This window comes from Struthio camelus, chromosome 3 (genome assembly GCF_040807025.1).
Source record: "Struthio camelus isolate bStrCam1 chromosome 3, bStrCam1.hap1, whole genome shotgun sequence".
In the NCBI taxonomy this organism is placed as follows: Eukaryota; Metazoa; Chordata; class Aves; order Struthioniformes; family Struthionidae; genus Struthio; species Struthio camelus.
Window position 1 is genome coordinate 64,351,367 of NC_090944.1, and position 72,089 is coordinate 64,423,455.

General features: G+C 39.4%; 1 protein-coding gene across 2 annotated transcripts; it reads left to right on the top strand.

Annotated features, from left to right (window-relative positions):
* Positions 1-3,370: 3,370 nt before the first annotated feature.
* Positions 3,371-42,518, top strand: RFX6 (regulatory factor X6). 2 transcript variants are annotated; one of them, XM_068936451.1, is made up of 19 exons: positions 3,371-3,595; positions 3,872-4,028; positions 5,854-5,977; positions 7,507-7,568; positions 15,056-15,133; positions 18,875-18,902; positions 23,779-23,886; positions 26,759-26,836; positions 26,931-27,044; positions 29,577-29,626; positions 30,440-30,599; positions 31,531-31,675; positions 32,993-33,087; positions 35,182-35,299; positions 36,394-36,516; positions 37,858-38,067; positions 38,436-38,945; positions 40,570-40,788; positions 42,002-42,518. In XM_068936451.1, the coding sequence occupies exons 1-19, from the start codon at positions 3,397-3,399 to the stop codon at positions 42,166-42,168; spliced, it is 2,745 nt and encodes a 914-aa protein (XP_068792552.1). In that variant the 5' UTR covers positions 3,371-3,396; the 3' UTR covers positions 42,169-42,518. The 2 variants fall into 2 exon arrangements, with proteins under 2 accessions (XP_068792552.1, XP_068792551.1); XM_068936450.1 differs by having other exon boundaries at positions 3,397-3,595; positions 32,978-33,087; positions 42,002-42,212.
* The last annotated feature ends 29,571 nt before the right edge of the window (positions 42,519-72,089 follow it).

Genomic DNA, 72,089 nt, shown 5'->3' on the forward strand with positions numbered 1-72,089 from the left:
GGTACACACAGAGTGCTAGGAACTGGATGGAAGCAGGAATGGTTTGAGAAAAGGCAACGAGGGCTGGGATAAGTAAGATAAACATGAAGGCCAAAGTAAAGGCAATTGTTTTTTTAGGAAGTTTACAAAACCTTGGCAGCCTCCCATGAATGGGAAAAAGCAAAGAAAATTACTTGGAGACTGCAAGCTTGTGGGCAACTACCTGAGCTTCTTGGCTTGGGTTGGCAGTCCATGTTGGCAGTTCCATGATGCCACTAAAACACCACAGGTGTACCATGCAGGTACCAGAAATGGGAAATTTACTCTGAGAAATCCCTGACTACGAAGCACGACTTACTGGCTACAGAATAAATATACTCTGAGGAATGGAAAAGAAATCTTCCGTGGCAATACAAAAGGAGAAAGAGGAAAGGTATGTTCAGTTTCCACTTTGCTGATTAAAGCACTGTTAGAAAAAAAGATTGAGCCTGCTGGGAGAAAGGAAAAGGATGTTGAAAGATCCTTTCACCAACAGCAAAGTAATGGCAATAGAAATGATGAGATTACTGCCAAAACTATCAAAAGTATTAGGAGGCAGGAGCAAATTGGAAAATGCAATGAGAACTCGTACAGTCAATTTAATTTTACTGGTTGTTTTTTATTAATGAAATGACAACGAATCAGAGAGGAGATATGATAACTGTCCTGAAATGCTTAAAAACTGATGAAAATAGAACAAGAGTAATCTTTTCTCCATGTTCTCAGATAGACAGAAAAGAGAAGCAATGGACTCAAACTGAAGTGAGTTTGTTAGACACTAGCAAACCTTTTTTACAGATAGACTAATAAATGATCTGGGAATGATGGCACTCTCCATCACTGGAAATCTTTAAAAACAGGTGAGAGGCACAGTTTTGGGAATAATATAGGTATAACTATACCTACACATAATCCTGCCTTCGTTTTGTGGAAAAGGCTGAGATGATCTCTTCCGGACTTTTAAGTGTTTCAGCACTATATTCAGCACTCCTAAAATGGGACTGAACGAGAGAATGGGAGAATAAGGACAATAAAAAATTTCAGAAATGCCATCAGAAACAAACTAGCAGAGGATAAGATACAGAGCAGGCTGACCTGAACTGGAAGATATGTGCACACTGCCAAAAGGTTTTGCATATTGTAAACCTATGAGTAGGGAGACACACCTATCCCTCCTACCGATAGGTAGGAGGGACAGAAGCATAACGACAAGAGTTATAGGCTCAGCTGAGCAGCCATCGGTGTGAGTTTGCAAAGAGATCCAGTATCAATCTCATACTTCACATAAAGTAGATTATATAACAAAAGGATTTGTTTTATTGCTGTGAGTAAATAGTTCAGACTACCAGAATTTCCCTTCACTTGCCAGGATTATCTTTTATTACTTTCATTGTCAATGATTTCATACAGAACCTTGTTGAAACATTTTGTAACTACCTTTGTAGTTTATTAAAGAGCACTGCCACCAGAGGAGAATAATTTACATTTAATTTATTGCATGTCACTTATAAAAATTCTCACTTATTCCTATTAGTTATAGAATAGATATATTTGCTCCCATATTGTAGCACTGGATGAAATACTTGTTCTCATGCATACTTTGAACATTGTGCGTTTACTTAGGACCACCGGCCTATCTGCTTTTCTTTCTTTACTGCTGCAAACATATGCTTAGTTTTATACGAAGCTGGTAACAGCACACAGCAATCTTTCACTGGCTTTGAAAGAACAAGTAGATGACTGTTTGTATGAGCCAGAAAGGATTACTAAATCCAGGGAGAACTTCTATGCTCAAAAAAGCTCTTAAAATCATCATTAATTTTAGATAAAGCTAATTAAAGCAGTGCCTGGCCCTCAGAAGGGACAGGAAGGTACTACAAATGGCTGGTTACCCCAAGGTAGAAACCAGCTGGTCCCCGGACCAGACCCCTCCTTGAGTTAATCTCTGTGTTGATCGTGGCTGTAATTCTGTTAGTTTCAGTGGAGATATTCTGAAATAATAGCAAGGGAGAATCCTGCCCTTTCACAGGAAACATTACATTTATTTTCATATTGCCAGGAAAGACAATGGCACAGTAGATTCTTCTCAGAAAAGATTCAACACAATAATTAGTAGCTGGGAGGATTTACTATACAGAGGGGATACTGATCCCTGTCGGCCAGACCCTGAAGTATTCTGCTCAGTCAAAAGTCACAGAGAAGTCAGTCTCAAATGCAATTTTGCATAACCTCAGCACAACGATGCTGAAACCAGCTGAACTGGCCCAATGAGTTATGTTGAGAACTGATGTCCTGGTGAAGAATTTAGCGTCATATATGCAGTGAGAATACTACAGGGGACACGAGAAAAATAAAGAAATGTTTGAACGGAGCAACCAGTAAATTGTACATTGTAATGTGCGCTTGAACCTGTCCAGAGTTCTGAAAAGAATCTAGAAAATGCCATGCTTGCCAAAAAAGAAGAAAAAAAGAAAAAAGAAAGAAAAGAGGGGGCTAAAAAGAAAGGAATCCCCATTTTCAATGTCCTAAAACAGTCTTGATACCAGAGCAATCCTGCCGGCCCAGTGTATCCCCAAAGGCGCTCCCCTGCCAGCCATAGCCTTGAAAGGGTGCACGGCCCTTCAGGGGGAGTCCCCGACGGCCCCGGGCACAGCAGGCCTCGCTCTGCCCGCCATGGCCTCCTCCTCCATGGGGGGCTGTGACGAGGCTGCTGCCGTGAGGAGAGCCCCAACGGCCGCCCGCTGCCCTGGCCGCCGCCGCCGCGGCATGGCGGAGGAAGAGTTACTCCCTCACGCCAGCGGGAGCCGTCGCCGGCGGGAGTTAATCATTAAGTCCCCTGCAGGTCCGCTCCGGGGCCGGCTCCCCTGAACCTCCCGGGGCTTTTAACTACGCCCCGTCGCCCCCACCCCGCCGGCCAGGCGGGACCGGCCGACCGAGCTGCGGGGAGGCAGGCAGGGGACGGGAGGCCTCCCCGCTCCCGCCTGCCAGCGCCCTCCAGGCCCGCATCCGAGGCGGAGCCCCTCGGCGGGTGCGGGGGCAGCAGCGGGGAGGAGGGAGTGGCGCCGGGCCGGCCGCCGCTCCCCCCACGCGGCAGCCACGCCGCCTCCCCGGCAGGCGCCGTAGGGCACACCTGCCCCTCGCCGCCGTCGGCTCGCCTCTCCTCCCCTCACACTGCTGCCGTCGGCGCTCGGGCGGCAGGACCGCGGCCCCGCACAAGCGGCCTTGCGCCGCCCATGCCCGCGCCCTGAGGCCGCCGCCGCGCCCGCCCCGGCCCGGCCCGGCCCGGCCCGCCCCGGCCCGTCTCGTCGCCTGCCGCCTGCCGCCGCCCATGGGCGCCGCCTGCGCCGCGGCGGGGCAGGGCAGGAGCCGGTGAGCAGCATGGCCAAGGGGCCCGAGAGAGAGGACGCTTTCCTGCACCTGCCGGCCGCGCCGGCAGTTTCCCCCGGCGCCCAGGAGGACTGCTACGCGGAGCTGCTGGCCAGAGGCTTGCTGCCCTACGCCGAGGAGGGGCTGTGCGCCGCGGCGGGCGCCGAGAGGGGGCTCCCGCAGCCGGCGCTGCCCGCCGGCATCAAGTCAGGTAAGGGCGGGCCGCGTCCCGGCGGCGTGCCCTTGTCGCCCGCCAGCCAGCACGGGGCTGGGGCGGCGGGCGGCGAGCACGGGCGGCGCCAGGAGCCCGGGCGGGGCTGCTGCCGCCTGGGGAGGCGGCGGGGAGGTCGCGCCCGGAGGCAGCGGCGGGCAGGGCGCCGGTTCAACGGGCGCCCGGGGGGCGGCGAGGGCGCCGGGACGAGCCGCCGTGCCGAAGGACCGCCCTGACGCCCTTCGGTTCCTCTTCTTTTCCCTCCCTCCCGCCCAGAAATACGTTTTAACGGCGAAGTCCTCTCCTCGGAAGAGGAGGATGCAGACGCGCCCGACGGCAAACTAAAAGCCGCGGACAAGAGCCTGTCTCCGAAGAAGAGCATCACGCAGATCATGAAGGACAAGAAGAAGCAGACGCAGCTCACCCTGCAATGGTAGGGCTCCCGCCGCGGCGCTGCCCGCCCGCGGCCCCGCCGTGGTCCCGGCTGGCGGCGCCCCGCGCCCGCCGCCACCGCCGCCGCCGCCGCCTCGGGGCCGCTGGCCCGGCCGCGGAGCGGGGGCGCTCCTGGCTGCCCGTGTGTCGCCAGCCAGGTGAACCGGCCCGGCAGTTCGCACGCCGAAGCCCTTTGCATGCCGAAAGGGACGTCTGTGGAAAAACTGAGAAGACAAGACAAATTGCATCTCACGGTTCTTTTAGAAATAGTCGTCGTGTTTGTTTGTTTGCTTGATAAGTCTCATTTACAAATCAGAACCCTTACATTTCTATTTTTTAAAGAATTTTATTAGCAGAGGTTTATTTGTTTGCGTTAGCAGATCGGTCAGGAAGTGATGGTTCTCACAATACGTGGCCGTTGATGAAAGCTCAAACTTACTGAAGCATAAAGTCGCTAACTATCAGGTTATCGTACCTGAACATATAATCCACGTCTCTAAGGCAGAATTAAAATCAATGTAGTTTGTCTTCCTGCTTGTGCAGGAATACAATGTTAATTGATGTATATTATCAGCTAACTGAAAATCTTGCAAAATGTAGAAATGAAGCATTACTTAAGAATTAAATTCGTGAATGGATGTTTTTAGTTATCCTTTAAGGCTGTAATTGCTACTATTTCATGGTCTTATAAATGTGCTTTTTACATTGTGTTCTACCATCCATAGAAGTCCTAAATTTCACTTCATTTTATCTGGGCAAAAATTAACCAAACATGAGATCAAATTCTGCAGGCATTAGTTGGTAGAGGTTACTATTAAAGCATTCTTGACACTGGGGACCGGTACTATTGAATTAAATGGGAACTCCATTACAAAATGCAACCTGTAAATCTAGGTTTTTCCTTATAACTGAAAATAAAGAGTAGTCCAGATTTCCCATTTTCCCAGTCTAGTTTACATCTGATTTCTTAGAGCAGAGAGTAAATGCTAAGGAGTTGAATATGAGGAGTCAGTGCAAAAGTATTCCATATGCAGTGTTCACTACACAGTGTTCTCTTAAACATTTATGTATTTTGAGAAATAAATTTATTACACATCATTCCAGCAGTAGCAAATAATGGAAACTGATAAAGAAAAGAAACAAGGCAAGAAAGAAATATCCAGCCATTACCAGGAGTTCAGTTCAAGGAAGAATAACTAGATTTTAGTTCAGCTATTAAGATATCATTTTAATGACCATCAATAGGCACTTTTAAGTTGTAAACTGTTTGGGAAGCTGTATACAAAATGCATCCTCTTCAGAAAATGCCATTTCTTTGATTTGCAGTATGGTTTGGTCAAGAAACAGCTTCAGGTCCAATGTGAAAATTAAAAAGCAAAACTAGGAAGAAAAGAGACATTAGCCCTGGTGTTAGGATACAGTGGGACAGCAGATGCGCGTTCAAGCCTCAGCTCTATTCAAGCAATACACTTAAATCCAAGTCTTTTATAGTGTAGTTAATGTTCTTATTTTCAGTGCCAGGCTGGCTCTTAGACAGTGATCATTTAGTTATTTATGGAAAGCAAAAACATTCAGAAATTTTAAAAGACTGATTAAGAAGAGGTACCTGGCCCCAGTTTTTCCGTATTTTGCAGCTACCCTAACCACCAAGTGTGGAGTCAGTCTCTCTGTGTTGACTCTCTTGTTTAGTAGGAACTCACCTGTGTGCTGTCATGGAAATCTTCAGTAAAATGGAAAGAAAGGGCAGTTCCAAACAGCAGAAGGAAACTAAAATGGGGAGACATACCCTGTTGCTTCTTACTCTGGCAGACTCTTTTTCTATACAGGCTGGAAGAAAACTATATTGTATGTGAAGGAGTTTGTTTACCAAGATGCATCCTTTATGCACATTATTTAGACTTCTGCAGAAAAGAGAAGCTGGAACCTGCCTGTGCTGCAACTTTTGGGAAGGTAAAAAGTAAATGTCTTCATCATTTGTTAGACTAATTCTTTGATAATATCACATTCTAGTACGCTTCACATTCTAGTACACCTGTGTCATAGTGGCTCTCAAATTCATGTTTTCTATTGCTAATGCACATGTAATCAAACCAAACTACACTTTTACATATCAAGGGATTTCATGATGACAACTTTAGGAAAAAGAAAGTGAAGTTTCCTTTAATTTTCGGTGTGAAATAACAAAAAGGCATTCTCTCCCAGAGCTTTTATTTTACAGTGACATTGGTAAGGTTCTTTCTACAAAAACAGATCTGACATGGAGGACACTTTTAATTAAACTAAAGGCTGTGTGTAAATTGAGAAGGAACACAATGAGCAATACAAGAAGGGGAATAAAAATTAATAACACAAAGAGCCCCTGAATGAAAAAATGTTGATTCATCCTCTTTTCTACCCTCCTCTACAATTAATCCTGAAATCATTTAATAAAAGTGAGATGTGAACTCTCCAAATTAAATCCTGACTAGTTAGTGAAACAGGAAACCAAAAATGCTTCAATGATCATCTTTTCTTAAACACTGCTGATCTATTCATTGTTCCTAGAGAGCAAAATGCATTAATTTAATTAAATAATAATAATGGATTTAAAATCCTGTTCATAAAATGTTCACTTACTAATTTTTTCCTCCTTAACTGGATATACTGGAAAAGCATATATTTAATTTTCATTACAGTTTAAGTATAAATAAGGAAGACAACAGCTTTCCATTTAAACAGTGCTTTGATTGTGATCTGTCTATTAGATGTATCTATTAGATCTGCCTCTGTTACTGAATCAATTTTTTACTTCATAAACTTTTTGCCTTAAGCAGCATTCTTTACAGGAAGGCTAGCATGATTTTAGGGCCCTAGCCTCTACCTCAGTGACAGACTGTTCTGCTTGACTTGGATTAAATCACATAATATGGATTCTTAATATGTAAAATAGGGTTAACAGAAACTTTTGTAGGGTTTCTGTGTGCATAAATACGTTAAAGGCTGCGCAGCACTTTGATAGTGGAGGACACAGAAATACCCATGGGGTGCATATTTGCTTGCCTTAACCTTCAGATCACACTTTTCAAATAAAAAATCAGTTCATTTTTAGTTGATTGACCTTGAAAATGAAATAGCTAGAGGCGAAATCTTTTCCTGGTTCTCTTTAGATCTCTGGAGCAAAAGATAATTGTACTTTGGGGGCCTGTATGGGGCAGTATCCTATTGAAGACAAGTAGAATTTGTGTTGCAGAAGTGAAAATGGAAAGGGAGAATAGGCTTTATTTTAAAGGTAGGAAGTCTGGAGGTACACAGTGAGATCAACTAGGATGGAAGTACCCAATTATTTATGTTGTCACCTATATATCAAAAATATTTATTCATGGATTACATTAGGCCATATATTTACATATTTATATTTATATATTTATATTTTTTTCCATGAACAGATGCCTAAGGAAATATATCATTTTAAGAAATTAATACGGTTATTCTCTCTTCAGACCATTCGTCAGAAATTCCCCCTCCTTACCACAAGGCGGCTTGGAACAAGAGGTCATTCAAAGTAAGGCACAATTATCTATACGTCCATTTACAGAAAATGTTCTAGAAATTGCTTGTGTTTTAATTTCTGTATAAAATACATGAATTGATAGGGGGATTATTCAGGTAACAAGCTATATGTGGTATCTTTCATGCGTATGACGAAACTGGTACAGGGTATGAATGTGAAAACATTACTGCAGACCTATTTTGTAAAATTAAACTGATTAAACTTCTAAAACTTGTCATTATCTTTATAGAGTCATGAACTTGTAGGAATGTGTATATATATATATATATATATATATATATATATATATACACACACACATATATAACATGTAGTCATTTATTTGTTACAACTGTTAATTTTCCTATACGCAATTTAACTATGATTTTATTTACCTTTTTGTAAATCTGTCAACTTTCATTCTCTTCTCTCCCTAACAATATAGATTGCTTTTTGTTTGCTTTTTTAAACCTTAGAAATAATAGACATAGCTAGCTGCGGCCACCCTAGTTTTGCTGAAGAGGGAGATCTGGCATTCACAATATGTGCAGGAACAACTGATAACTCACTAGTTCATTAGTGTCTCAGTTAAGTATTATTCAGATTTATAACCAAACATATTTGGAGAGCCACTTTCAAGTTATAACAAAGGAGAGAATGCAAGAAGAAAAGTCCCCCCCCAATGCTCCTTTATATTTTTGATCTGATTTGTCTAATAAATTGATAAAGCAAGACCCAAACAGGATCCAAACTTCCAAGATGTATCATGTATGTGAATAATTTAGAGAACAGTAAGTCAGTGTACGTTGAGGTAAAGAGGTATGTTTCAAATCTAATAAACATGGGAATTTAGGTACAAAATTAATCAGCTCAGGACCTGAGTCATTATATGCCCCTTTTCTCTAAGACATTTAACAGTATTAGCACAGAAATACTCATGTTCAGCATTTCCTCAGCAGATCCCACAGCTCTACTGACCTTGGGGGTATTAATGTGTCATATTTTCATACGGATTAGCTGTTCTTGAACAATTTCTTCAAAGAGATGAGGCATCTGCAGGTTTTGTGTGAACATCTGGCGTTTGTTTCTCTTTTTTTTTTTTTACCAGAGTTCTCCACAGAGACTTTTCCTCTCTGACTCACCTTTCCACTAAGGTGCATTTACATTCTGGCTGTGCAAAAAAAGGACCTCACAAGAGGCATAAGTGACAATAACTCCAATTCAGAGACTGTATGCAGCAGCCAATAGACATAGAGAAGGGGCAGTATAAATGATAATCAGGATCTCCAGTGTTTTGTGGACCATATTCCCCTCAGAACCGTATACTCACTCAGGACCGCACTCATTTCTGTCTTCATCAGGTAGCAGTTAGTCACACAAGTATCATTTACAGAAGTATTTCCATTAAATGCATGAGCAAATTAATGGACTGTTCACCAGTTTCAGTGAATGACTAGTTACACTCTGCCCTTGGGTCAGCATGGACTCTGAATGTAAAATTATTCTGTGATGAGTAAAGCTATGTTACTGTGACTGTTAAAAGACACTAGCAACTGAATTCTATTTTTTAAGCATGGTAGTGCACTGACATTGTTTTATTTCTGTTGTTGCTGTCATTATTTGGATATAATATAAGTAGAAGCAGTAATAGTACTAACAACTATTCCCTAGTACTAACAACTATTCCCAACAGTGATGCTTTGTATCATGGTATTGCCTAGGAGCTCTAATCGTTGTCCAGGGCTTTACTATGTTAAATGCTGCAAAAACATGAAACAGAAAGAGAATTCCTCTCCAAAAGAATCATCATTCTTACACTGCAAAAAAAAAAAAAAAAAAAAAAGAGGGCTAACTTCCCAGAAATAAAGTACATTGTTGCCTACTACATATCTTATACACAGCAATACATTGACAGAGCACGACCATGGTCAGAAGGCAAAGAAAGTTAGTTCCCTTTTCTGTCAGTGTCAAGGTGGCAGAAATTATTCTTCAACACTGAAACTAGCCCAAGCCCTTTCCAGCATTCTCATGAGCATGGATTGGGTTTGAGAGAGAATAATTAGGGTTGTAGGTCTAAGCTGTGAGATACACAAATTTTAGTTCCTCCTCTTCTTCTGAGCAGTGTTTGTCATCTCGGGGTCTGTGGTGCAAAGGAGGGACTTAAAAATGTGTCTGATAAATCCTAGAACTTTGATCCTCAGAGTCAGAGTCCTTATATGCTTACATCCAGCAAACCATTTGTACTAAAATTTTGATCAATACTAAAACATTTCTTTAAAACACTTTCCCCCCTTGGACAAGAAGGTGCAATATATTGGACACAATTTTGTTAAATAAAAAATATTCACTCATCTCTGGTGCCTATGCTAATTACTCCAGATTGCTGAACGGTAGAGGAGACTTTCTGTATCCCTATTAAGTGGGAGAAGGCCCAGCAGAATAAATACTGCAACCCCCTGTCTTGGTTTAGTATTTCATAAGCACCAGCTGTCTTTGGAGCAGGTTCTGGATCTGCCTTTTTGCATGGGTAATGTTGAACATACTGTGAGAACTACTAGATTTCAGTTACAGTCTTCATGGTCCATGAATTACCTGAAACAACTATTCGGGAAAGTGTACTTACTGCTCAGACCATACACACAGAAGGCTGTTTGAGCTCAAGTTACAATTTAATTTCTTTGTAGACTTTGATCAATGCTGAATCTTAGCTTTTATCCATCATGTCTGAAAACTATTATCTTATTTATTAGGAGTGATTTAGTGGGTTAATAAAACTGATATGGCAGCTGGCCCTGTGATAACAAGTTATTGCAAGTCCCTGAACAGCTTAAGCCTATCATTTCCTTATCAGCTATCATTTGTGTCAGCGTATGCTAAAATCAGGACTACTAGTTGCATAGGAACATATGTTACAACAAACCACTGAAATTAAAAGAGGAAAGCAGTTCAGTTTTTTTCTTTTAAAGGTTTGTTAAGAAAATTGAGAGTAAGTCCCTTTTCGTGACTGATTTCATTTTATGAATTATGTGACAAAAATACAACTTAGTAAAATCCATATATACCGTACATGCACATACATATATGCACACAAAGAGGCAGAAAGAGGATACTTGAAATTATGGGTTAAAGATGTTATCAGTGTGTCTGGGATGGGTATATTACTCACAATAGGGAATCCAGAACAAACTGTTCAGATAATTATTTCAGGTTATAACAGAATAAAAATCTTTATACCTTATTACTCTATAAAAGTATGCCAGATAGAACTTGAAAAATACAAATTCTGTATCATGACTGAAAAGCTGGATTTTTTGGTGCTGTAAGTTCAACTACACAAATCACTAAATGAGGTTAGAAAGATAGTTACCACGCTTTTATGGCAAACCGAAAAGGTGCTGAAATTCTCTCTTCTCTCATAACGAAGTGTAACAATGTTAAAATCTGATACCATGGGACATTCCAGAGCAGGAACAAATATTTTGCCTGCCGCTGGAAACTTGAGAACCCAAGTCATACAACCGTTCCCATTTCTAGCCCAAATATGGTGATACTGAATATCATCTCAGATACTGAATAAACCAGATATTGAATCCTAACCTTGTGAGGAAGTGTTGCTTTTCCTTGGCCTCTGTCACACTCCAACTTTAGCAGTAGGGATTTTAAATTTGTGGTGAAAGTGGGTAGTTTTACTTTTAAAATTTAAAAAATGCCCTGTGATTGAAACAGAGCTAGAGCTGTAGGAGGTTGGAATTAGACATACGCAACAGCTTGCTTGCATGGGCAATGACAAACATAGCACTGTACATATAACGTTTTTAAAGAGGGAATCGTAGCTCTACCTAGTGTTTAATCCAGTTCAATGCACAGTAAATGCTTTTTTTAGAGAATCCCTGTGTGTGTATTCCCAATATCTCTTACGTCACATCTAAAATAACTTAATGTGATGAAAGAAAAAAATACGTTTGTGCCTTTAGCATTTATGTCAGAAGTCTGTCTAATATTAGGAATTTTCAGATCCAGATGTTCGGCCCACGTCCATCTGCTTAATATCCCTAAACCAAAAGTAATGGGTGAAAACCTTCATGACTAATTTGTAACACAGGTGACACACAGCTGTATACGAAATGGAGAACAACTGCCTAGTATTATGACATTTAATGAAAGGTTACATTTGCATCCTAAGCCACCTTGAAGCGTCACTTTGATTTGATCAATCAGCACTCATTCTATTGAATAAAAAGGGAGCTTTTGTGAGCAGATGGTCCTACTTCTGAGTTTTAACAGACATTTAAAAGTGGCCTGCTCAGGTATACCTCATCAACTCAAAATCCCTCGGAAGAATGTACTTTTGAGAAAGAACTGACGTTAAAGAAATGGGTGAGAAACTCTTGACCTGCCAGCCTGGGAATCGCCAGGTACCACTCTAGACTCACAAATTTCAGGCAAACAATAAATGCAGTGATATGTTTAACAGCGGCCACTTTCTGTCACATTTTCTTAGCTGAATGCACACAACAGACTGCGCAGAAGTAGAAGGACTACTTCAGCTGAAATTTTCAAAGGCACCAAGGCAAAGTCAACATATCACCCTAATAAAAATTGTCTTAAATATCATTAGTATCTAATGCCTTCAGTCCGTTTTGGAAATATAAAGCATTTCAGATTTTTGTTCTTATCAATGTCTACCCTGTACAAGAGCAAACAATAAGCTTGTTATTTTTTTGTTAAAATGAGCATCGCCAGGAACAGTACAGATGAGCTGAGAATGTTTCTTCATATGTTCTATGAACTGTTTGCTGGAGGCTTTGCATCTTAAGCATGCACATTTCTTTAAGCTTTTGAGTAGTTTCAATTAAGTCAGTGCGATGACTCAGCTTTTTAAGCATATGCTTAATTGTGATACTGGATTAAGGCCCATATTGTGTGTCTGTCCACTGTATGTCAGGCGCATCTGAAGGCACAAGTGTTTCATTTTTGTCTATTTTAGTTTATTGATGGTTTTCTTGGTGGCAACCAATTCAACAGTGAACTTCATTACATTATCAGTTTCTAGGGCTTTTAATGCACTGTCATTGCCTAGGTCTGTTGTGCTGAGGAAAAGAATTAATTTCTTCCTCAAAAGTAATTCTTCGTAACATTTGTACGATGCAATAAAATAAGAACCTATTTTGCTGGCCACAATTTTGATTAGTTTCAAAGTATATGGTTATCTTCCTCCCCTTCCTAGGTTGATTTCTGAGCTGAGGAAAAGAATTAATTTCTTCCTCAAAAGTAATTCTTCGTAACATTTGTATGATGCAATAAAATAAGAACCTATTTTGCTGGCCACAATTTTGATTAGTTTCAAAGTATATGGTTATCTTCCTCCCCTTCCTAGGTTGATTTCTGAGCTGAGGAAAAGAATTAATTTCTTCCTCAAAAGTAATTCTTCGTAACATTTGTATGATGCAATAAAATAAGAACCTATTTTGCTGGCCACAATTTTGATTAGTTTCAAAGTATATGGTTATCTTCCTCCCCTTCCTAGGTTGATTTTTGACCTTTCCTTAAGAGTGATTTTAACATAATAAAAAGCATAAGTATCCTCTTAACCAACGTGGGGAACTTGGAGTAGTACAGACTGGGAGATGCTCCCTTAATTTGGTTAGGTACTTGACCCATGTGAAATCAATACCTACAAGAGCCAATGTGGTCTCAAACTGGGTTAAGCCTCTATGAGCCACCACAAAAGAGAGAGGAAAATGTCCAGGGGTATGTGGTGTAGGCCTTTTCTGGGATAGGCCCAAGGCCTTTTTAACGCTTTCTCCATTGACACTGCAAATGGCACGCAGCTGTTTGATGCTGGTAGCCCAACACGGGCCTCAGAGCTGTTCACAGCTCCCCCACCTGCACAGGCAGAGAGCATGACTCAGGGCCCTAATTTAGAGTCAGGTCTATCAAAAAAACACTTTACATCATCCAGCCTCCCTGCCAGTGTACGGTTCTCTCTTGCGCTGTTAATAATTTTGGCAACTCTACCTCTAAGTGTGTCCCAAGGTGAAAATTTTCACACTTAGATGATTGTTAACCATGTGCTCTGGAATACTTCTGTTCTTCAGTGATTTTGTAATCAGGTATCTAGTTTGGACCCAATGGAATTTCTTCACCAAAATGCCCCACCCTTTAGCTGTATCTTCCTTTTATACATTAAAAGTTTGATGCTGAAAGGGTTAATATGGAGATTTTGTGATACAGAGAATCTGTGATATGTCTGAACAAAAAGCACCCTATACTCTTTGTCTTTTATAAACAAGAAGACAATATAGATATATGTTGCTTTTATAGATGGGTTGCTTTTAAAATCTGATACTATATTTATTGTTTTTATCTAAATTATGCAGTCAGAGATATCAGTTTAATTGATCTTTCTGGCAAGCTGAAGTGACTCCACTGCATTCAAACTGTTATCTATATATTAGGCCTGGTTTACATATAATGTGCTTGAATTAGAAGTGTTACTTTTAAAGCAATGCAGTTAAACAATTGCCATGGTATGTTCAAGCTGACTTTAACCCAAATGAAATCATCCTTAATACTTTGTCCATAACATTCTTAGACCAATTTTGTTTAACCCAATCAGTTTTTAAATCTATTTACTTGCATTTATAAGACAAGGCCTATCTCCTTTGACAAATGAGCTCAAGTCAACTTTGCTATGACCAATCAAGAAATAGTTGCCCCCAGCTTGCTATCCTGGCCTGCTTCAGAAGATTACTGCTTTTGTAGCAAAGTCAGTGGAAAGCAATGTCTACTACACAGCCAGTTTCCTTAGCATCAACCCACCTTTCTTAGTGTCTTGGGTTAAGATGCTGTGCTTAGCACTGCAGAGGCTGAGCCATTGGCACATTTCCTTCTTCCAGCTCTTTTCTGAGGGAATAAACTCCAGGAGAGGAGCAAAGGACACAACGGAGGCTTAAGCAACTAAATAATTCAGCAGAGCCAGTCAGCCTACAACCTAAGAGTGAATGAATGACATGCTAGCATTACTAGTCATAGGAGACTGAACATTAATTCAGAGGGGAGATAAGTACTGTGGAGTTATTTTCAACTAAATGGTCTTTTATGGGACTCTCTACATACAACAATGGTAAGCCTGACAAAATAAACCTAGAAAGAGTAATCAAATCCAGCACCTTTCCTACAAGCTGGAAGCAAAATGAAAGAGAATGCATATTAGGGAAAAGAGACGTAATATGATTCTGGAAGACTTGCTGTTCCAGCTGTATTCTTGTAAGAGAGAAAATATTTTAAATTTAAGGAAGATGCTAGCCATGAATTTTGGATGAAATCAGTGACAATACTGTTTTCTGTGAGACCAGAATTTGTTCCATCTCAGTGAAAGGAATTAGTAGATACTGTTAAGAAAAATTTTCATAAGGCATTGAAAATCAACTTGGCAATTAGTTTTCTTTACTTGATATGTTGCCCCAAAATATAAATAATCCTCCTCTTTTTCACAGGTATCACTATTATGGAATTGGGATTAAAGAAAGTAGTGCATACTACCACTCTGTGTATTCTGGAAAAGGCTTAACCAGGTACAGTATCATAACTTCTGAGACTTAACCTCTGCCAATGCTTTAAAAAGATGGTCAGCGACTGTCAAACCTTAACCTAAGGTTCCCTAAGGAAGGTATTTGTAGGACATTGATTGCTTTTGATACCAGAGCTAGTATTGCTGCATATCTCAACATTTGTTATTCCCAGATTTAGGCAGCATTTTTCTCCATAAGGACCTGTATTTTATTGTAACAGGTTGATCTGTATGTTTGGCTAATATCTTCCAGTATGGCCTCACTGCAATCAGCATAGAGCTGCATCAATTTACACCAGCTGAGGATTTGTTCAAGTGTCTGGCAACAAATTTCGGTTTTCAGAACACTTGTCTGATTTTGTTTGCGTGTGTGTCACCCTCTGAGTGCTTTCCCCAGGACAGCTTCCCATTATGAAACATCTGGAGAATGGTGTGAAGCTGGCACCTGTGGGCAGGAGGGAGGGGTCAATGTAGATTAATATTTACTGGTCCTTTGACTGGCTTAATATCTGTTTAAACCTAACCCAGGAAGCTCTAATTATATTTATTTAAGGGACAGCTAGCAGGATCAATACGTTACGATAGCTGCCTGTTGGTTTACCAAAGATTAATAGTTCGTAAAACAAATGTCTCTGTTCACATATGGCTTGAATGACGGCTTTCATTGTCTACAGCAGTACACTTATATAAGTGAGGACTCTGAGAAAGGAAAGGAATAAATGAGTTTATGATCACACACAGAAAATTCAACCACTGGCAGGTTCAGGTTATGTCCAAACAATAGGGCAAGTGTAAAAATTGAGCGTAATGTTGGCAATGATGCTGAAAAAGAGGGATCTATCTACTACAAGACTTAAGGTTTAATAGACCTGAATATGCCATTTCCTTATCCAATATTTAACCAGAGTTGCAGAGGTGTTGGTGGTACACAGCTAGATGAGGTTCTTTCATAATACAGAATTATCTTAAACAAATTGCTCATTTAATTGACCAAAAGACAGTTAGCTTCACAAAAGGGGATCTAATCACTCACACTCTTCAGTTTTATCTCAGCCAGTACCATTTCAGGCAGAGCTCTGTCCTTGCGCACTCTAACAATGCTGAGTGCAAATATACCAGAGGGTCTGTAAAATTCCCCGGGGCTGGTTTTCCAAGGGTGTATGGTCACCTGAAGACGCACATAGATACCCTAAGATTTTCAGGAATAGTCATATTGCTAACAATCATTGTTTCGTAGCAATGAGATATTTGGGCACTTTTGAAAATCCCACATGATATAATATATCCACATCTTCAGGCAATTGCTGCCAAATCCACTAGGGGATTCCCATCTAGCAATACCTAACTTTCAGGTGGTTTGTTTCCTAAAGAAATGTATAGCTTAATATTAGGTATTGCTGCAATGAATGAGAAGTAAGTGCTTTAAAATGAGATCCAGACAGATTAGAAAATCAAGCAGCTGAAGGACCATGTCAAGTGCATCAGTAGAAGTCTGACCATGTACATGCTGAGGCATCTAAGCCAGTTTAGCCTATCCCAGACATGACAGCACAGCTTGGTATGAGCTATAGGACCCATATGGGAAGCCTGCTCTGAGTTCTGGGCTGCCATAGTTTCTACTGCTGGTTTCTGATGTATCTTTTATAACGTAATTCTCTGTTGCACTGCTATCAATTCTGTGACCCTAACCGATCCTAAAAAGAAATATAAGAAGAGGGATTAGATTGTCTGCTTATGAATTGTTTAGGTTTCGCTAATTATGAACCTTTGCTCAGTAAGGCTTTATGCTGTCGTGTAGGAGGTGTTGGATTTTCACAGTCCAGTGCTCAAATTACCTCCCTGTCTGATTTACAGCAGAAGCTCAATTGCTTACTTCGCATGGTCTGGTCTAGCACTGTGCTTGGATACGGCTATGCGAAGAGAACGATTCCGTAGCATGGAGTTAAGGTCCAGCTCCTGGGGAAGAAAAGCCATATAGGAATTCAAACTTGAGACTTCCATGTGAGCGTTGCAGTGACTGGCTGCCGAGTATAATGAAGTATCTAAAAATCTCCCCTTTGTCTGACATTTCATCTAGTATGTGGGCTATAAAAATGGTTTCTGGACCAAGCCTGAGGCAGAAATAGGCAGGGAGAATGAGTGGTTTGATAACGGTATCAGATCACATCGTGCTTACTAGCACAAATGATATAGACATACAGAGATCTTTACCATAAGGATTGCAAATTCGATGGTAGCTTATCCAAAGATTAGAAGGGTCAAGGGGCCTCATGCTAGAGGCCCCCTAGTTGCCTAAATATAGGTCTCTATTGCCCTTTCAAGTGCCCCAAGATGTAGATGCCTGAATCCCTAAATTCCACTGAAAATTTAACCTTCCAATCCTTTTAAATACCTGGCTTTGTGCTGTGGGGGGAGTATACTCTAACACCAAAAATCATTAATATAGACAGCATTGTGAGAAGTATAGATTTAGCTAGTGATTAATGTTCTGGAGGACCAATGCTAGCAGAGGCTGCCTACTGGTTTTGCTGTAAATTAATGCCCTCTTGCTGTTCAATCCATGGTCCATAACACCTAGCTATGAAGCCAATTAGCTCCACGTTGCAGTCAACTGAGTTACACCTTTCCTCATGCTCATCTATCAACATACAAGGGAAGTCTATATGCTAGATCATCCTGTGATGAGAACTGTCACTTGCTTGTGCCCGGCCTGGGCAGGCAGAATTCCATAACTGCTCGGCCACTGGGTTTCTTTCCTGCGAGCAAAGCATCTCCTCAGCATGAAATACAATATTGCTGCTAATAATTAAAACACTTCCTATTGCCCACAGAATCTTATCACTTAGCAGATAGCAGAACAGGAAATAACTATAATTAAACAAGCTGTAATTAACTTGCACTTTTATCATGGCACTGAACATTGTTTAAAACAATAACCTCAGAGATTCTCTGGTTTCGTAGTTATAGTGTAAAATGTGTGTTTTCTCATTTCTGCACTGTAGAGTTGCCTTATAACCCAACGACTTCATTGGGGATCTTTGATGTGGACTATTTATAGCACCATCAGTATGCTGCAAAACATTTCTTACAGTTAAAGAAACTTTCGTCTCAAAAAACGTGTTTCACCTGCATCAAAAAATATTATGGTGAAAGAAAGTGGAAAATCATTATGCTTTCTTCATTCTCCTCAAAAGGGGAAATTCAGGATATATTTTTTCTATTCTGAATTTACTCATGCTTATCTAAAATGTTATGGATTTCCTGGTAAAGACTTCATGAACCTATGCTACCCTTTTTACATTTATGAAGTTGCAAAGATCCAAAGAGAAAACTGAAACTGAGTTTTATACTTACTACTTGGTCAGTGATCTAAATTCTCATTTTTTAGGAGTCATCTTCAGTAAGTTCCCTGATATCCTCAGGCACTTGCAAGCTAATTGCAAAAGTTAAGAAAAAAGCCTGATTTTTTATTAGAATTGCAATTGGAGGAGCACATGGTTAGTTTTCTAATCCATCTTATAAATATATATATATGTGTTTGTATATAAATTATAATATATGTATTGATATATTATCTAAATGAATATTATATTGTTATATTATTATAATATAATAATATTAGATATATTAGACATATGTTATATTTTATACAATGTTTATATATATATATATATATATATATATATGAAAACACTAAAAATGCTCTGCTTATGAAAAAAATAAACAAGTGTGTTTATTTTCTAAGATTCTCTGGAAGCAAGTTGAAGAATGAGGTAAGTGCTGTAGTCTATTTCCTTTCACTTCTGTCCTAATCAAAATAGGATTTGTGACCTGTGGTTTTCTTCACATTAATTTCTTCGAAAATTGCAATAATATTTTGCATTAAAAACTAGACTGCCTTACGTTTCTTCTTAATGTTGAGTATTTGCTCCTCTAAATAGTCAAAAGAACATAAAGTTGGAAGGCACCTTCTGGGGTCCATGTTAAAGTCCAGTTCCTCATAGCTGCAGAGGCTTGTAATAGAGCCTCTTAATAAAAAGATCAAGCTCTAACTTGCTGATTTTTTTGCATCCATTACTCCTATAGAAGAGGACTTTTTCAGAACCTCTTTTCTCTGTTTGGAAGCCAGAAGATGTTTTTTAATAAACTTAGTTTTATACCTATTTTCTCTTGTCCAGCATTGTCTTTCTGTATTGATGGCATTTTCCTATTGATGTCTTTTCCCTGCTTTTGCTTACTAGATGGAACAAACAGCAACTCTTTCAGTCACTTCTGAGCAGCCTTACAACCTTTCACTGTACTTGCTCCTAGCTGAACATCTTTCAAGAACAAAGATCTTAGAAAGTTTTGTAAATGGCATGTCTCCAATTTCTATTGGAAGTATCCCTTAAGATGATCCCTTCCCTAGGACTGTGTTGATGTCTTCTTCATATTTTCACAACTGTACTATCGGTCACTGTTGTTCTGGTCACATTTGTACTAGAAAATTATGGATTGTTGTACTACTAGATTGAGAGTTAAGAATTGCTCCTAGGATTATTCTTTGACACTTGAGTTCAACTGTCATGGAATAGGCTGCATCCATATTATTAAACACTCTAATCCTACATAATTGGGTAGGCACATCTAAATCACATTGCCAAGGAGGAAAGTCCCTGGCATTCAGTAACTGTTGAAGCATGACCAGTAATTGTTTGGGAGAGTGCTAACCGGCATTGGCCAAAAGTGTGCTGCGACCCATTCTCAATAATAGTATTTCATTTCCTGGGAATGTTTCCTGATACCATTTAATTTATCAGACTAAATATAGCCTCTGTGATTAACTGATACACAACAGGTCTTTCTCCTTCCTTTTCAGTTCCAGATAAGCAATTCCTAGCTGATAACAGAAATTCTTATTGGTTCCTGGGAGTGCAGCTTTGTGCTATCGATTTTCATCCCCTTTATTACCATTATCTCAGAACCGTACAGATTTTTCTACATGACCTCTTGGTATTCCTCTTTATTGACGATTTCATTAAACGAGGTCAGTCAATGTCATCTATGAAATGCTCAGTAAGACAGTCCCAAGCCCGGTCTTTGAGAATCTTCACTCCAATCCCTTTTCAACACAGTAGTATCCTTGTCAACACAGCTTGTTATCATTTCAGCTGGAGCCAGTTCCTTAAACATTTTACATTCTTGTACTAATCCCCATTCTCACCAGCATAACTAATCATTTCCCGTGGTGACACCACATCAAGTGTTTTACTGAGGTTCAGATGGATTAGATCCACTGCAATTTCCCTGTCCAGATAATCAGTTGTCTTATCAAAAAAAGATAGTGTTATGCTAGGGGATATCCCCAACATATTGAAAGATTCATTAGCACTACCACAGCATTCATTCTTTAAGATTTTTGGGATGGAAAATTTCTGGTTCCCTTGACTTAAAGGGACTTTATTTCCATCTCAGATGTGAAATTCCCTGAATCTGTCTTGCTTCTGCCCCAGAGTTCAATGTCTTGGTCCTCGAGAAAAAGAATCTCAGAGATTTCAGTGGAAATAAGTGGCAAGGAACACAACAGTATGAGGTTTCTGTTGCCCAGCTCTGTCTTGTCTGAAATTATTCAGGCAGGTCTTAAAATAAAAGCTGGCTTTCATGATCAAAATTGAATTTAAAAAATTCCAATTTACTGAAAGTTTTCATTAAAGTGAATAGATAATATATCATTATTCACTTGCTTGAGAGTATATATAATTAGTTATTCCAGAAAGATTTGCAATGATTGCATAAGGTGTAATTCTCGGGAGAAACGTAAAGACATTGAAAAGATGTTAAAGCACTGATTGTTTAAATATGCTGAGTAAATGGCATTTGAATGAACACTTATTGAGTGCCAGGGACACTGTTTACTTCTGCTATGTTTTATCACATTTTTTAGTATTCTCTCTGTAGGGGGAGATACCAGCAAATTCTTTTATCTAAACCAGTTAGCGCACCATTAGAGCCTGCATGGTTAATTAGGCAGATAATATTATGGTCATTATCTTAATGTTAAATGGCCATTAGAAACAGATGGCATTAAATTGAAAGGGTAAGTGGCAGTGGATTAAAATATTAAAGCTAGAACTGAGGCACAGTCATATAAGTCCATTAGCAAGGTAAAAAACATTGCAAATAATCTTTTCTTAAACCTCCCTCCACCATGACTGCCTTCTTTTAAATGAACTAATTCCTTTTAATCAGAGCTTTTAATATATTTCATGGGTAATTGCATAATGAAGTCATCCAGATTACTCCTGTTGTTAAGAAAAAAAAAGAAACTCCTGATACTAATAGACAATTATAAAACTGCAGAAATATTGACACAAAGAAGTATTAATCTCTCTAAATTTCTATAATTTCTTTGACGTAGCGCTTTTTATGTATTTGAATAGTAAATAGTGTAGCGAAAGTGTTGTTTACATAATGCATGTGTCCATTCCTTGCTGTCTGTTTTGGCAGACATATCCCCCTTTAAAAATCAAGGATATATTTATGATGAACAAGTGAGCTACAGCTGTAATTTTCTGAATTCAGTGTTTGAGAAACTGGCCTCCAACTGGTAAATCAAAATGTATAGGAAAATATTCCCTTTTGCCCTCCTTTACACTGTATTTGTCTAAACTATTATTCCAATCTCAGTGAAATCTGACGGTATGCAAAGGGGTATGAGAAGGCCACTTCAAGTCCCGTTCAGATTCCTAGTGCATAGCCATAAACTCCATCCACTAGTAAAAGGACTATGCGGAAGTAGTGGATTTGCTGCAGGAGTGCACAGAAGACCTACTCAAGGCTCTGTGCACTGCCTTCAAATGAGGAATGCATGGACTAAAATGGAACAAAGGGTTTTGGCCAAATAGCCTGCTCTAGGTTTGAATGTAAGCCCATAGGAAAAAGTACAATTCAGTCAATAAGAACAGCAGCATAATACAGATTTTACTATTTCCCTCAAGGATGGAGTGTTTCAACTTGGAGTGTGTCATTTTGGAGTTTAATAAGAGTAATATGGTGTGCACTATAAATATAAGCATAGTAATATTGTATTACTACAGAATGTTACTGTTCAGCTTTGCAGAAAAGTAGACTAAGCCAGGTATTTGTGAAAATATTAAATTAGAAGTCTAAATCTGTGGTTGATTTACCATAATTTTGCTGCATGGTCAGTATCTACACCTACAAGATCACCGTTGTTTCATCCTTCGCAACTCCCATTTCTCCAAAGGCTAGCATCTTAATCCTTATTCAAGACTTTTTCTCAGTATGTAACTAGTATGAGATTTGTCTATGATATTTCAGATGTCACAAGCTGAAGAGGTTTAAGAGATGAATTCTAAAAACTGCAAGGAATACTCAGATCATAAGAAATTTGTCTTATCTCAAGGTCAATGTTGGCAGTGCATCAACAAAGTAGCTGGAGAACACAAAACTTCTGGGAATACCATCCTTTACTGAGATGCAAAATTGAAATGCCCTTTCTGTTTTACTTCCTTTTTTGCTGTTAAAGAGTTAGCCCTAGCATCCCAGTAAAATTCTGTATTCCTTTTCTGTAACCTTCCTCTTTCCAGGACTGAATTGCTGTACAGGACTCTGTATTGTGTAGATCCAACCAAGCATGGAACAGAGTTTAATTCACATCTGTGGAATCAAGTATTAAATTATACTTGAGTCCTTTGCAGACAAATAGGTTCCTAACATGAAAATGAGCTGTTAGAAACTCATAGTTTTGTCCTGTACTTATGAACAAAGGCAAAATGCTCTAAAAGTGTTCAGAGAAACAAGTCTAGACTCTCTGAGGTGAATGGCCAAACTCCTAGTAATTTCAAGAGAGTAGGAGGGATCCAGCTAGAATCAGTGGCATACTCCAGATAGGCATGCAACTCAGTATCCTTCCTTTTTCCTACAAAGCTCTCGGAACATGTTTTATATGTACATCTATTTCAATACAGTAGGTCATAGGAACACAGGACACAAAGAGATTTTCTGGGGCTTCATGTCAAGTCTTCCACAATCACAGACAGCTATATAACAAATACATAGTTCAGAAGTGTACACAGGCCCTACATACCATCACACCCATAATGCCATAAAATATTACCTAACCTTATGGTAAACTAAAATGGCAGTCACTGTGGTAAAACAGCAGAATTGTCTACTGTAGTGCTAACAGAGCAAGAAGAGAGCAGGGGAGAATGATGGTCTCACCAGTGTCCTAGATCCTTGCACTAGAAAGATACATATTAACTCAAACTTAGGGTTACCCTAAGAATGATATCACAATCCATACTGTAAAGAAGGGCAATAGATTATATTCTATTTTATTTTTTAAACACAGACTAAATTTGTAGATAGAAGAATTCCATGAAGTCATTTGGCTTAAGGATTGCACCATTCTGAAAAGAGTATTTGATGGAGTTTAGATCTAGACATATATTTAACTACCTTATGGAGCTGGAATCCAAATCTGGATATAAATATCAATATTTTAGAAGGATTATCCGAATGTAAATATTCTGGAACTTTGAGAATCTCATGAAATAAAATACCACTTTAGTGTGAATCATTGTTGTTTTCAGGTAAATCTATATTAGGTATTTCAATGCTACTGTTTCTCCCCTCACATTTCAGGGTGGTTTCACTCGGAAATATTCTCTGAGTTCCAAAACTGGAACTCTTCTTCCAGAATTTCCAAGTGCTCAACACCTTTTGCTTCAAGGGTGCATTTCTAAAGACAAGGTAAAATGTGAGCTCTTTCTCTTCTGACTTTCAGATCAAAAATTGCTACAGAATGTTTCTTCATATCTTAGCCTTTGAGGTATTGACATGAAAGAGCCAGAAATGTCCATAATCAAACAGAGGTGACTGATTTATAGAGGGGGCAAACCTTTACTAACACCGATTAACTGGCTCTCCACTGGAAAGGTGGTTGAATTATTTACCTATTAACTGACCTAGTATTTTACAAACTGATGGTATGTAAGACGGGGAGAGCAAAACAAACAAATAGCTAAGAGCTGTATTCAATCCAAATGCCTTCGGATTTAAGGTAAATTTTATTCTGATTAGATTGGCGCATATAATTCACAACAAATAATTGGACGAATTTTACTCTCATTCATTAGTTGTTTAAAAAGAGACAAAAAATCTGAGTATATGGTTTCTTTAAAATTAGTCATTAATTCCTTTGACAAATATCATTTGGCCTGGATATTATTTGAGTAGGATATGGTGGAGTGTATATTCAAGAATATTATCGACAGCACATGTTCGATTTTGTGTATCAGTCATCAAAAACCAGAACAATACCATAAGACTTACATATCTGACACAGTGTATCCTGTTAAATTGTATTTCACAAATCAATACACAATATTGCTCATCCTAAGTTTAGGTGCTCACCTAGAAGTATTGCTTGTGTATGTGTTGTGTCTTTGCTGGTGTATTTGTTGAGTACTTGCCTCTGTGTTATATTTCTGATCCCTTTTCAGGTTCTCAGGCTGCTACATCCCTGAGCTGTGCTAGGTATCTTTTGGGTGCAAACTGTAAACTCTCCAGTTTAGTCTGCAGTACGGGTCATGATGTTGGCCCTGCTGAGATCTGTTGCTCTAATGATTTTTTTTTATTATTAGCCATTCTTCTTAGGCTTGCTCTGCAAAAGTAGTAAAGACTAGGATTCCTATTGTGAAAAGCTAAACAAAAGGAGCCATCTGTAATGCACAAATCTTAACAGCAAATATTACAGGTCCTAAAGAAAGCCGAAGAGGTGTACTTAGTGGTGTGCATCATGTGCTATTATCGTTTCCCTGAGTAAATTGCTAGGCATGAATAGACATCTCTCATATGTACAGCCTTCTTGTAAAATTTAAGTCTGAGAAGTATTAGGGGTCCCCTGTGGACCCAGAACAGCAGTGTAAGCAAAACTGAATTTTACCACTTCAACAATTAAGAAAAAGATGCAACTCATTTTCTCTTCATTCTTGGGTCATCAACATTTAATTTTCCTGATGCTGGGGAAGGAGATGGGAGGGCCCACCAGGACTTTGGGGGTGACTCGATCTGAGGACAAGCTCCTGGAATTATAAGGAGACTGGGAAGAGATAGGATTTTCTCTGTATGTGTCTCCCTCTCTTCCTTTTCTTGCTACTTTTTTTCTTACTCCTTTTTCTTATGCCTTGTTTTCTTTCCTTACTGTCTTTCCCCTCAGCTTGTCTGACCAACAGATGTAGAACTCTCTCCTGTAGTCCACACTCTTATCCTTTTACTTAACTGTCCCATCATCTGTGCAACAGTCCTATCAATATCCTCTGTAAGCCCTATAGCAGCTGTCCACACATCAGCCCCTCTCAGTGGCAGAAAAGCAGGCTTTCTAGAGCTATAGGATAACCAAAACAATATGACAGCCATTTTGCAGTATTTGTCAGCCATCCTCTCTAAGCATCTGTCTGTGTGCCTCATAACTTATTCAGATCTACTCAACAGCTTCATGTCCTGATTTTGATGTTTTAAGAGAGTTTTATAAGCTCATGCATCACAGCGTCACTCTTGGAAAGTAAGATGCATCCAAAGAATATGATGATTATGAAAATTTTTACAGCTCTAAGAGAGGACAAAACTAAAATTACCTTTCCAGGTGTTTAAAGTAGAGGAAGTAGGAGATTGCGTAGATATAGCAGCCTGGATTGAAATAGATAGATAATTTTTTACGTTTTCAGTTTGTGAAGAAAAGGTACCGAAACTTTAAGTTTCAATCAAATGTGTTTGAATTTCGCCCTTCCACACACTGTTTTTCAAAAATATGTAGTTACAGGAGCAGCTTTGTGAAAGTCAGCAAGGACCATTTCCAGAGAAATCTGTATGCTAAACCTAACGGAAATCTCTGCTGAAATAAGGTTGTACCAAGTTCATACAAGACCTTATATTGGTTTGCTGAAAAGTTCACAAGCCGTAACAAACTTTCTGTGCTTCTGGGTCACGAGAGAAGTTTTCCTAACATACAGCTTTCTTTCTTTGGAATATTTTAAAAAAAATTCTTGTTACAATTTACTATCATTTTTAACAAAGTCTTGTGATACCTCTGCACTGTTATTAAAAGAAAGGAACACTCCACTGATATAAATTAGCTTGATGAGATGAAAGGGAGTTCTGCTTTTTAAGGTCAGCTCTTGTAAGGCAGTGATTAAACTTTGACCAAATGACTGGCAGCTATTTTCTCATTTGTCCAACTAGATGATATTTCAGAACACTCATAGACGCCTATAGTAGCCTAATCATTAACTTGCACTACTCTTTGGGATTAATCTTAGCTTCAGAAAGATTAATTTACCATCTGACTGGCTAATCTAGCTTCTGCCTTACTTTGATATCCACATTTTCACAATATATACAGATTCAGATGCTGCGTATCTAATAACAGCATTGAAACTTAAAGATGGTGATAAAAACTAGAGATGAGTGACCTCTTATGACCTCTGAATATAGAGGCACATTTTGAAATATGCAATTTATACTTTATATTTAAATAATAACTACAGAAAGAAGAAACCTAGATCACTGTGGTAGTAAAGGAGAGAACTAAGAAACCGTTTAATCTTTCTTTCTTCCAAAATAGGTAGATACTCTTATCATGATGTACAAAACACACTGTCAGTGTGTCCTTGACAATGCAATTAATGGGAACTTTGAAGAGGTAAGGTTGTTTGAACGCACATTCTTGGTATATATGCACAGGGAGCAAAGAAAGCGTTATTTATGTCCATGATTTTGGTTCTTACCTCCTTTAGATTCAGCATTTCTTATTACATTTTTGGCAAGGAATGCCTGACCATCTTCTTCCGTTGCTTGAAAATCCCATCATTATTGACATCTTCTGTGTTTGTGACTCAATACTGTATAAGGTGAGTTAAGCATTTAGTTAAATGGGTAATCTTTGTCACATGATAGCTTTTACTTGCGTAGAAACAGTGTTGAGGTTAGAATAGCAGGACCCCCTGACTGTTTTCTGCTTCTCATCTGTGTAAATCAGCAAGAATTCCATTGAAATCAAATGGCATATGTAAGACAAGAACTGTAGTCCCAGCTCTGCTGCATGCTTGATCTGTGACTACAGGCAGCTCACTAATGGGTACAGGTAGCTCACTAATGGGGAAATCCTGACCTGCTTGGATTTTACTAAAGGAAATGCCTGTGAGCTTCACTGGCAAGGTTGGCTAAGTTAAGGCTGGATGAAAACTGAAGCTTTTTTTTTTAATTACAAGATGCATTGCAATTTCTACCAGCAAAAAGAGTCCTTTGGCAATTCAGCAAGCTATTTCATCTATGTCTGCTATAGAATTCATTTTGCTAGAATAAGGACAGGTTATTGCAATGTCATATGTCAACTACAGAAAAGAAGGTTTTGAAAGGACTGCCTCAGTCATGCAATAATGCCGCTGGTGTTACCATCAGCCTTGTCTTAAATTACCTTTCGTAAACTGGTCAAGCCTTATATTAAAACTAGTCAGGACTTTTTACTTACACAATTCTTTTTGAAAGGCTAAATAACATAGTTATGTCAGGAAACATTGCAGTAGATGTATCTATTTAGGTGTGAATTAAGTTCTGCCAGGATGCAAACACTAATGTACAACTTATTCTTTTTTTATCAATCTTGAATTAACTGTGTGTCCTAACAAGGTATGTATGATGAATATTTTAGGATTTTTTTTAAGAATCCCTTTAATTGCTAACTCTATAGAAAACTTATGTGTACAGAATTAGGCATCTGATCTCACTCCTTCACATGTGAGTCTGCTACTCGCAGGTTATGTCAGACCATGGTTTCTTTTTACAGAGCGCTGGAACAATACTGGGTTAAGATATTCCTGCCTCTCCTGCCTTCTACCCTTCATTTCTGTTTCCATGCACATGTTATATGTACCAGCAAAACTGTTTATTGGGCGGCAATCTGAGCCGGTACAGGTTAAAGAAAAAAATCTGAGAAACATTTGTTTTGCAGGATTTGTATGCCCTGTCAGGTTTTTGAACCAGTTCACGGCATGATCACACAAACAGTCATGTCAGTAAAGCTGAGGAGTACTGCAAGGTCAGGATTCAGGGACAGAGAATTGGGGAAGAGATAAATTAAGGAAGAAAATACTGCCAACATTTTCTGAGTTTTTTATTTGGAAAATCGGATCAGATCATTAATTAATTAATTAATCTGTAAAGTAGTTTAAGCTCCTCTGATAGGACATGCCATATAAATAGAAAAGGACTACCATCCTCTCTCTGATGCATGTCACAACTACATATTAATGGGAGGAAATAACTGTTGGCATAATAGCAAACATAAAGCAATTAAAGGAGAAGAACTGGGGCAGTTTAGCACTGATTATCTTATTGTCATGTATTTGTAATACTTTAGTGTACAAAAGTATGGCAAAAATCCACAAAGGAAGAAAATATGTATTTCTCAGAAGCATATCAAGCTGTAAAGTAAGAAGAGATATTTTAGTTAGCAGAGTGAAGTGAAGGTGTTTAACCTAGCTGAGACATTAAGCCTCATTTATTTTTATAGGTTATACTGTACATTGAGTTTATGAGGCTTTTCCTGCACTAAACTTGCTTTCACAATAGATCCAATATTAACTTCATTTGTAATAAATATCTGATAAGCAAAAGGGGAAGAAATGCTACAGGAGCATTGAATTAGAAACTTGATGAGGCGGAATTTCTTAAAAGTTCATAAAAATACTAGTGTGTCTTTTCCCTGGCTCTTTCATAATTTCTCACTTTTAATCATATCAGATGTTCTTGGCAGCACAGACACCAAAGAAATAATGTGTTGTCAAATCATTCACATTATGAGTGGAAACAAACAGATTTTTTGGATATATGGTGTCTAACAAAGTCAGCATTTACCTAACTTTACTGTCTGCAGTAGAATCCCCCAGAAGGCATGAAAGTTAGCTGAGTTTTTGTCAAAGCAATTCCACACCACATGTGACTGCAGGGAATTTGTTCTAAACCTTGAACACCATCAGTGCCACATGCACAGCACAGCAGAAAGAAGAGACGAGTAGCTAACAGCACTCCCAATGACTTGGGAGATGCTTGAGTTCCTGCTTCACTAAGATTCTGTGTGATGCTAGGGAAGTTAAAGTGTTTAAGCACCTCACTTCCTAATGATTTGTGTATTATAAGACAGGAGTGATATCACTTTCTTGTTTTAGAGGCATACTGAAGGAGGAATACATTATGTATGGCAAATGTGTTCATGTCTTACCAGGATGTGAGATATCTAAATATATAAATATCTAGACGATAGGCTGAAGGTATTTTGTATACTTTCCCTGTCCTTATCACTTTTCAGTCTAAGTAGACAGGCAGACTTGAATGAATAAATGGTCCATGGAAGCTTGATATCATTTTCTATTGCCTTTTTGAAGGTTCTTACAGATGTACTAATCCCTGCAACAATGCAAGAAATGCCAGAAAGGTAGGTATTTGACACTTAATAATAATGCTACATTCTGACTGTTAGGCATGTTCCAGGAAAATACAGAGTGAACAGCAGATGTTGCTTCAGATACTCTATATGCTAGAGAATTTTTCTCACAGTATACGTATTCATTTTTAGAACAGTAGAGTAAGCATGGCAAAATACCATTAGCTCTGAAGACAGCTGTAGAAGTAGAACAGCCTTAAAATATTCCACAGTATTTCAGTGTCTGGTTTGACTTACTGGATTTTCTGGTTTGACTTACTGGATATCTTGATTTATTTTTTTTTACACTAAAACCCTAGGAGATCAAAAACCCCCACTTTTGTTGTTCAAGGAAAAACAAATTTTATCTGCTTTTCAGAATACTATTGAGGTTTGTATCTTATGCACCATGAAAATATATAAGCATTTTTTCCAATAAAACATTCTGAATACGATTTTTTGTTAGCTACCTCTGAATTTTCTGACCCTTCCTTTCCCTTGTAGGGAATCTTGTTTGGATTTTTATGTCTAAGGCTTTGTGCTTTAGGTATCTCTAATGGTTCTTGGATTTATTACAGTTTATTCTTAAAGTTAGTGGGTTTCAACCTCTTTCAATTTGCAAACTGCTCACATTTTTTTTTCGTAGGAGGTAGAGATCAATAATATAGTTAATTTTAGCCTTCTGATGATAGGTCAATATTTCCTGTTTCCTTTTGGGGACACCTGAGGAGTAATCCACAGATCTACCCAGGAGTCATGAATCACAGACTGAAACCCAAAAATGTAAACTAATACAATACAATATTTACACATTTTTTACTGTAGTTTATTGGCAGATATAAGAAATTTTGCAAAAAACTGGGAACAATGGGTTGTTTCCTCTCTGGAAAATCTACCAGAAATCCTGACAGATAAGAAGCTGCCTATTGCAAGAAGATTTGTTTCTTCCTTGAAACGACAGACATCATTCTTACACCTAGCCCAGGTGAGCAGAACAGGACTATACATCAAAAAAAGTTGTGAATTAAACTTGGTACATCTCTTTGGTCATAAGATGTAGTGCATTACTTTTTTTTAAGGTTAAATTTTAGCTATGGAAGACAGACCTTGCAGTTTTCTCCATACAAGAAGGAAGAGGTCATGAATAGATCTGATCAAAACATTTTGATCTTCAAAACTTTATGGTATAAAAGAAGACCATGCTTATAATGAGCTATTGTCTAGGACCTAGGAACTGTAAATATGACACCTTTCAAATTAAAAACACTCTGATATTCCTTAGGACTTCTCTCTGCAAGAACTTCTGGCAATCAAATGATGACGTGGGATATACGGGTATTTGTTTAGTCCCAAAGAGAAAAGCATCAAATGAGCATCCTTGCCTGACAAAGTTTCATTAGCTTTTCCATGGCATACTTTATGTGACATTCAGTGAGTTTATTTCTTCCTGAGTTGCCTGAAGTGAATACAAGACATTGACAGGTAGCTGAGGGCTCCCAGGCTGTGTTGATAGAAAACAGGTATCTGCAATTAGAAGACACCTCCATATTATTTTTTGTTAGATTATACAAAAGGATACATTGCGTTTCTGGGAGCTTAAATGCTAACAGCCTGGGCTCTGAGAGGTAGCACTCATGAAAAACTGTAGAGGTATTGTATAATTCGTCTTAACTAGTTTTTCCTTTCATAAAAATTAATGCAGCAGTAGCATATGGGTGACATTGTGAAAATGATCTGATAGGAAGGCACATTGGAAAAGCATTAGAAATCTAATGGAAGGGAAACATTGCCTCATCTGATCTGTGAAACACTAAGCTATGAAAAGAAAATTAAGTAGCACATGATTCTTCTCCTGGGAGTTATTCATTTGGTCCCACGGTGTGGGTCTTAGGATTTTACCTTGCCTTCTCTTACAGATTGCCCGGCCAGCCCTTTTTGATCAGCACGTGGTGAATTCCATGGTATCTGATATTGAGAAGGTAGATTTGAATAGTATTGCCTCTCAGGCACTCCTGGCAGTCTCAGGCAGCACAGACTCTGATGGAGAGGTCTACACGGAATGTAAGTCCTTGGTGATGTATTTGTAACATTAAAAGAAATTCAGTCTTTCATTCCATGCCTCACTAGTCTACTTGGAGATGAACTGAGAAAAGGCAGACATAGGCACTGCATTCTCTAATCTACTGCAGCGTTAACTTCCGTAGTTTAAGAAAACCAATTCCTTGCCCCAGCGCATTCTACAAGAATAGAAACTTATACTAGTCATCCCAGCTAGATGACTTTTAAATGGTTGTTGAAAAGATGATCTGCGTTTCAGCTACTAATTTTAATAATATCCTTTTTAAAGTTTTGTCCTAATGATATGGGGATATTAGCACTGGTCAGTTCTTGACAAAGTCTCAAAAAGTATATGTAATTCTAGTTTGGTTTAATGGATATTTGAGGTAGTTTACTTTTTTTGTATATAAAGATTTTTGGGCTGAAAGTTGATATTTAAAAAAATATATAATTTTCAATATGGTATAATAGCTCTTTCAAGCACACAAAATAGAGAATGGAGCAAACTACAGATATGTGAGGTTTTTAATTTTTTTTATATGTACCTATACATACCTGTTGTTGAAAAGTGAGGTTTAGCCATTTTCTCTGTTAAAAAGGTAACTTTTGTCACAGGAAGCACGTTGAGCACAATTTGGAGAGCTGAAAGGAGAGCAACAGCAACTTGATGTCTTTTAAATGTTGTTACTTTGAACATGAAAGTTCATTCTCTTAAATAATGGCTCCAATCCTGTTCATCTGAGTTGCCCTTTCCTTATTTTCCGTGTAATTGTTTTCTATTTTGCTCTTTCTCGTCCTTCACACTGGTTAAAAAAAAAAAAGAAAGAAAGAAAGGGAGCAAGAGAAATGACCTACCATTGTCTAGGCATTTTCTAGAAAATAGGAAGTATTAGTTGCTTAGTTTTACATTATATTATGAAAACCTGGGAAGACATAAGGAAAACCTAAGGCAGTATACAAGTCACCTATTCTGCCACATTGTAGACAAAACTGTTCTACTAACCTTGGTAACAGACAGGATTCCAAGGTTGAATCTCAAAAGAGAGAACATCAGATTTTTTTTTGTTTTTATTTTCTTGTAAAACTTCACTGTCTTACAGCCTGCAGAACTGTAATATTAAAGTAACTGAAATGTGTATGTGATTAATTTGTGTCTGCTTACTTTGCTGAGAAATTGCTCATTTCTTCACTGCTCTAATCTTTGCCTTTCCTTTCCATGCTACAATATTGTCATATGGCTGGTGAGTGGCTTTTTCTCACATTCCAAATAGTGTGCAATGATATGTTTTCCTTTTTACATGGTAGATGACTCTATTACAGTGTTCCAAGAACTGAAGGACCTTCTAAAGAAGAATGCCACTGTGGAATCATTTATTGAATGGTTGGATACTGTGGTTGAGCAAAGGGTTATCAAGGTACCTTTCAAATGTTCTGCCTGATTCAGGACCAAATCCTACTCCCCTTACTCATGGATGCAGTCCCATTGACTTTCCACATGGGATTCTCACCTCTGCTCCCATCTCCCTGTTGTAACAGGGAAGTTCTTCGTTTGGTGTGAAAAGCTCTAAGCTAGATTAGTTCTAATTAATCTCATACCAAGTGCTGTTGGACAGTCTTATGTGTGTGAAAAACTAAGCAGTATCTTAACTAAGAAAGACATTAAAATCAGCACTGTTATAAAACTGTACATTAAAAAAATCCACCCATCCATCACTATCTGTGTATACAGAATTACAGGGTGATTGCCCAGTGAGTAAGGTGAGCAAGAGTTGTTCCTCAGAGAAGACTATGTAATTCTTAATGTATTATTTTGATGGTAATATATGTGGTATAGATTACTATAGCAGATAGGTTCAGAAGTAGCTATCCTGCAGAAGGATTTCTACAGGCCAGCATGGAAGATATTCTCTTATGATTTTATAAGGTGTTTGATGGAGAAAAAAGGACTTTTTATTTCCTGATTTATAAGATGTTTCATAACCACAAGTATTTTGTGTGCATGTAGTTACACTGGAGTTATTACACTGTAGTTCAGAACAAAATAATTGAGATGTAGACCTCCCGTATCCCTTCACATCTGCGCTTGGATTTCTGAGTTACAGCTCAAGTAAGACATATTGACCCAGTTTATGATTCTGATGAATGTAAACTAGCAGAAATAAATGTTTTGTGTGGTGTTGCTTGCCAGAAGCTCTGAATACTGTTCTCCTCAGCTTTTGTCTTGATTGCAAATGCACTGATGTGTCATTGATGCAATGATGGGCTGTCTTACCCATCATTTTAAGGAGCAGCTTCATGTGTGCAGGAGAGGTAGTGCCATTAGCTTTGATTTGCTCATGGAAGAATGGCTCTGCCACTTACAAAATAACCATAGGTATGTCATTTTCCCTGTCCTCACCTCTGTTTTCCCAACTTTGAATGGAGGCAATGATAATTCCTTTGTTTCTAAAGCACTCAGGATTTACTAACATTTAGTGTCGTGTGTGAGTAGCACAATGAGGTGCTTTGCTGAATCAGGGCAGTAGAGCCAAAGTGAGTCCAACTTGCTCAGACACAAAACTCCTACTGATTTAACAGAAGCTGAGCAATCCCAGCTCATAGTAGAACTGAATGCTTATAGTCTAAAACTGGTTCTACAATTTCAAAAGACAATCTATGTAAAACAGGCCAGGCAGAAAAGGTAAATCACTCTCCCATTCAGCATCTACTATGTAATACTATATTAAAGCTAACTGCTATGGTTTCAAGCACTGTTTTCCCATGGTTGGAGGTAAGAAATGCTAACAAGTCCTGATATCAGTCCAGATCAGCTAAGTAGAAGCTAATCATTTACAGAACATGTAATCCCTCCATTGCTCTCTACCTTCTGTTCATGCTAAAGTGCAGTTACTGTCAAACTTACACAACATCTTCTTTCTGCTTGCTATTTGAGAAAGCAACAGGGCATACTGCTACCACATGAACAAAGTACTGCCAGAGCAAAGTAACAGTATGAAGTGAGCAGCTTTAAAAGCTTCGGTGTTACAATAGCAAACATACTATTTTGTAAGACAAAGAGTCTGGCAAGTATTATGCAGATCACATTAAGGTACAGAGACTAATTCCCACACCTTATTTATGTGGAATAACATAGTACCAAGATTTTTTTTTTGTTTCTCCCTGTACAGCTGTATATTTACAGAACAATCTGGCACCTTTAAGACTAGAACATGAGCTAATTTAAATACCGTCAGGGCACAGCAGACCTCGAGTGGTAAGCAGTTTGCTTCATCGAATACATGGTCAGAGCTCTACCTTGGTTGCACTAAAAGAATTGAATGGTTCTCCTCTTTATCACTTTAAGGGCATACAATATAAAAAGAGTTTGAATTAGACAGCTTGAGCCACCCTGCCACATTAGCCTGAGTCGAGGACTCCATGAATTCTCAAGCATCCTCAGTCCTCCTTTCTTCTCTTCTATGTGCTGAAAGCAAGTTAGCATACTTACAGAATGTTACTACTTCTTTTAGGCAAGCAAGCAAAATGGGAGGTCATTGAAGAAAAGAGCTCAAGATTTCCTTCTCAAATGGAGTTTTTTTGGTGCTCGAGTGATGCATAATCTCACCCTAAACAACGCATCAAGTTTTGGTATGCTGGGCTTTGTAATAACCCTCCTACTTTGTGCACGTGTGCTAGCACTATTCTTACCTTTCCGCCACTTCCTCAGTAGAGGAACCTGCCTGATTCTAAAGCCACAAATATTGTGTAATGTGCTTTTTCAAACTAACCTTTCACAGAAGATGCTAGCAATAATTTGTTGGTGGCCTGTGTTACATGTTTGTTTTCCAAAGGTGTTTTTCTTCTGAATTGCTATTTGCTACTGCTTTGCCATTTCGGAGCTAGAAGCTATGTTTGTTTTAATATGGCAATGAAACCATAATTACATATCTCAGTACATGAGAGAGAAGATTTAAATTGTTAGCTTTACACGTGGATCAGTTTGGTAAAAAATTACTGCTGTAGAGAAGTTTTTGTGTTGCGTGGTTTCATAATGGCAAAAGGAATTTGACAAATCACCATGTTATTTAATTCTGGGATCAACGGGCATTCAATTCAGTAGTCTGTTTGTGGCATTTAAATATGCAGGTTCACAGGCCCATCTTTAGAGACGTTTACATTTTGGGAAATCTCAGAAAGAATATCCTTTAAATTGGAAAATGTTAGAGCAAATAAATTCACTATAAATCCAGTACATTGTTCCCCAAGTGATCTCAGTAGTTGTAGGTACCCTGTTATCATAAATTCAGAGGCTATTTGAAATAGCTGTAAGGAGAAACACATTTTTAATGTGATATAGCCTTGAAATAAGGTCAAAGACTTTACTAGTTATTGTCTGGTTATTTAGCACAAGACAAACAGAAATAGAGCAGAGGCATTCTAGCAGACTTCGGCCTTATCTAGCTCCACTGTGTGCCCTCTTCAAGTATAAAGCATGTCTCACTTTCATCAGTATTTTTCTTTGATGTAATTAGTGGTCAAATAGCCTACAGGACAGTAAACAATTGAGCTAGGTGGGCCAGTGCAAAGAGAGATTAGAGCTAGAAGTTAGGCACTATTCCTTGTTGGTCTTGCCAGGTCATTTAAAGTCCACAATTATTTGTTTGTTTCACTCGCTTCTTGTAGAGTGGTGAGAGATGGTCACAAAGATAACTCAGCTACTCTCTGTCTTTCTCCTCCAAAAGGTTCTTTCCATTTGATCCGCATGCTACTAGATGAGTACATCCTGCTTGCCATGGAGACACAGTTCAACAATGACAAAGAACAAGAACTCCAGAATCTACTGGACAAATACATGAAGAATTTAGGTAACTGGAGCTTGGTTCTTTTGAATGTATTCCTCAATTTTTAGAAATTTATGTACATGTTTAACTTCAATCAGAAGCAGACTTGCTGTCTTTTGCTGAAGGTGTGGTTACATACGATATTGTTAAATCCATCTGAAAAGCTTATGATCATGCCATAAGCCATTCATTCCCACTTTCCTAACATAGTTCACGTAATGATATTTTCTGGGAAATGATCTGGGATGCAACAAACACTTGTGTTGGTACAACTGAAGGGCCACAAACTGCAGCATGAAAAGAGATGCAAATAGCAGAGAGCGCAGGAATTCCCAATCCAGTTTTTCCACCAAAGCTGAAATATGCGTTAATACCTTCAACTAGGATGTGTTAAAGATTGTCAACATACAAAGGTCCCTAAAGGGTTGGAGCCCTATTCAGCCTCCGGTTGAAGTACTACCATATGTAAGGGAAACAAAAAGAATTTAAGATAGTCTCTTTAAAATTGTATAGCTACCAGGCTTCATCAGAGTAGACAGTTTGAAGTCATGCACTCCAGGTCCTGTGCTTTAAAATGAATGAAAATTAAGAACTGACATTTGGCTCAAATTTTGGTCCAAGACGATTCCTAAAAATCTGATAAAACTCCTCTGAGTTCTTCAGAATTATTTTTGATTAACATTAGTATCTGAAATTACCCTTAATTCTTTAATTGTTGTTACCTGCCCTTTGCTCCAAGAAACTTGCACTGAATTTGTCTGAGAGTACATGCTATGCTTTTTTTAACTTGGTCTTCAGGAAAAGCCTTGTCCTTGTCCCTGGATAATTAGGTGAAGTACTTGAAACCGTGAGATGAAGTCATGATTCCACTAAAGAACAGCAAGTCTTCCACTGACTATATCAATTGTCTGCAGAAAACTGAAGCAGCACAGGATAGAACACACACTTTTTCCTAGATATCAGCATACAAATAAATAGACTTTAAGCATTCTAAAACTCCGAATGCCAGTTCTTTAGGATAAAGTGTCATAAGCCTGATTCAGTCTTATTGCAATTTCATGGAGTTCATTGTTGAGTTTTACTTCAAGGGAATAAACCTGGCCCACTATGATGTCTTCAGTAAGGAGCTAATCCTCTGTGATATAGATCTGTGGTCAGAGAATATGATACAAACAGTTTCACTGGGAAGAGTAAGATTAAATCATTGGCTAAATACAAAATTTGGAGGCTTCTGTGGGTTTTTAAAATAAGTAGCCAAAGATATGGATAAAACAGACAGCTCATATGCTGTCTATATGCTAGAGGTGAATTTACATGCAATGAGTACACACAACAGCCACTAAGAGATTTCACTTACTATTCCAGATGCAAGCAAAGCCACCTTTACTGCGTCACCAAGCTCTTGCTTCCTAGCAAATCGCAACAAAGCTGCTCCTTTGCCCAGTGACACTTCAGTCAAAAATGAGTGTCTAGCAGAGCAAACGTATGTGTCCTTGTCAGCTAGCCAGCCCAGCAGTGTACCTTCTGGTCTGAACCCCTTCTCCACGGGAGACAGCGAGAATTTGCAGCTAACAGGTATGTATCAGTTCTTCTGCTCTCTCCTTCTGTAACAATGGTAAAACAATCCTTGTACTTAATGGCTTGGAATAATCTTCCACTGTGAATGAACAGTAAGATCTTGAGCACAAGACTTGTAACTGCTGGAATTTCCTACTGAATGTGGCAGTCTCCAAGCTGGAGAATGAAACTGGGAACCTTTATAGCCAGAAGCCATTGATTAAGGAACTTGTAGTTGTATAGATGGGATCCAATGCACATCCTTTGTAAATCTTTCAAATGATAATGCAGAATTCACATAGAGGGTTAGTGTCTTAACAGAGTCCAGTTTATTTGGCAGTTCTGCAGTATGAATGCTAACCACAACTAATGTTTATTTATTCCAGGTCAAATGGAACTCTCTCAAAGCACTGGCCACTTAATGACTCCACCCATTTCACCAGCCATGGTCAGCCGAGGAAGTGTTATCAACCAGGGGCCAATGGCTGGGAGACCTCCAAGCGTAGGCCCAGTGTTATCCACACATTCACAGTGCTCTTCCTACTCAGAACCCCTTTATCAGACTTTGTCACAAACTAATCAGAATTACTATGGAACCAATTCCAATTACCAAGCCATGTTCAGAACTCAGGCCCATCCCACTTCAGGAGTTTATCACCACAGAGCAGAGCACAGCCGATTCAATACCTTGAGTGAACAGCATTTCTCCAGAGACTACTTCAACAACAGCTGTGCTGTGTCTCCATACAATGCCAGGTCCCCTTCCAGCTATGGTTCCTCCTCCGTTACTCAAGACACACACAATATGCAGTTTCTGAATACTGGGAGCTTCAACTTCTTGAGCAACTCAGTGTCTTCTTGTCCAGGAGCAACATATCCCCCTAATGCTTCCAATGGTATTAATATGTATTAATATATTTTTTCTTTTTCTCTTCTATTTCTCTTTCCTTGCCAGAGTAAACCACTCTTTCTCTGCGTTTTCCTTTGGAAGATGTTTTTCAGGTCTTATTTTTAACTTCATGTTTTCTAGTTCTCGGATGACACATATAGGTTGTAAAGCCTCTTAACAAGCTACTTTAGGGCTGATTTTCCTCTGAGGAATCCTCGGTTGACCTCCAGTGCCACTATTGCACCTACATTAACCTTCCTCTGGCACCATCACTCTGTCCTGCTAAACGGAAGCAAAATGAGGATGACTATGATTTAGCAATCCCTTAAAAAGCCGCCAAAACATCTTCTGTGAAATATAGCAGACGTAAAATAGCTTGCTTCTGGCCATTCTAATCACAGGGTCGGGCTGGTGAAAAAAAAGCATATGAAAATGTGGATTAGCATTATTCTAAGAGTTTGACCCTAATATATTCTCTCATTTCAAGTGTAAAATTGCTGCCGTGTTCTACTTTAGACATGTAGTGGGTGAAATTATTGCTATATATCATATAGTTTGTAGAAACATTTATAAAACACCTTCCTCTTCTTCAGGAAGGATACAGCAGGAATGCTGCTTGTATATGCATGTGTGTATGTCACATGTATATATTACTATATAGATTTTTCTTTCCATGTATATTTTCCTTGATTGTCCATTTCAGAAGAGAGCACTGAACTGTGGATAGGAGTCCACATGGTGTCTTTTCTGGCTATCAACTACAACATTACTGTTTGATTCTGATGTTAGAATGGAAATGTAATTCTGTACTGAAGGACTGACTGAACTCCTAGGATCTTTCCTTTCCCTTGTTATCACCCCTCTTTTAGGTCAGTCACTGCATATTAATACTTTAATGTTACTAGGCTATACGTGTATATAAAGAGCCTTATTCTCAAAGAACTCCCCCAGTAACAATTACCTATTATCATAGGTTATGACAGGCTCCAGTGAAATGGAACATATATGTATTCATTTGATGGCATTATCCTCTCTTCATCCAATCACTCATCTTTTTACTAGCCTTTTAATGATCCTTTTTTTAAAGATTTGTATATAGTCAAGAGAGCAAAACTACAGTAATCGTATTTAGACTGAAGAGGTGGCATCTGGAAGCTTAGCTAAGTTTTTAAGTCTGAAATCTAGCCTCTATGAAAGATAGTGTCTACACCCTCATTGCATTACTGTTCTCATTGGCTTTTTTCTCACAGATTTTTTATTTGTCCAAATTTGGAACAGAAAATTTTAACTCTATGTCCTCTGATATGCAGAGGGGATCATTTTCAAGAATCTGATTTTGACTTCACTGCTTTGCATTTCCCTCTCATGAGCTCTGAAAGTCAAATTGCTTTGCTAGCTTTGAAGTAATTTAAGTCATGCAGCATAGTAGGAAACAAATATCCTCACAGCATAAAGAGGAACTGTTTAATTTTTAAATGCTGTGTCACATAGCTGTTCATTAGCAGTCAGATCAGTAAATCGTTTTAAACCGTTTTTTCTAATTCCAACCCCTTCCCCACACGCCTGCCCTACCCTTTCTCTTCAACAGCAGTTTAACTCTACTTTCTTTTTTCCAACTCTCCTGTCAATAGGCTATTATGGAAACAATATAAATTACCCAGATTCTCACAGACTTGGATCAATGGTGGATCAACATGTTTCTGTAATCAGCAGTGTAAGCAGCATTCGATCACTGCCATCATATAATGATATTCATGATCCACTTAATATCTTGGATGAGAGTGGAAGAAAACAAACAGGCTCATACTATACAGAGTCCTCATCTTCAATTGTCTGTCGGACTCCTATGTGTAAGTATAGCCAATGAGTGAACAAGAGCTATGAACTTTTTAGCATCTTAACAAGTGCTTAGAATTATACTGTAGCTCACACATATAGTACATAAGATGCAATAAGTATTGCAATAAGTATTCTGGTGTAATACAGAGATAAAATAGGTCAATTCCTAGGATATAACATATTATATGGTTTCTTTGATATTTCAGGACAGTGGATTTAATGGCTCTCTCTTCTCATAAAGAGGACTATGACCCATTGTCCACGATTTGCCTGAATTGCAGGAAAATCAGTATTAGGAGACACTTTCTAACTGTTAAGTGAGCTACTGGGCTGGGCTTCTCCAGTGTCCCTTAAGGATCCCCACTTTTGCATAAATCAAGTGAACCCTTTGTCAAGCATAGTTTAGATGTACTTCATCCTGTGGACTACACTAGTCCCTTCCTGCCCTGTGCTTCAACAGCTATGTGAATTAGGTGAAACTCCTAGTGAATTTTAGGGGAAAGACAATTACCTAACCCCAAGTCATTTGCTTTGGTATATGTATTAATCAAATGGCAGTCAAATTTGATTTCATATTCCAAAAAACCAGAAGTATCGGATGGGAGACGTAAACTAGGACACAGTCTGGGTGTTTCTCCACAAGGTTACCTGTTCCTTATTACTTCTCTGTTAACCTTGTGCAGAAGATTAGCTATTGCTTGTCTCATTAAGGTTCTGCAAGAGCTCAATGTTTGATTCTTTAAGTGAAGCTAAAGGGGGAAGACAAGCCAGCAGCACCATTCAGGGATTGTCCCTATCAAGTGGCTTATGTATTCCATATTGATACGTGCCTTGTGGTAGGCTTGATTGTATGGAGAAGTAGTGCTACTGTCAGTGAGTATGGCACTAAATGGTGCAAGATGTGGAAAGAGGAGGATAATAAGAGTAGTTTTGCACAGTTTTTATAGAAGATGGTTCGTATGCAATCTGTAAGCTTCAGGCCCATAGCTGGATTTTTAGCATAGTTCAGTGGTATAAAGGTTTTGAGCTATCCCATGATAGTGTAAGGAGCCACTGAAGAAAAGTAATAAAAGTAGAGGTACATTGAGTAAAGTATAGGAAAGTTGAAATTCCTTCACATGGCGTATGTGGTAGATATGGGTTTCCAGCAGATGAAAGTGGATTATATTTTAAGAGAATACTAAACAGAAAGCTTGCAGTGATGATTACCTTTTGTTTTCACAGCTTCAGACATGCAAACTACAGTTTCCTCGCAATGTATGTATGGAACTTCTGGTCAGTTCCCTTCCCAGGAAAATCTGGAGTCCCACGGGCCACCAAACAGAGATATCGTATCATCTTTACCACCAATCAACACTGTCTTCATGGGAGCAGCTGCTGGAGGAACCTGAGCTGGGAGACAAATGCCACTGTTTTAAACTTACTTTCCGATTCCAGACGTTAAGGATCTGATAACTAAGGTTATGACGACTTAAGTGGGTGGGATAGAAAAGTATTGCCTATAGGTGTTAAAGGAGTCATTTTAGAGATATTAGAACCCCTCCACACACACACACAAAAGCTGTATTCCGATTGTGCTCTGCATGTGAATCACTCAGAAGTGTCACCACTATTATGGCTTTTCAGTCAGAAATCCAGGGTGAGCAGAAAGAATCAGTGATTCCTGCAAATATAACTAAGCTGTAAAGAAATTATTACATCTATTCCTAATTTATTAAAAATGATATTTTAGTCTTTCACTTATATCTTTTTGTATAAAAAATGTTTATTTAATGCCTGCGTTGCTCATTATTTATTAGGATTGCAGAGTCACTGTTTACTTTCTCTTATTTGACAGATTGTCAAATGTATGTATCCTACCTCCTATGGAAATGTTTACAAGGTCAATTTTTACTGTTTTAAATGAAATTAAGCCAAATTCTTAAGTTTTTTATTGTTGTGCTTTGAAAAGTCAATTTCAAATGTTTAGTGCCTGCTTGTGTAAGTGAAAGTCCTCAGGAAACAAATAAAACATATTGTGGGGAACATTGACTTTGAAAATAAAACCAACAACAACAAGCAAATATCATAAGCTAATTAATTTCAGTTGCCTGCTGCTATAGCTGGATAACTGAAACAAATGAAAATATGACACAAAATATCATGGGATTTCAAAATTACTTGTGGTATGAGCCCAAATGAATTGCTGGTGGAAATCCACAAAAAGATTTCCATTAACTTGCGTGGATTTGGGGCAACTGTTTTTATTCAGACTAAAAGTAGTAAAGATGATCAAAAAATTTTGCAACCCTCCAGATTAGCTATTTTAATAAAAAAAAAATTTACAAGTGCCATGATATTCTGTGTATAAACATTCAAATACATATGTTTCTGAAGAAGCTAGGCAAAAATACTTACTTTATGATGTTAAAGAGGGCAGAGGGAAGAACAAACTGATAAAACTAGCTTCTCTTTAAACATTCATGAAATAATAGACATTATTCTATAATCAGATGGTCCCAACAGCAGATTCAGATTTTGATTTAAAAACAGTTTTGTGAATTATTTGAAGCTATTTGATATCCACATTCTCATTCAGGCCATTGAATATATGCTGGATCTATGGAGTTAGATTGTAGGCCATTTTTAGTGGAAGAAAATAGATGATAATAAGACGAATTTTTTCTTTCTAATCCTGTATAACTTTATTTCATCCTTCCTTATAGTATTTTCAATTATGAGAACCTGACTGCAGCAGAGGAATGATAAGTAGCATCAACTGGGCTAAATCGTGAATCATTATTGGTGTGAAATATTTTATGCGGAAATGAGACAGACACCATAGTTCAAGTAATTGGGATGTAGGAGACTTCAGGTTAGTTGCTTCCTAAGTCAAGGCGGAATCTTACACTGTGACCGGAAGTGCCACAATGAGGAAAGTTTTGGCTTCAACAAAAATTCTCAATGACGCATAGTGGTCATATAGGCCATTCAGACAAATATCTGTTAGGCAAGTGAAATAACTACAGCAGAAGAGTTGTTTCTTCTTAATTATTCAGGGTAGCATATATTTTCCTCTAAAATTAGTCACTGAAAAGTCAAGTTTCTCATCTAAGCTTATCACACAGATTTCCTCTATAGTCAGTATACAGAGGAGGGTCCCTCCAATTCCAAGTGATCTATCTAAGAGCAGAAAAGGGCAGAAGAGGGATAAGACACCATCCTGAAATACTTGGTCTCCTCCACTGACAAATGAGACGGCCTAAATAATTACTTTAAATTTGAACTTTAACTTCTATATTTTTGAAATTATGTGAGGGCAACCCTACTGTGTATAATTAAGAGGGAGTAAGCAGCCATAAATGGGCTTCAGTGAGCAGGGTCTTGGTCATCAGGTCCTACACGAAAAGCACAGTTGGTGGTACCCAGTGACTCATGTATGTTTTGTGTGATTTATGTGTATCGTTCCCAGTCTTCTTTTTTTTGCACATGAACCATTTCACACTGGGGCTTTTTTGCCATAAACTGCTTTGTATGCACTTCATCTGAGATAAAAACCAATATTCCACCATCAAATGTGCATATTATCATAATGGCTGCAAAACACACAGTAGCATAAAGTATCGAACTGTTGTAAATTACATTTCATTATCAAAAGCAAAGGGCAGTAAAAATATTCTAATATTCAAATAGCTAGTTCAGAGATATCTCTCATGGTATTGCATAACAAGGTAAAAACATAGTAATTGTATCCCAGCAAACCAACTGAGAAATGTCCATCTTTATGATCCCTTAGTTCAGTCAAATATGTAGTTTGATAAATTCAGTGCTACGTTATTTACTATGATTTCATAAAATGTCACACTAAGTTTTATCTGTGGGAAACTGAATCACTCATAGCTTTTGGAGATATCCCATGGGAAGATTCATACAGATGGTAGTGCAGCAGCATTGCAGTAAATAATTATGAAAATTAAATGAGTTGCCACTTGGTGGTCATGTATTACTCAGTTCAGTTCCATTTTTGTGTATGTATTCATATGTTCTTTCTAATACATATGTGTCAGAAAATCAGAGACAAAAATTTGTTGGTATTTAGTACAATCGGTGCCAAATGAATGCTGCCAAAGGAAAAAAAAAATCCAAGAAAGAAAAATGAAAAATAAAAACCGTTTGATCTATTTGTCAATATCAATGAATTTGAACAGGGGCTAGAAAAGGCAAAAGGGACGGATGAACAGATCAGTTCTACTGTCAGTTCTAAAGTAAAACAGACTCTAATAGAAGCTGGACCAAGAAGCAGTGCTGGAGAAGGACCAATTGTCTCGTGGGTTGTGATTCTGTGCTTAGCGGGGCAATATGGAAATTACACAATCAGGGCTGGAAGAGAAGTGTTATTCTTCTAAAAACCAATCTACATCATGGATATTTTATTCCAGACTCAAAATCAGCAAAATAAGGTTTGTCTTTGCCTTCAAATATATAGTGCAAAAATACGGGCCTGAAGTCGTGCATTGAACACTGGCTTGGTGCAATCAGTTTCTACTTTGCACTCCACAATAAACCTGTGTACTATGCTATGATCGCACATGCTAAATGCATCTTACTGGTCTGATCAGCTTTCTGCCAGCCGTCTCTGTCTAGCATGTGGAGTATCAGAGAGAAGAAGGGATCTGCTGTGCAGCAGGTAGGCATGAGCCATTTAGCAGAACTTATATTTGAGGCAGACTATTAGAAGGGCATTGCCTAATTGCAGATATGGCAGAATGAGAACAGAGGCTTCATATGGTACACTGGAGTGCTATTTCACTCAGTGTGGGATCAGTACTGAATAAACTTTAGGCTTACAAAGAAATTGGTCCAGAGAAGAAGGAGCTGCAAAACAAACAAAAAAAAAAAACCTTAAAGCACTTCAGGAAAAACTGCAGAGATGCCATCACTGTTGAACGAGCAGATATTTGGCACTAAAGAAGTTAAATCTATCAGGAACAGAATCACAGATCAGGCAGAGAAATGTAAGAATCTGCAGAAGCAAGATAAAGTAAAAATACAGGTCCATATCTCTGGGACAAAGAACGGTATATACTGCCACAGGATGGGGAGCCCCACAGTAACAAGTACTACTTTCAACTTAACACCCAGTAAAATAATCCACTGACACAGCAAAGTGTCAACAAGGGGCATACATACATAATAAGTCGAAGAGGGGAAATCAAAGAAACCAAGCCAAGCTCCGTGTTACACACGGACAACAGAATCTAGTGTTGCAACAGAGAAAATACAGAGGCCACCAACAGATGACAGTCATCACAGACATATCCACTGATGTCTCGTCGTTAGAGGAGACAGTACCACAGTGTCTAGCAAAACCACTGCACCTATGAAAACCAGTCATACCCTAGCTTACTGCTACATCTCAAAGGTACTTCAGCAGCTTTGTTCAGTTTGGCGTCTAGCAGTAATTGCAAAAGGACTGGCCTCAGGCTCAGATCAGGATTCAGTTTCTCATTTACAGTTAGTGCATGGCCCAGAATATGCAGCTTCTTAGTCTAGGGTAATGCTAAGCCTAAAGGGGGCCATAAAGCTAACTTTAAAATTGTTGAGTCTGCCTGCTGGTGATTAGATCTAGGTAAGGCAGGAGGCCTTACCTAGATTTAACATTTGGAAAGAGACAGATTAGGGTAAGTTTGGGGTCTGTTATGCCCATAAGGCTGTAAGTAACAGACTTTTATAGATAGTTTTAGGCTAAGGTTTAACTGGAATCACTAATCTGGCTTTAGAGATAGGATTAGATTTGATTATAAGTTTAGGGCTGGAATCTGGGCATGGAAGGGCTGGTTAGTATAGGGGCCTGTGACTGTTGCAAATAAGTGCCTGTAGAGCTGTACTTAGTTATCAGTCTGAAACAGGTCGCAGACCTAGTTTTCATGACAAGCTGGTATCTGCTGGATTTGGGAATATTTATAGTTAGGCTTAAGAGCTAGGATTCAGGCTGGTATGCTGAATAAGCTTGCGTAAAGTCTCAGCTTGGTTTGGTGCTCTTGCCAGTAGGAACCATGAGGTATCTTTAATTTAATTTGGGAAAGTTTATTGGTTATTCTTAAAGATGTGCTCAGGGTGAAGCTTAAATCTGAGTTACCTCTAATATTAAGATTAACTTTAAGGGTCAGGTCAACATGAAGTTGAGACCATGAGTCAACACTGGATTTAGAAGGGCCCATCAGGCCCTGCTTATTGCTGCTGCTTATAGGGACCTTCAAACTATGCCTAATTTTAGATGAAATAGAATATAGAGAGACCAGTTTAGGTTAATATTACAGTCAGAATTAAAATTAGCTTTTTCTTTGGCACGAACTGGTGAAAGTGGGATGTTTCTGCATTTAGCAGAAACTAATATAAAAGCTATTGCCAGAGCAGGTCATTTAGTTGTGATTCTTTCAGGGTCTAGTCTTAAGCATGGATTTAAACTTGGTTTTAAATTTAGTCAGAAATGGAAGAAAATGGGCTAGTTAGTTAGGCTAAAGCTGGATTTAATACCTGCAAGGATCACACAGAATCACACAGAATCGTTTAGGTTGGAAGGGACCTCTGGAGATCATCTAGTCCAACCTCCCTGCTCAAGCAGGGTCACCTAGAGCACATTGCCCAGGATCACATCCAGACGGGTTTTGAATATCTCCAGGGAAGGAGACTCCACCACCCCTCTGGGCAACCTGTTCCAATGCTCTGTCACCCTCACAGTGAAGAAGTTTTGGTTTTAAATTTAGTCAGAAATGGAAGAAAATGGGCTAGTTAGTTAGGCTAAAGCTGGATTTAATACCTGCAAGGATCTACACTCATTCTTGAAATGTGTAAGAGTCATCAACCTAGTTATTAGCCTTGGCTAAGAGTGTGAATTAAAGGCTGGAGCTGAGTCAGTAATGATGTGAGCCGGGATCAAAGAATGCTGAGTGTTGGAGACATCGTCGAGAAGAGAGAGCAGCTTCCAAAATCTGAGTCTCGCAGTAACTCCTAATATAATGATGTGGCTTATGATTTGCATTTAGACAGGCTTAAGTTTAGGGTTGGGTTTTAGGTTAGCTTAATCTGTTAATTACTTGCAAGTCTAAAAGAGGCCATGAGGCTAGGATAAGGGCTGTTGCCAACGTGGCCATCTAGCTGCATACATCTGACAGTGTATATAAGCTTAAAACAGGCTATATGGTCAGGTTTCGTTTGAGAATCTATCCTTGCTAAAGTTTGGATTTTTGAGAGATAACATTGACTGAGGATCTTGTTTTCTTCTTATTATGAAGTACAGATATATTTGATTATTTGTGTCTTTGAATGTTTTCTGGGTTGCTCAGTACATTTCTAAAGGAGCACAATGTGTTTTGGTGCTTGGTTGGGAGGTGTAGCCGGAGAATGAAAAAGAATATGCGTTTGTAAAGTAGCCTTTATACTGGTTCTTCAGATAGAGTTCAGGGAAGAGGACAACCGGTCATGGGATGTCTTGAGATATCAAAGTGATTAGTTTCAGTCATTAACAGAAACCACTCTGTTGGAAGCAGATGCATTTTCCACAGCTTAAAATGAGAATGATGTCCCTAATGGGAGGACTATAGGCATCTATAGGCTCTAGAGAGATGCTTGTGTCATTGCTAATGATTAGACCCCAAATAATCAACATTACTGGGATGGTAAAAGATCAGGAAGGTAGAAGATTCTACCAGGAACTATCTATGCCGCTTCCATGGTCACCACAAATTTGCAGCAATTACAAGGCTCAGCAAAATTACTTCTCACCAGGACCTTAGCCTTCCAAGGGACAAGCAGGAGAAGAGGAGAAAAGCAGGGCTGGGCTCTAAAATGGAAAGAGGCAGGATATTTTGTTCATTATATAATTTAACACCACCACTGAATAAGTAACAACATTCCATAAGCTCAACACATTTCATATGCATAAAAGATTCAATGTTTCTACATTTCGGATTCTTTGTAATTTGCACTTTTTTCCCATTTAACAATGGCTGCATGTTACAATTCTGCATGTAACAATGGTTACACAATTAGAAACACATAAAAGATTATATTAAGCGGTTGAACTAGGAAAATCTACTTCCCTTCCTTTCAGCTTAGTTGATTATTATCCTTGATCAAATAAAGGGCCACATGTTCATACTGCCCTTGTGCCCTGGTTGCTACAGTAAAAAAAGACATACAGTGAAATTCTACATTTAGAAAGAGTTTGATATTGTATGTCTTTTTTATTCTTCCCATGGTTACTTTTCTTTTTGCATCATTCAGTTTTGTTCAGATTGTTCAGCTGACTTTATTAGCTGTTTCTCATCAACATACACAGGAATTACAAATTAAAATTTAATTAATTAAAATGACATCTTTTAGAAAATCTACATTACAGTAGAGATGCTGACAATATATAATACAGGCGTGTACAATAAATAGCCCTTCCTTTCCTTCTAACATGATCTTTACCAAGCCTCATCATCAAAGTATAATCAGACCTCAAAAACTAGCCCAGATATGCAATATCCTCTAACAGCATCTTTACTTTGACCCTACACATTTTTTTCACAGGCAGGTGTGCCATCCACCGACAGATAGACTGTATCTGTCATCCTCTGCATCCGATCCACAGAGACTATGAGTTTCTAACAGCCCTGAGGCTTTAGTTCTTGGTAAGTATTTTAATTTTAGAGATTATATGGCCAATCCCTAGACCTGCTCAAGACAGCAGTTATCCAGCAATAGCCGTTCCCTTGAAAAGGAGCTCATGGACTATTCTCAGTGCCTTAGCTGAAAGAGGTCTCTCTCAATTCTATTTCTGAAACTACCAAAATATCTGCCACTGTATAGCTGATAGTATGAGTAATTTTTAGAGAGATTTTAGAAGATAGCATACATACTATTAATTTCCTCCTGAATTTGAAAAGTTAATTTCATTTTACATTAAGGGTACACAGAAGTTTCTAGGGAAATAATAAAAATAATACCATATGTAAAATGTTGAAGATGAAACTGAAATGCACTCAGTCCATTGTACTGGAGATTTTACACTTTGCTTAAATAACTAAATATGAACTGACTCAAAGATTAAGTTAGCTACACAGGGTAGACAGTACAATCAGGAGATTAGGACCACAGTGCAAAGCAGTGGGGCAAACCAATCTGACACAATCTTTGCACTGTGGTCCTAATCTACTGACTGTACTCTCTACCCTGCATAACCACTGTAGTACAGCCTGGCTTCACTTTGGAGCCAAGCAGTTCCCTTTCCAGCAGAACAGTATGAATCAAAAGTTTATCTGCTCCAGGGTCTATATCTGCTCTACGTCGTGGATATGAACTTCACCAGACTTTACTCCCCAGCCTCCCAGGGTAGCCTCCCAGCTCTTCTGCTGTCTTTAAGAAGCTGGGAATGAGGTGCACACTACTGCCAGCAGTCAGGGCATGACTTACAAGTAAAATGCCCATGAGTCCAGGACGACATGGACATGAGCAAAGCTGGACTACTTAGGCCAGGAACTGTGGTGTGGCCCTCTCTCTTCTACTTCCCAGGCAACGGAGTTTGGTAGCTAGCTGTCCTTGAGAGATGTTTTTGCTCACCAAATCTGTTTCCCACTTGTTGCTCATGCACATTCTGAGAGTCTTGGCTCTAGGATTTCCATGTGAAGTGCATGAGCCTCTCCATGTGATGTATGGGGATCCAAGACACTTTAGCTGAGGCTGAGAAGCCTGGTTGGCAACCAGACACACAGGAGTTATGCACACACAAAAAGCTCTATGTTTCCTTGTGTCTGTAGACCCTGGAAGGTCTCAGGGCATTCTGGGAGGGCAGACCCGGACAAGATTCTGTTCGGGCCATGCTGTGAACCCTAGCCCCAGCCCCACTACCATCCTGCAACAAAAAAAGCAAGCAGTGCAACACCAGCCTCAAAGAAACATAAAGTCACTCACCAGAGCACATTGAACTGGACATTACACAGCATCTGAGCTGAAACTGGTTCATATCCAGATAGCTTGCAGTGGAGAAGGTGTGTTTTGTCCACATTTGATTATGGGTTACAGGTCCTAGGGGGTTAAACTGAAAGGTGGCCAGAGATAAGCTCACAAGTGCCCAAGTCACATACGAAAACAGTCTTCAGAGTCTAACTTTATCAACATTTATGGATGTTCAGATCTTTTGATACATATGAGGATCTAATCCTTCATCCTGTAAATCACAGAAGATAGATACTTTCTAAAAAAATCTAGATGCCTAATCTATATGACTTATTTTCTAGTCCTTAAGTAGCCATCTTTAAAGAAACAGACCTTCACATTTGCAATGCTGAGCACAGCAACGCTTTAAAACACCTTAAAAAAACGCAGGTGAATGTGGGTCCAAAGCCTGAAAACATAAGCCTTGGTTCTTTCAGTTTATTAACAATTGAAAAGGTGACTCAAGGCTTCTACATCTTCATTTAACTTCTTAAGTAAGCAAACAGTTTTTCTAAAGTGTAGCACGCTCAGCAGTTCCTGCTGACTGGCATTAATGAAATGGCTTTACCAGGCAAGTACATGTTGAAGAGCCATAGAGATCACAAACAAAATTAACAAAATCTGGGGCAGGGAAGGGTCTTGCTTAAGGGTCACTTGCAATGACCTACAGTAGTATTAGTCAAAATATTACACTTGTTCACAACCACTACAGCATGGCACAAGGGTCCTTGTTTTGAAAAGGAAATAATGGAAGCATGCCATTTGTTTACAAGGAGAGTGAAAATTAGTGAACCCCAATATCTTTGATTCCAAAATCTTTTGGGCACTCCTGAAGGATGTTAAATTAGTTTGTGAGGAAAAATAGGCAATGGAGAGTTAACAGTGATTATTGTTTTCACACAGGATTAAATCAGATCTAGAATTTCTCACATATCTACAATCAAGTTGCACTGACCAATTTACTTTTGGTCTCCAGGAATCTTGCAGAAATTTTCGTTTTTGTGAGAAGATTTTATGAAGGGAGTTTGTGGGCCAGCCCATATCGAATACACCAAAGAGCAGTCAGCCATCTATCTCTACAGGCACAAATACAGCCTTCGAATTCCTACTATGCTTGCATTGCTTAACACTAAAAATCTCTCTCTCAAGCACTCTTTTATCTGCTGTCCTCAAAAAGAGCTTCAGAAGCTAAAATACCAAAGCTGGGCTGAGATCAAAGCATATGTCTACACAACACGTGTAACTAGCACAATATGTGGAAGAACAATTGGATCTGATATTCAGGTATGTAGAGCATTTGCTGTCTGATATTAGCACTTTCATCTGTTCTGACAGAAAATTTCTTCTTTGCTTGGCAAAGTAGAATGACAGCAAAACAGTGAATTCTATTCAAATACAACTGAAAAGATTCCCTGCCATTTAATAAAGCAGTAGGCATCTTTTTTTCTTTTTTTTTAATACTTTGGTTTCTGTGATGAGAGTGTATTTCTCTAGTGCCCTGGTCAAAACAGCTGTTCCTAATTGATTGGCACTAGGAAAATGGTAGTCAATTCACAAAACTGAATGAAGAAAAAAATATTTTTAACTATGGAGTGCAAAAAGATTTCTGATGTGTGATTTATATTCAGAGCAGCAAACCAGGAAAGAAGAATCCAGACTTCTGATGAACTTTGCGTGTATCAAATAGGAAAAACCCTACTTTATCTCAGTACACATTAAGCATGCGTTTAGTGCTGCTGATACTGCAGACCAAGCAAACAAGGTGAAACAAAACAAAACAAAAGAATCCCACACAGGTAGGAGAAAAGAAGAGATAATGTTAGTTTGTTTAACAGATGCAGAGAAAGATATCTCAGGTTTTAATAACTAAAAGTATTACCATCATAACTATTTCAGCTAAGATCATCTTTTTTACATTGGCTTAGTTTAACTGGTATAAGTCCCTAATTATACTATTGCCGAGAGCCCAGCTCATTCCTTTGGGAATGCCAAGTAGTTATACCCCTGAAAAGTTTGCTACGGCTTTCTCGATACTGTCATAGTGCAATTTGCAGGTGTAGACAAATCCTAAATGGTTTGTCCAGGTTTATACAGGCAGTGGTGCTGCTATCTGCACAGCGCTGAGAACCTCAGAAACAAGATGCTGGATGTACTGGTCAGTGGCAGAGACATACAGGAAGGTCAACAGATGCTGATGGCTTCGCAAAATCTGCCACTGCTCTGTGTCTTCCTCCATTTTATTTCCCTACACATGAAGAGCTCGGTGGTGCGCGTGGGAGCGAGCCTGCTCACCAGCTGCTGCCCTGAGGAAGAAGCAGTAGAGCTAAGTCTCCATCCCCTTTCCTTACTTTTCCCAGTCAAATTCCCTGGCTAATGCAGGGGAGTCAATCAGGAAAGGGAAGTGCCCCACTAAGAAGTCGTGTACTTTGCTTCTGGGACCTGAGGACAGTAGGAGCTGGAGGAGGAAGGTCTTGCCTCTTGGCTCTTAAGTCAAATGAGTGAAAGCTCCATGAGCTTTTGCATGTTCTCTTAGAAAAAGGAAATTATCCTCATTTACCCCTTCTATCCTCCCCCCCCACCCCCAATCATAAGAGAGGCTGTGAAGTCTACTGCTTTGCAATTAAAAACGTTATGGTGTTTTATTCCCTGAGGGGAGGAGTGGAGAAGGGGGTGGGGAAATCACCCAGGTACCATAACAGATGGTTTAAGTACAGTGATTACAAAATCCTGAAGTTAAAATAGTTTAATTACAAAGTCAATACTGCCTCCAACCTCTGCTAAGCCTTTAGTGTAAAAACAACAGACGGTATAGTGCAAACGGTAGGACAATATTTAACCAGAACTTTGCATTAGCTACTGCAGTACAGCTCTCCATCAGGCCTTCAGTAAACGGAAGATCAACTGATTTTCCCAGCTTGTATTTGTTAACCATCTCTGCTTTAGTATCAATGGATGGCTGTGAAAGAGTCACAAACAAACCTAAGGAAACAAACTGCAATACTATACTGCAGGCTGAGGCTCAGCAAGGTTGTATGTAAAGTCCAATATTGCAAGCATACAACTGAGATAAATATTAGGGCCTAACTAGGAATTAATATAGCGGTAAAACAGATGAGCAAGTAGAGAAAGTTATTTATATATAAAAGTAAAACATGATTTGGTGTTTTAAGGTGAAATAAGGAAGTGCTTATTTCAGACTTTGGATCTGATGGAAAAAATAACAGGATATAGGAAGGCACAGAAGGAAAATTTGTGGATGATTTCAAATGGCATAAATCTGATCTTTTGCATGCAGGGAAAGAAGCAATTCTATACACTGTATTCTAGGGAAGTTTCACTAAGCTATGCTTGTGCACCTGAGAACCTTTGGTCTTGGTCTTAATTACTGAGTGCTTACATATTGCACATATTTTTCAATAGTTACAGATCCTGCCTCCCTTGGCTTACCTTCCTTATAGTCATCTTCTTCAACGTGGAGCCAGAAGAGTCAGATGGATTTTTTTCTGCTTTGTTAGCAATAAGCTAAAATCTTGTCCCATCTGCCTCCACCATGACACAACCTAAGGTATTCACCATTCAGTTTGCGTACCAAGCACCATAAGGCACTACGCTGTTACCAAACTCGAATGATAAAAGTAGTGTCCAACAAGCTGGTTGCAAGAGATTTGGACCCGTGCAGGTAAAAGGAAAAAGAGATAAACATGAGATCATCTTCAGCACTTCTTGCCACCACCAATCCTGGTGAGATTTCCCACAGAGAGAAGCAAAATCAGATCATAAAGCAAGAGGGGAAAACGGGGCTCAGCTATTGCATTGCAGCACAGATGAGTTCTTTTCGCAATTATTTTACCCCCATAGGTGTTTTTACAGTGTCTGAGAGGTGAAGAGAGTCTTTGGATGTCTGAAATCATATTTGCTAAATCCACTATGAGTTCCAAGCAGCTGATCTGTTTCCCTCAGATTCTTCATAAATACCAGCATTAGGGATATGGGGACTTCCTGGGCCGCACTAACAAAAATGTAGGGGAAAGGGACACCCTTAGGAATCTAAAGGAAATGCTTGTTAATCTTGGGGAGGAGAGAGGAAGCATTCCCAGGGCCTGATCCTGCAAATTGCTGCATATTCCTGTCCTGGTTTAGTTAGATTAACTTCACATACACGAGTAGCGGCATTGACGTTCACTTAAGGCTAAGTGCAGGCTTCATTTCATTAGAGTGGATCTGATTCTCTGTAATAACTGAAAAATATAAACCAATGTTCTATTGGAAATCATACCATGTCTCTGGTAAAGCACCAGCAACACCTTAGTAGTTTGTATTATTATTTCTGTAAATGAATAAAAGATACTCATAGTCTTTCCTAGAATATGAGAAAAAATGGCTTTGTTACAGTATACAGCAAATAGCCCTCCAGAGTGCACTGTAGATAAAGTCCTGAATTTCCAGTCATTTCTTCTATTCTCAGACTTGCCTCCCTTTTTTTACCCCTAAAAAAGGGTACTTTGATTTAGCAACGAGGATATAGATCCAAAGAAATTAAACACCATCATATCACTTTTAAGCATCTGCGCCCAATACAAGTTTGCATTAGATCTTAGTTCTCTTTCCACAGTGCGTGTGGGATCAAATTGCCATTAATGATCCTCAGATAACTCTGATAACTCTATTTCTATCAGGGTGTGTTAAGTGGATTCTGTATATGGGGGGGGGTACTTAAATCCTAGCCAGGGTACCTGATTGGTACCCAATTTCTCCACTAACATTTTACAAATGGCTCTGATTGTTTTTGCTCTCACCCCCACCAATATCACTCGGAGTGACCACTGTTTGGAAAGGTTTGTGCATCCTGAGCAGGGTACGAGTTGAGTAATATCGGCATAGAATAGATATTGCTAACCAGAGGCATGCTCGGCTGAGAATTTTGGCTGTTGTCATTACTAGGTATGTATGCCACCAGAAAAAGCATGCTAACATGGCAGTTATAACGTTATTCAAAAAACACTGCTCTTTGGAAAAAGGTACTTCTGGGAGCCGAGTGTAATAGCGCTTTTAAGTCAGAATGCCAGACAGTGCTTATGGCACAATTACGTACGTACTAAGCACATTCAGTATAAATCCTGCCTTTCCCTGCCACATCATACTTTGATTTTAGTGGGGATTTTACAAGTAGATTAGGCCAAATTTGGTCCTGATGACAGATGTGTTGACCTCATCTACTTGCAGATGAGATTACTCCTGCAGAAATAATTCTTTATGGGAACTTTGCAGTCTGAAGACAACTGATTTCACTCTGAATTCCCTGGCAAGGCTTTGGATACATGTTGCCCATACAAGTACCATCAATGCCATCATCACCGTTATCTGTATTCTCAAAGTACTTAGCGACACTGCCAGGGAGTAAGGCGACATTCTGCTGGCAGGTGCCCAGGCACATGAAGGAAGAAATCTAGTTCCCATAACACAAAGCACAAAGTCTGAAAGTTTGGCAGTGAAACAGCAGCACAGATTTGTTCAAAGCCTCGCAGAAGAACCCGGGACCCAAATTCAGCCTGCAGTATATCTGTGCATTAGAACACAATTTTTTTACTAAAGATTTTTTAAAAAACAGTTAATCGGTGGAAAAACTATTGCTCTAGGCCTGACCCTTTTTTTCCCTCAATAACACTGAGCCAGGATTGTCCCATGACTTATCCACTTTTATAATCCACTAGAAAGTGATGTTGCACGACATGATCAAACAACAAATGCTGTAGAAAAGCCATAACAGTATCTAAAAAGCCTTTGCTTTCTCAAAGCCTTTCACTAATGCTGGCAACAAAATTATTGAGGTCTATAATAGGCTGATCTCATGTCACATAAGCCTTCGTACGAGCAGTATTAAACTTTGTATCTGCTTTTAAATTAAACACTTTTGGTTTATTAATGTTTCCTTTCCTCTCCAAATTTCTTTGTTGAGAAGAGGTGCCAGAGGAAATGTACTAGCAACAGTAGGATGTGAAGTATAGTTTAGAATACATTAAACATATGTTGATGGGGCCATTAGCACAGTTTATAGATACCACCACCTGTCCCTTATTCCACTTGCCATTACTTTAGTGGCTGAAAACATACTATAAGAGAGGTGGTATGCTACCATTAAGTCTTTACTACTGTACTAGGAGGAACATAAGAGTAAATCATGCTATATTGCTAAAAAGATTTTCCAATAACGGCTCACTTATTGAGATAGATAAACTTAAATAAATGGGGGGAGAAGGAGGAGAGGTTAACCAATAAATATCACTCTGGCTTTGGATGCAGGAGAGAGAGCCAATGAATATCTGAGCTGGAAATACTTCGCCATTGTGAATGTACACCAAGGCAGTTAACATTTTACTTGCTCCTTTCAAGTAAGCAAGTATATTCCAGATACACTCTGATTCCTTAAAGTATTACTGTAAAACACATTCCTAGATCTACCAAACAGTGACATTAGTGGTAAAATATTATGCTATGAAATCCAAAAGAGCTTTTCCCATCTGGCAATGAGTTTTATCTCTTCTGGACAAGGAAAACGTTGTAACACCAGCAGTTTCCATTTGATAGACTCACCAGGGGACAGGAACAAAAAACTTACCTGAAAGAAAAAAAAAATTACAAATTGATTTTTTTTTTTTTAAATCAATCCAGTGGGCATATACTAGGACAATCTATTCAAATGACCTCTGATAAGCTTGGCAGGCGCTCCTTGCCCTCGCAACGGTGTGTAAAAGGGACTGAAGTAGCACAAAAGACGGTGCCGCGCAGGCCGGTGGGTTACACGCGTGGCCCGGCCCGGCCCGGCCCGACGGCGCCCCCTGGCGGGCGCGGCTCGGCGCGGCGCGGCCGCCGGCGCAGGCGAAGGAGCGGGCGGTGGGCTCATGTCCGGCGGGTTTTTTTCCAAACCTGTGGTCAAAGTCATGCCCTGCTTCCAGGGGAGCCTTTGTTAGGCTTGGGTGCCGGCTTGCGTGACCTTGCTAACGTGACCGTTTGTTATTTTTGCTATAAAAGGCGAAAAAAACACTGTTGTTCTCAGGAGTGAAAGGGATGTCAGCGGCAGCAACGCGGTCACCCTGCCTGAGGGACATGGGATGCACAACTGGCAGAGAGGCAGCAGATATATCCAGTCTTAGAGAAAGGCGCAGTGAAAAGAAAAATGTGATTCCCCCCCCCCCCCCCCAGCAGAAAGATGGGGAAGAGGAGTGAATATAGGACAAAGACTGGGCCTCAGAGTTGTACCTTGGACATGGACATGTAGTAAGTGCATCCAAAAAGGTGGGTTTGCACATACCAAAAACATTTATAACATCTACATAGAAGTAAAAATTATGTTTAGAGACTGTTCCTCAACTTTCTAAAGCGGGCAGAGGAAATGTGCTTGGCTGGAAGCTGCTGTCCAGCCTTTCCTAAGTCTGCGGGAACAGCTAGGCAAGCCCTGAGCCCTGACCACCCCATGGCCTCTGTTGCTCCTCTGTACCCACACTAAGTGCAAACTACTCACGTTTGTGAGCCCTCTGTAAAAATATTCATGCTAATCATAGCAAGTGAGAGGAAAAAGGAAGGAGGTTACTTTCAGAGTAAGTATTGGCCCAGATAGAGGTAAAAGGCCATTCGTTGTCCTTTCTGGAAAGGAATGGAAAAAAAAGACAGTTGGCCTTAGCAGCAGTCAGCATTCAGCCAGAGCAGCAACAGATCTGATCAGGAGGTGGCAGCACTATCCTGGAAAGCTCGCAAAACTCGTAAACGCTCCCTTGTAAAAAAAATCACAGGCTCACGGAAGTGAAGTACCGGTGTGCTCAGGGGAGGAAGAATTCCCAAGGCAAAATGCATGCACATGTCCAATAAATACTTGGAACGAATTGTAAACATCCCAGCTGAAGATAAAACTGAAATTGCTGTTTTACATCACAGGAATCGTTAAGCAGGATGCCTGCAGCACACCCTTCTCCAAAATGTTGCAACCTGCCATAAAAGAGAGCAAAAAAAAAAAATTCCTCAAGGAGAGAAGGGCAAAAGATGCCATTGGAGACTTAGTTGTTGCTATCAATTTATATGGAAGCATGCACATATCACCAATAGAAAAATAAAACTTCATAGTAGGGAAGACAGATAAAATGGGAAATTTCCCTTCCTTGCTTTCCAAAGTTCCTTTTCAATCGGTGAGAGAAAAGGATTAGAAAGCTACCAATGTGATAAGCGTGGCCTTAAGTCAGATTCACAAAGAGTCTGCTGCATGGTGCACGCAGAACTGACATCATAGTATTGCTATAAACTTTGCTTATTTCATTCCAAAAAACCTCAAACCTGTAGAAAAAAAAATAACATACCTGTAGCAAGCCTGTTGTAAAGCCACAACCTAAACCTAAAATCACTCCAGGCAGGTATGTTTCTGGCTTACTCCCTGACGAATTTTCAATACTAAGCTGCAGGTAGGAGTACTATTTTTAAGCCATACCCCATGTGTTGTACTTTTGTCATGCCCCAGGCGATAGGCTTGGCCAATGTATGACCTGAGGAATTCAGGGTCCTGCAGGTGTCACCAGGAAAAAGCCCTGCAGTTCAGTAGGTGGTGCTGAAACACTTTGCTGGAAGCACCATCGCGGTGACCCTGTCTGTATTTTCTTGACCTGGCCCATGTGAGACCTTAATGAGGGGAAATACTGTTGGAAAAGCTGTTTGGAGTCAGTTTGGCACTAACTCTGGTACTCTAGACAGATTCAAGAGTTTTTGGTACTCATTCAATACACAAATCAGTGCATATAACCCCTTTTTTGGCTCTGCAACATATTCATAGATCCATCTCATTTTTTGACACTTTATTTAGTATCGGAAACATCTGAAGAGCATAACAAATAGAAATCCAGGGTTTAGCCAAATTGTATCGGTTGTTGGTATTGGAACATCAACGGAGCTCAAACAAGTTTCACTTGGCAGGACAACTGCACAAAAGTATTTGATGTATAATCGCAAGCTATTTTAAAGGTTAATGCACACAAAAGGGTTCAAATGTAAGCAAATTAAAGTCCTAGAATTAATGAAAAATGTTCTGTTTCCCTTCCGCTTGCCAACTATTTAACCTGGTCAGAAGATAAATTCACATGGGATTAATTCTATTTAGCCTGCCTCAGACTCCTCCGGGGCTTTCTTGAAATGAGGTATTCTTCACTTCCTATCCTGCACAGTTTTGTATGCAGCTGCACATTGTTGAAAAGGTGCCACAATTCATGGCGAGGCGGCTGTACTGCAGGAATGAGTGCGGTTATTTAGAATACATATATCTATATTTCCATGTTTGTAAAGTTTACGTATCTGATTTATTAAGCTCTAGAAAGCTCATACCATGATACACAACTGACAGCAATTAGGCCATTAACATGGGTAAAGAGCTGATTCTCAGCTGAGTGAACTCTAAAGGAAATGTGAAGTTTTTTTGAAATTCAAATTAGTGAAGGCTCCTATAGAGTCAAAAAACCTATAGAAGATGAAAAAGGGATCAAAATCCTCTCCATCATGCTTATAACCAAGGAAAGAAAATGGGCAGTGATGCCTACATGCTGTGGTGTCCAGGGGTCCCATAGTGATATGAATTTCCTTACCTATTCAAACACCTCACTGCTCCCACGCTGCCTGGTACCACTATGAGCAGAGCCAGGCAATCTCAGGGGGTTTTCTGCTCTTTGCACACGCTGAAGTGCACCAGAAACAGGAACCTCCTGAAACCTCCTGCGCTCCGGCTGTTGCTCCCCTCTTCAGAGAGACCAGCCTGGGACTCTGCCACCTCCTGCTCTGCCCTTCGCCGCCAGCAAAATCCAAATCATGCTGTGTCCACAGCCAATGGCTGTGCAGGAGGAGCACACTGAACTCGTGTTAAAACCCTCCCTGCTAAGTGTTAGGCTCACTTTTTTCTTCTGCCGCGTGACAGAGAGGAAATGTTTGGCCCAGCGATGTAAAGGAGGGTGTGATATCAGGACCTTCTGTTTTGGAGCAGGATAAGAAAAGGGAAGGAAATACGAACGTGGTGACTGCAGTTTCAGTACTTTGGTCTTTCCCATAAACTCAGCCACAGGCCTGCGCCATGAAATGAACACAGAGAAGAGAAACCCTGAATCCCCCTCAGGAGACACCACAAATACAGGCAAATGAAGATGGAGTCCCGCGGTATGATGGAGGGATGATCCTCAGGGATAGATAGCAAAGGTCTCAAGGAAGCTTGAATGACTTTTACTCACATATATAAGGTGTGATGTTTGGGAGAGAGAGGAGCTGGTGAGTATTCAAATTCACATTGGATTAATTAAATATCTGCAAACCACACTCATAAGCCTCGTAGCTACAACACAGGGATATGAACAATTAGGCTCAATAGCCCACTGCTGACGCACTAATTGGGAACTGAGGAGGTGTCTCCTTGCAATACTCAGTGGCTAGCACAGTAGCATATGTAGATCTGCCTTCTTTTTTTCTTAAATGAGATTTGCAACCTAGTGAATCCCATCACAGAGTTTGAAAGATTTCTCCTTCTTAAAGAAATGCCTCACTACCTCACAGGCACACTCATTCTGTAATCACTTTTGGTGCCCTCGTGCCTACACAACTCCTGAGAAAATCATGGAGCAGGAGTCCATGCTCTTTACACCTTTTTATTTAAATCCAAGCTGTGCATCCAGTAGCACTCCAATGTGATGGAGGCCTCCTCTGAAAGGCTAGAAGGGAAGCGGCCACAGATTGCCTGATAGTACTAGTGACCTTCACCATAGCACTTCCTGCAAAGCAGACCATTTCCAAGGCTGGGTGAGGGAATCTGTCATTTCTGTGGCTGGCCAGTTCGTGCACCGGTGGAGCAGCCACATCGCCCCACAAGCCATCGGCACGGGAGCTCGGAATGGAAAACAATTTCGACATTCGCTGCCTGGAGTCCTGCCCTTCACAAACACATTTGATGTTCATACATGGTCTCCTGGCTGCTGCTGCTCAGGACCATCTGTTGGGATGGCTTCGTGCCTGATCGAGTGGTGAGATGCCAGTTTCACTGGGACATAAAATAGATGCCAAACAAAACGCGTCTGGTTTTACTTCTATTACTCTGAATTCAAAGCACATGCTAATACTAATCCCCATTTTAACACTGTTGTGGTGCCAGTTAAACCTTCATTTTTTCCCACTATCTGCCAGATTTCTACCACGTATTTAGGCACTTAATGAAATCCAACAGCAATCAGCGCTGTTAATTTCACACAAACACGGCACTGTTTGTAGGGTTTTGGTGAGACATGTTAGCACTAACGACAGCGGTGAATGCGTGAGAGTTTCCTACACACGTAACACAGGATCCTTGAAGGAGCTGGATTAGGACATTTCTGTAAAAATTGCTCCTGAAACCACATCCAACTATCATAAATTTTTCTGCTAGATAGAAATGTGACTTATCGGTTGAAAATGTTATGGCAAATGAAGCATAGTTTAAAAAAATGCTTCTATCAAATGTGCAAAGTCTTTGACTATTGTGTGAGAACTAATTTGAGAGGTTATAAAGACATTTTATTTCCAATTACCTGAGTTCGCCATAGTGCCAGCTCTGATCTATAGTAAACTCTTCCATGTTGTGGCTGGTTTGCTGTCTGGGTGTATATGACTAACTCCTGGTGAATGTTCCACATTCAGAGAAGTCTGTTCCTGTCCTCAGCCAAGATGAATATTATTGTCAAAACTGCCATCATTACAGCTACTGTGAATTTTTGGATTCCTCTAGTGTTTGCGGGGAAAATCCAGCTGCTATAGATGTCCTCTGAGCTGATGGATTTTCTCCTGGAGTCCTACTGCAGGTCTGGAAAGCCCAAAGGGAAATCCCCTGCTTGGCTGCCTCTTGCTGCTGTTCCTTCTTCTGCTCCATAATGCCAAAAGGTACCTACCCCTGTGACACATCCTGCCTCCTTCTCCTCCCTCTGTCTCCCAGGTAAGGAGATAACATACCTCAAAATGGTGAGGACCTAGCTGGAGATGCCACCTCAGAGCTGAAGGAAGCTCAGGGTACACGAGGTGGCAGTACGTGAGGGAGTGCGCAGTGGACGCAAACCTAGGATAAAAAGGCAAGCGAATAGTTGGTGCGAGTGTCACACCAAAAGCAATGCTGTAGGACAGGGTAAGTCCAATTTTGACACTGAGATTTCCAATTTTAGGAAACTGCCTTATTCAATCAAGTGTTCAATTCCTGATCTGATTCCTGAATGCAGAATTCTTTACAGAACTTCATTTTGCTAATGATGTGACAGATTCCTATGATGTCATCCTTTAACAATCTTAATTAATTTTTTTAATCAATTTGTTTACAGTACCTTCTTATATATTCCTAAAATAAAGGTTGCCATGGAAACTTGGAGAAAAAAAATATCAATAACAGTTAAATAAAGTCTGGGAGTGTGAAAGTAAGATTCCTTTTATTTTTGCATTGCGCTACAAAAAAAAAAAAAAAAAGGAGAGAAAGAGAGAGAGAGAGAGAATTATTTGAATCTACCAAGTACACATGACAGGGCCAGGAGCATAGGCCAACTGATGGCATGTGGACGAGCCATAAAATTAAAAATAAACTTAAGAGCAAACGTGCGGCTAAATGCAGACTGCAAGAATAGGATGTGAACTTCAGCTATTTCCTGGACCTTGTGTGGTTCCAAAGTTTCACAGCTTTAGCCTTTGGAGACCCGGAGGCGTGCATACTCGTTTTCAGTTTCTCCTCCTTTCATCTCCCCCTACTCGGAGCCCTTCCACCCTCCCAGCTGCCCTGCTGTCTCCACGCCTCTCCGCAGAAGGACGCTCCACTCACTCTCCAGCTTCCCAGCATCACCACGCAGCCTTGACCACCCCCCCCCACCCCCCCCCCCCACCCCCCCGCAATTCCTCTTTTGCCTGCAGGGCTCACCAGCCCTCAGAAGATTAACCACTGCCTACCAAACACCCACATGGGGGAACCCAGGGAGATGTGTGACTGCCAGCTGCTTTCTGGGAGTACAGGCTCATGCCTAATAATTAGACTTCTTATGACAAGTTTCAATCTTGATTTTTATTTTATGATGATTTTTTTTGTTGTTGTTAAAATAACCACAGAGGTAACAGGCAAGGTTAATAGCTAACCCATCTTTCTCTCCCAGGGACTGTATGGTAGCAAAGAGATATTTTCAGGAATAAGTTTAGTATTGTTGTGGGATGTACCATAAAGCTCAAAGTACTTCACTAAGCCTAGATTGAGCTTTGTGGTCCTTTTGCTTGTGACCCTTGTGCCTGCATAGAATCAAGGCCAAATTTAAAACAGGAATGTGTTTCTAAAATGTATTTTGATCTCTCTTCCCATTTATGATAGAACTTGATGTTTATGCTCATTTCTCCTGATATCATATAGTATTTTTCTCTGTTAAATTTGAAAGGAACAAGAAAATAAATCCTATAGTTAATCCCTGAACACCTGAAAAATCATCATGAATTATTTTTCATCATTCAGATTTCATTTCAAGAAGCTCCAGTCTCCTAAAACAATTTCCAAAATATTCCCCGTCTCCTTCAACTTATTTCTGAATGGCACTTTCTGTTAAGGTAGTTTCTATTAAGACATTTTCTCCCCTTGTTGCCTGTTGAAATCCTCAAATTGTATAGTAACAGGTAGCAGGTAAACAGCAGAAGAAAACTGGGGCATGTTCTCATGAATTTTCAAGAAACTTTCTACTCCTTTTGTTTATGTGTTTGAAATGTATGGAAGGAGCAACAAAAATGTATGCACATAAACCTTATTAGTTCTAGTTCTTGATTTTGCCTAGAAGGAAAAGTGTTGAATAGAACAGAAGAATGAGAGACCAGTGTAAAGCGCCAGTTTTCTTGTAGAGGGTAGAGAGAAAAAACACCCTTGGAGAGAACAGAACTAAGGACTTTGTATTTCTGTATTCAAATACCTATGCTTTCAGTTATCCTCATTACAATCATAGGTCTCATGAGATACAAGTTATTTTTACTATCTTTCAAGATAAATTCAACAAATGCTTTTGCAGAGCAGTACCTCCAATTGACAACACAGCTAATTTTAACTTAACAAGATCCACAGTAAAATATGTTTCTTCCCTAGTCCTTCATATCACTGCTCCTTCTGCCCCGAAAAGACATTTATTATCAAAAAAGGAATAACAGGAAATAAATTTATTACCCTTAATCCCTCTTCAAAAAATATCCATAATATTCTCACTTCCTTGCAGCTTTTCTGAAATGAGACACAAGTACTTACTTGTAATTCTGCATCTCTGCATGAATCTGGACTAAGAATTAGATGTGCAACCATCATGCAACAGCTAATAAACCTTGGGTTAAAGTTCTCATGCTGTAACTGGGAGAGTCAATGAGACTAGGACAATCTTAATCTAGAACATTTTCCTATCTGAGTATTTACAGTTAGTCCCCTATTAATTTATGGATGAACAAACACTACTTATGTATTTATTTTCACATCACACACATGCAATTTCTTCTGTTTGCATTTTCTTCTTTCACACAGAAAATGGTAGCAAAGTGCTGTTGTACCTAAACAAATGTTTCTACGTTCCAAAACTTGGGTGCCACCTATATTGCCCGTTGCAAAAGGCTTGCATCTGGGTAGCAACAAACAACACCTTCCAGAGCCAAAACCTCAGTGGATATACTTCTGACTTGTTGTGTTAACAAGATTTACAAAGAGACTGAAAAGAACTTAATATGCCCTTATAACACAATTTTGTAAACCACCGTGCCTCAATGTCCCATTAAGAATTGGGGTCGTATATGAAACAAAGGGTCTCTTCTTCACGTGGCTTTCAACTTCCCTTCATACCAATTTTCCATAGACACCATCTTTTTATCCTATTTTATTGCAAATGTGGTAAACAACATTTCTTCTAATACATATGGCCAAAGCAGACCCCAAGATAAACAAGCATATGGGATTTTTGTAAATATTCATAAGAATTCTGCTTATATGAATGGTTTTCTGCTTCCCCCTCCTCCTGAAAATTTCCTCTCCACATATTAAATTAACAGGAGAGTCAGAGAATTCACAGACTCACACATGAAATTTGTGAGGAAAAAGCATCAGGTTAGCAGTGGATTTCTATTTCTCCTTTTCTTTCATGACTTAATTAGGGACACATTTTCCATACGATATCATTATTTTTCCATACCTTTAGCATTCAGCTGCACCACCGCTAGGTCCATTACTACTTTGAACTTACAAAACTATTAGTCCAGCAAGTGTTCTACGAAGGTGATGCCTATAAGGAAAAAAAAAAATCCCTCAGCATGATTAAGCTAGTGACTGAAGCAGTTCTCAAAACAAAGGGGATAAAAGCAATCCTGTATTTGGACTACTGATCAGAGTTTCATCACATGAAGCAACCCTTCGTCACTACAGTCAGTTTTCAAAACGTTCCAGCAGCTGGGCCTAGTTGTCACTTACAGAAGAACGTTATCACCTGTTAAGGAAATAGGACATTTGGGGACCTGCTTCAATAGCAATTTAGGCAGAGCTGTCTTCCCAGAACTGCAGGGAAAAAATAGAGAGAGAGAGAGAGAGAGAGAGAGATTTTTTGAGCGATATCATCCAGTGTACAAAATCTAGATGAAAAAATATTTTGTGACTGGATTGTTTGAGCAAACATTCCTTCAAAGCAATGTTTTCGATGAAAGTTTTTTCATGAACATCCTGTGAAAATAACAACTGTGCTTAGTGTACTAATAACACTGGTTTGTACATTTCAAACTATTTCAAGGGTCACCAAAGTAGATGGAGTTCGTTAAAAAATAATTTAAAGTTCTTATACAATCTGAGTATACTGGGGAAAATCCAATGTAAGCCAATGACTTCATGTTACAATTAAAAATTAAAGTTGCCTGAACAACCTTAACCTCTGCTTCATTGTACATACACATTATGACACAGCTTTGAATTACATCACCATATGCTGCTTTTCCCCCATGGAACATGTGTTTCAGCTGATTCTGATCTGATGATAAAGGAACATTTAAAATGTTCAGTTTTGTGCATATCTTTCAATGCATGGCCCCTTGCACAGTACACTGCAAATGAGAGTTCCCAAGCACAAGATTCATCTCATCTGCTTTAGATGCCCCATACTGTAATTACTTAGTCTCTGTAGTCAGCTTGTAGCCCTTTCAGAGGACACTTTATCTGACCTATTTTAGACAACCACTCCGGGTGAGGTGAATAACCCTAATTTAGAGAACTGCATTTCACATGAAGTGATTAAGTTAGGACCCTCTTCTTCTACATCAAACACTAATGTGGGCTAGGATGATTAAATCAAAAAAATTTTTTTGGCAAGATCTTCCAAGCTTCTTATCTGAGAAAATAAAGTCTCTTGGACATTATTTGTGAGAGTCTGGGGTCATCTATAAACTTATAAGGTGCAGTGAAGGAGGTAAATGGGTAAAAATATCAGCTTATAACAAGAAAGCTGATGAAATGATCTAATGATGTCTTCTGAACATTACAGTTTCCCATGATTTGTTCTCAAGCCCAAATCACTTGCTGTAGCTCACTTCTGTTGTGAAAGTGGTGCTCAGTTCTCTGATCTTACCTTAAAATTCCTGATTAAAATGCCTTCAAATGCAAGCTGGGCTCAGCATTCGTCCCTCAATCTGGATCGAAGGGCACTGTCTAAGCCTTTACACATTAAAAATGAATTGAATCAACCCCCCACCTCCACTTCCTCTCCAAAAAGACTGCAAATTTCCAAGGTCATTCCAGAGCCTGTTCACTACTGTAACTGAATTAAAACAAACTTTTCAGTTTGATTAATGACATTTCAATTTTCTTCCCCTTAATTGTCTAGCCATTCAACCGCAGCAATGCGGTAACTGTATAACAGGGCTTTTTAATCACATATATTTATCAGGCACCATTCAGAGAAAGAGGAAGAACGTCTTTTGTCGTGGTACACACGTGTCCAGCATCTACTCCTCGCTCTGTCAGAGGCTTCCCGCAGAGCCTGACTGAGTCAGTTAGAGCTACCAGTACTGCATGGGGCCCAGCTTGGGGACCTCGTCCTCTCCACACTTTCTGAGTGGTCTCAGGACAGAAATGGGCACCTCCCCATGGGCGAGACAACTCTGAGGCAGGCAGACTCTCCATCTGACAATGCCCCTCTCTCAATCATTATGTGGCTCATATGCACATGTGAATCCTCCCTTTCCAGTTAGCCTGCAAGTTCAAAGTTGCAAAGACTATCTCTTAGTGATATTACTTTTCTTGGCATGTATAACAGGACTCTGCACTTGGTACCTGTGAGGGCTTCCAGTTACTTTTGAATTATACATGGTTATCAACATTGCCTATAAGTGCTTGCACTAAGGCATTTGTACAACGTTTCCCATTTCCACCTGCTTGTCTTTCATACCAAGTAAATGGCATTCCTTTATCTCACATATTCATCCCTCACTTAATCTATCTACTGAGCAACATGAACTAGAAAATGCGGAGAAATATGTGATTCAGAAGTGAAAGTACATTCTGATCCCTACTGTGCCTGATGGATCATAAGCTGATAGTTCACATGCTGTTAAAAAAATGCAAGTTCTCCTCAGATATGCTTAGGGTAATCACCAGAGCTTTTTCCAGTTTTGCATTTTGCCCTTAGGCTCATTTTCTCATCTCCCCGTTTCTAAATAGCTCACACTAGGGAACGCTTGTGATTCGCCCTAGAAGAACACTTCATCGAGGGAAGGAGGAGCGCGTCCTTCTACGCCTGGTGGCTGCCTATCGCCAAGGCAGGGAATTCCACAAGTGCGTGCCTCCTAACCTGAGCCGAGCTGCAGGTCACTCGAGCGGTGCACGCGGAGTCCGCTGTCAGACATTACAGGCATTTCTCTCACTGGTGGTAAATATCTGGGAAATCTCACTGCATTTTTGACACCGCAAATCTTATGCTCGACTATAACTTAGAGATAAATTAGGATGCGTTCAGCTCCCATTAGTTTCAAATCAGTGATGTCACTTAGATTGTTTGTTGTATAAATATTATTAAAGCTGCAGATTCCAAAAGTCAGGAGGTATATTAACAGTGTGTGCTCACTAATCCCTGGAAGACCATGCCTCCTGTTCCATGGGATTTAGGCTTGTCTCTGATTCAAACAGATTTGAGGTGTGAAATGTTAAACAGTGCCGCTGATCACTAGTTGTTCACAAAAGGCACACAGTGATACATCATCTTTCTTGTCTTTACACACCCTTGATTGCACTCAAAACTGCTCCTTTAAAAACAAAGCAACAAGTATGAAAACATACAATGTTTTCTTCCATGATTAGCTGCCAGCAGTGGTTTATCAGTTAGCAAAATAAAAGCCTTAACTGAGAAATGAAGGCTTTTTCTGCTCTTCTCCATCTCTTCATGGAAGAGGAATCATGACCTGCAGCATGCACAGAAAGATTCAGAGGGGAGCCAGCTAGTTGTGCCCTTCACAGAGAGCTGTCTGCTGCAGTCTGCGGAAGGGGAAGGGCTAGAGCGGAGCCAAGTGACAGAATGCTGATGCTGCTTTCTGGTGGCCACCATCAAAAATCATTTAGTTCATAACCTTTGCCATATGCATACAGCAAGTTCCATTGGCCCTGGTCAAGACTCTGGAAGGGAGAGCCGAGTCATGTCCCTTGGCTTGGCTCATCTTTGGCAGATGTTCAAACCTTCAGCTTGTCTTAGGGTAGATGACAACCACTTTTAGCTATCTTTCATATAATTTTGGCCTTCAAAAGGTAATTAGTGGCCTCTGCTAGTTTATATTAGTCCTGTTCTAAGCTGGTGGGTTTGATGCCTTATAGCCTTCCTTCCTTATAGAAAGTATTATATAAGTATTATAACTGTGGAGGTCTCAGGCGCATCAAAGCAGATGAAAAAATTTTTATTGCACTGAGACTTTTCCAATTTGCTTTTTTTTCCTTTTCTTTTAAGAATGTGAGAGATAGCTCAATGCTTTAGAAAAGAATTAGTAATGTTGATTTGTGCTGGAAAAAATCCTCCTTCAAGATGTAAATGATCAGACAACAATAGACATTCCTCTCAGGTACCAAGCCAGCCAAATATAAGTCAGCAGATGCATCCTTGTTAGCGCTAAACTGAGACAGAGGCAACAGATGCTACCTCTCAGCAGGGCTTATTAGACCATGCTCGCCAGCATGTTGACATAGTTACACGTATCCCAACTTCTTCTGGCCTGCCACTGCTTGCCTCATCACAAAGGCAGAGGAGCAAGCGACTGCCCATAACCTGGCAGATGTGCCTTTACTGTAAGACACTGAGTTTGAGGAGGTCTTTTAAAAGTATCAAGTGAAGCTGAAAACTCTGTTGTCCTTTCCACTTTTGAAAAATCTCCACTTTGATTAATACATTGATCCCTATACTTTGTAGCTGTCAAATCACCAGCATAGCACACCATTTATTTGTACTGGAGACACTGTTGTTGTTGAATATGTGTATATGCCTTGGATATCAGGAGCTCTCTTAGGTAGAGAGGTAGTCATACCATTAACTGAGCAAGGAACAGCTATCAGAAGTAGATTAAATGAATGCTGCAGTCCTCGCCTCCTTTTCTCCTCCTGCTCCCCCTTCTTCAGTGTCCCAGCCTTGTTGCACACTGCTTCGTTATCGTTCACGCTAACAGTGCCTTTCATATATAGGCAGCACGCAGTGTCTTTTGGGTCCCTTCTGTGGCTCTCAATGCACCACTGATAAAATATCATCTCAATTTTTAATTCAAAGTGAAGTTTGAAACTTCTGTTTTAGCCAAGTCTCACCTTCCAGCAAAAACTGGCAAAGAGCAGGCCTGCATTAAACTGCTCAATGATATTATATGTATAATCTGAAATTAAAATAGGGACATTGTGTATATTTTACCTGATGATGACAGATTATTTTTATTACTGTCCTCAGCATCGTATGGAAGAGCAATTTAAGTAATTCAGAATACAAAAAGGTCACTCCAGTACCGTTTTAGAGACTTGATCATATTCAGCAATTTTTAGGATTTCCTTTAAAAAATGTCTAGGTTTCATGGCTTCAGAACAAGCCTGCTAAATATGTACCTATGTTGCTCTGTTCAGAGTTGCAGAGAGCGAGCAAAAAAACACGTTATAACTGACGAGTCCATCCCAATGGATTCCCAGAACTACTCAATTTGCATCCAGTGGAAACTAACTCTGGCATCTAGTGCTAACAATGCAAGAGTAACTATGTCATGGCCAATTGCTTCAGATGACACAGGCCTGTTAACAGGGCTGGACAAGATGAAAAAACGCTTATCTATACTCCTCCAACTGCTTCTGGATTGTTCTTAACCAATGACTAGTCCTGCTTGAAACAGGCTATTTAATGAATCTACCTGTGAAAGGAATTCTAGAGACTAACAAATAGATGCACTTTTCTGTAAAGTTGTTTTTTTCCTGCCCAGTCTTTTCCTTGAATTAACTTTTTAAAGTTACTCTGAGGCTCTAGTAAACAGCCAGAGAAAATGAAAGCAGAAGCTCTATCAAAATGGATAAAGGAGAACTTAAAAATAAGGTCAAAGGGATGGCCATTGCTTGTGCAAGGATTAAACAGAGGAAAAGATTGTTTCAATCAGACACTGGCTGATTGTGCCGTACTTATCTACCACCTTTTCTTTGAGAGTCATCAGTCATTAAGTTTTCTTTCTAGAGCTTCACTTCATTTAAGTCAACAGTTAGAACCAGCAGTAGGTTTGGATAATTTGACTCTCAGGAATAAAATATTTTCATGCAGGATTTGCCTGTGTCTGTGGGCACCGAGGCAATCAACACTCAGATGCAGTTACCTAGCAAGTTTAGCTTTTGGACAGAAATGACTGCTTGGCTCTATCTGTGGTTGTTCCTACAGTGGCAATAAGTAGTCAGGGTTTGGATTCCTAATCATGACTTGTTTGCCTGAACGCCAGTCTCAGAAACCAGCTTATTCTTATCCCGGACTCACTCTTTCAAAGTTCACTTATTTCCTGAGTGCTTGTAATTGTTAAACACTTTGTAGATTTTTTGGTAGATTTCAACTTTTACAAGGCTAATAAAGTAAGGCGGGAAGAGTGGATCTTTCATACACTACAATATCACAAACCACCTGAACAAACTTAATGTCCTGTAAGATGCAAGACTGGCTGTGCTTACTCCTACAGCTCAGGTACAATCCTTTAAAGACATATCCATACATACTCAGTATTAAACTTCAGCCTATCAGCCAAATCTTATCTGCTTGATTTACTTTTATGACATATGTAACATCTTCTAAAATGAGCAGTCAGGGCAAAAAGCTTTAAC

Excerpts from the sequence above, each read along its gene's own strand:
- RFX6 (XM_068936450.1), top strand. The coding sequence starts at position 3,397 with ATGGCCAAGGGGCCCGAGAGAGAGGACGCTTTCCTGCACCTGCCGGCC. Across the intron at positions 15,134-18,874 it reads TCTGGAAAAGGCTTAACCAG|ATTCTCTGGAAGCAAGTTGA; the intron begins GTACAGTATCAT and ends TTATTTTCTAAG. Across the intron at positions 29,627-30,439 it reads ATGCAAGAAATGCCAGAAAG|TTTATTGGCAGATATAAGAA; the intron begins GTAGGTATTTGA and ends TTTTTACTGTAG.